Genomic DNA, 72,089 nt, shown 5'->3' with positions numbered 1-72,089 from the left:
ACATTACTGTAGGGCTACATTAGAATGGCATACACTAGGAAAACTGTCGCTTTGGACATTGTTTTGTGGCTGTCTCTAACGGCGGGACTTTCGCGTAGTTGCACGATCATTTTCTTCGCACAGCGACCTCGTACCGCCAGGTTGAAGGTGCGTAATCGGAGTTTACCTGTCCAAGCCTACCTTTTGCCATGACCAAGTAGAGACAGAACGCTAGAGCCCTCTGTACTTACGTAGAGCTGCCCGTTAAAGAATTCTTCCGATTCAGACGTTAACGCACTGACAGATTGAACAATGAACTAAATAATATTAACTGTTGATGTAAAATAAATAGGTTATTCATGAACCCACAGAGAACAAAATTTATGGTTTTTTGTTCCAACAGTAAACCTCGATCTCATATTCTTCCAGTGCACATACGATCACATACCACAGCAGCATCTAACGAATGTTCATTTTTAAGTATTGAACTTGATTCATTTCTGAAATCTAACATCCACACCAGCGTATTAAATGTCCGCTTGCGGCTTCAGAGTGCTTCTAAAGGCCAGACATCGCATTTCCCTGAAGACGCACAGCCACCGCGCTGACTCACGACGACTTTATCGCTTCATAGGCACGCTCTTTCGACAATATACTATGCCGTCATCTTCAGTCAGATAAATTATTGTATAACATCATGGAGTCCCACATATCGCTGTCATATAGCCCATTTGCAACACGTCCAAAATAACGCTGTTCGTGTCATTACCTTGGCTCCTTATAACGCTCGTGTTACCCCCATTTTCACCGAGTTAAATCTTCTTACAATATATAAGCTCATCTCCTATCATCACGGCATCGTCGTTTATGCTTACGAACCCACAATTACATTATGGCATTGGCCGAAACAGTCTTGCTAATCAAATTAATACTAGGTTCTCTCCGCAAAATAATATTTACTTCCTAAATCCCGAAGCGACTACTGAAAACGAACTGTTGGTTTTGCTAGCGTGAAACTATGGAATAATCTACCAGTTCTCGTAAAGTCTTCGCCTACACAGTCATCATTCCAACGATCATTGAAAGTTTATATTATTTCTTTGTAAACTTTACCTATTCGTGACTTTTTTTGTAAACCTTATCAATTTCTTTGTTCATTATTCCTTCGTAAACTCTACCTTATGAGTGTATTTTTTTCTCGTTCTTGTGATCTTAAGGAGTGCGTAACTTTTGTATATTTTTCTGTTTTTTCAACCAACTCATGATTATCTAGTTTTGTTGTGCAACTAATAACTACAAGTCAAGCCCCGCAACGGTGGTCTAGTGGTTATGGCGCTCGACTGCTGACCTGAAGATCGCGGGATCGAATCCCGGCCGCGGCGGCTTTTTCGATGGAGGCGAAAACGTTTAAGGCCTGTGTACTTAGACTTAGGTGCACGTTAACGAACCCCCAGGTGGTCGAAATTTCCGGAGCCCTCCACTACGGCGTCTCTCATAATCATATCGTGGTTTTGGGACGTTAAACCACAAATATTATTACAGTCTTTTTTTAACTGCGGGACCTCTTTCTACGTAATTTCATGTGTTATGTACTACTTTAAGAAAACAATAAACTTTAACTCGAATTAACCGCAGATGGTCGAAGTTTCCGGAGCCCTCCACGACGGCGTCTGCCGTAATCGTATCGTTTTTTTGGGACGTAAAACCCGAACAGTTATAATTATTACTACCACGATATGATTGGTATCATATCGTGGTTTCCGGACGTAAAACCCCAAGATGGTGAAGCGCTAAAAGAAACGTACCTATGAAGAACAGAGGACACGGCGTAAGTCATAAGTCTACGCTTCTTTCAGCACTTCACCATCATGAATCTATACCAACACGACCAACTGGAAGTTTTTCTAAACCCCAAGAATTATTAGTATACTATTACCATGACCAAGTATTGCCGTCTGAGCATCTCTTCATAATAATATTTGAGGCTTTACGTTCGAAAACTACGATATGATTATGAGGGACGCCGTAGTGGAGTGTTCCGGAAATTTTGACCATCTGGTGTTCTTTAACGTGCACTGACATCGCACAGTACACGGGCCTTTAGCATTCCTCCTGCATCTAAATGCGACCACCGAGGCCGGGATCGAACCCGCGACCTTCGGGTCAGCAGCCGAGCAACGTAACCGCTACACCACCGCGACGGACGTCTGAGCATCTGTAAAGGCAAACGCTCATGAACGTTAGATGTCTTTAAGGACGAATAAGCATGTTAGTTATGCTGCTTTTAGGCTTCTAGGCGTGAACGACCCAGGCATGAATATGTTGTGCACTGTCAGTAAAATCATGCCGACGCACTTGAAAGCTCCGATGAAGGCTCGCTCTCCCACATGCTTGGCGAAAGTAACCGTTGTATCGCTCCAGAGAAGCATACAGCCTTTACGCCAACAATCAACTAAGCACTCATCCAGACATATATAGGCCTGATTTGAACCGAATGCCGTTCGTGCTGCAGAGTCAAAGAGGCTCGAGTTCCACAAAGGTTTCATCACAAGGTCTACTCTGGAAAGCGGTTGATATCGCATCACTTCTCGAATTCAAGTTCTTGAAATGTAGCTCTGCCTTGCAAAGAAAATTCACGCAGCGGAGGAGACTCAACATTTTATCCCAACCAATGGCGTGCCAGACAAACTATAATGTCAGATCCACGAGACCACATGAGGCTATAGGGCACTATGTTCGAATTAGGCACTGGTCTAAAACGGATCACTGGTCGAGTTGGCTCGTACATACGAAAGCTAAAGCAGCGCAAAAAGGCGTAACACAAATAAAGGCGCACAGCCACCACGCTGACTCATGACGACTTTATCGCTTCAAACGCAAGGCTTCTCGTGACGCAAATCAGAACAAGAGAAACGAGATTAAGAGAAATATTTGATGACCAAGACCCGTGCCGAGAAGATTGCCGAAAGAGATAAGCAAGGAAAAGTGGTAGCGTGGTCTAAAACATTAAAGAAAAAAAATTAAGCTCGGTCATGGTTTACAACTCGAAAGTTCCAAAAAAATATTTCGTTTAAATACAAATTCTCAAGACATCTGAGAAACAAAGCGAAACCGAACAAGCTGGAAGTTGCGCAAACAAGGAGGTGCTGTACATTGTTGAAGAAAGACAGCGCCCAATAAAACGTAGACACAAGTGAGAGGGAAGACACACAGCGCTGTGTGTCTTCCATTTTTTCCCCTCTCTTTTGTGTCTACAGTCGGATACAACTTAAGAAGTCCGGAGAGGCCCCGCCCAGATGACCAAAGCGCAGCAGCCCATCACCTTCGCGACTAAAGAAATAGTCCCGCTCACGCACGCGGCAATGTTCTCCGAAGGCGGGGTCACCGCCAGTCCGGCTCATGACGTCACTCTGAAGTGCACGCCCATTGGTGCAGGCTTGTTTGCATCCGCCTTTGAGGAGGCAATGCCGCGGACTTCTAAAGTTATATCCGACTATAGGTTGTTTGTGCGCCATTTTTTTTTCTGAAATGAACAAGCACCATATAGCCCAACTTGCCGTTCTGTAACGAGGAAGTACGTGACATTGAGCGCATGCCTTCTCACTGGCTTTTAGATGCGAAGTATCTTAAGGCGGAACTCAATCCGGTGGTGGTGGTGGTGGTGTGCGGCGTGACCACCCTTACTGCGCATGCGCATACCCTCTCCACACACCTCCTCTCCACTCACCCTCTCCCCTTCCCCTCTCCACTTTCCCTCTACCCATCCCCTCTCCCCTCCCCCTCTCCGCTTTCCCTCTCCACTTCCCCTCTCCCATTCCCCTCTCCACTTTCCCTCTCCCCTCCCCTCTCCCATCCCCTTTTCCACTCTTCCACTGAAACGCGGGCTAGACATGCCGAAATTCTCTCCTGCGCAACGCCGCGATGAGCTCGAGCGCATGCGCGTCCCCTCCCCTTCTCCCTCCTCTCCTACGGTGCCCCCCTCTCGCCCGCCTGTCGACCGCGTTCCCCGCTCGCCCTGTGAGAATTAACGGCCGGGCTAGATGGAAGATACGACGCGCGTAGCGTCCCTCTTCGCGTTCCACGACGCGAGGTCGGTAGCATGCCCAACGAACGCCAACGAAACGCGATCGTGCAGGTGCTCCGGCTTCGCATCGCCTCATGGTCCCCTTTAGCGGGAGATGGTGTAATTTTTTGTTTACTACGCGTATTCACCTACTTATCTTCTGCCTCTGCAACTTCCTTGCTTGATTGATCTTGTTCGTCATTTCTTTTTAGAATTCATATTTATACTTTTTTGTGAATTTCGTACAGTATATATCAGAGTTTCCTACAGTTACCTAGAGCGAACTATGGCGCTGCGATCGTTCAGCCACCATGGCAATGATGGGTAGTACACCGATTTGCCTAATCTTCGTGCTTACGGCTCCGAACGCACTTGTGTCTTTGTTTATTGCTGTGTTTTGGCGTTCGTTTCGGATGAAAGAATAAACCGTTGTGAACTTCGTGACCAAGTTTGAATTGGTGAGCCTAAAGAGGTTAAAGTGGTGAAGTAGAAGTGCTGATATTTGCTGAACTTCGTCTTGCGACAACGTGGATGCAGGTGACGCGGAGCCAAACGGAGCCTAAAGAATGAATTTAAACAAATTCGTGTACTACCCACCATTCAAATGGTGGCTGAAGTGCCATGCGTTGCAGCTCCCATAGACACTAGCGCCAGAGTTCCCTCTAGTGTATCTATAGGAAGCTCTATGGTATATACGCTTTACTTTTCGGGTTTTAGACATTGTGATGGAGGAACGCTCACTTGCCGGCCATTTTGCCGGTGAAAAACTTACCGTCGCCTGCACGTGGTGATGTTTTTTTTTTAGATAGATAGATACTGTTTATTTCATATTGTACACACTGATAAACACTTACCGGACCTGTAGCCAAAGGCTAGTTGTAGGTCCGAAAAAAAAGAATATATAGGAAATCCTAACACAGCATGGAATAGAATGAAAAAAAAAAAAACCGCAGTTGTAACATTTGAAATGAACAAAAAATGCCATTGTTGATTTCACAAATCAATTTAGTAAGTAAAATAACCTATAATTAACATTTATTGCAGTCCCAAACAATAAGGTTGGGGCTACGTACAGATACATTGAAAAGGTACTGTGACATATACAAAAAAAAAATAAGAAGTGCATATCTATCAAACCTTTATCAGGCAAGATATGTCTGTTAAAAAGCGAAATGCGTACATATTGTGCAAATGAACAAAACGGGAGAAATACGACTTTTTTGTTACATAGAAATACAACACTATCATGTGACAGTAATTGCACGGTATCAGTAGTAAAATTTATAATTCGTTTAGAACTAGCAAGGTATTTATAATTTACTCTATCCTTAACAAAGAAAGAAAATATTGTTTCAGGGCGCTAGGGAAGTTCACAGAATTAATGATTACCGCTGGGAGCCTGTTCCAGGTCTTAATTTCTGTGAACTGAAGCATGCGTTTACCATACACATTGTTACATGGCGCGAGGCGGTGGCTCTACGTTATGAGGGATGGGTTCAAAGCATGTTACGGCTTAAGACACGGGGGTCTTGAGCCGCAGTCGCTTGTTTATTGTTTCCTCGATACTATCTATAATTCGGCATTCGGTTCAATCGGACACTTTTTAGGCCACGTGAAATGTGAATTAGCGAGCTTTTACTGTATTGCGACGGAATAAATATACCTAACTACCCTCACAGTTGCAGGTATCAATCCCCGAGTACACCATCCCTTTAAGCAGTTTTCCAGAAGCAAAATCGGTTGCTCGCCCTCGTTGACCATCTCCGTTGGAGGTTCCCGAACATTTCTGTAAACCGCATTCCAAGGGAAGACACGGGAATATAAGAGGCAGCACTCACCGTTGACCTCGCACGCGGAGGCAGCACTCCGCGGACTATTCATTGAAGCTACTTCCAGCCATTGGTTGTCATCCGTATTGTAGCACTCGACGGACGACAATCGGCGTTGGCCTGCGTCATAAAATGAGAAACGTAATGAGATCAGCCACGTGTAAGATCTTAAGGCAAAGCTTTTTTTTCGTTAACCTCTCTGCGTTCTTGTGACCGTGGGTGGTGGTGGTGTTTCTGTCTTGAGGAATCGGTCACACTGTACCGCGGGCTTCGAATTACTGGCTATAGTTATAGCGGGTGTCACCTTACCTCTGTTTTGCAACATACAGGATATCTGAACAGGAACAAGTCCCTACACGAATAAGGCACATACTCATTACACCCCTCTTCAATAAACTACCTATACGCGCTCACAGTACCCGTATACACTAATCTAGTGAAGCGATGCGCTGGGAAAATCGAGCAGGCACTTGAGGCTCGATAGCTTCGAACACCTGTGGGGAAAAAAAACTAGACGCCTAAACACCACCAGCAGACAGAATAGGCACGAGAAAAGAGCGTCTTTTCTTGTGCGTCAAGTTCTTCTAAGCTATGGAAAAGTCTCGTGTTTAAAAGTGCCCTGAATACCTTAGCCAGGCCCTCGTGGCCTTCGCAGTAAAACCGCTGGACACACGTACGAAATGTGTTTATAGGGCCCGTGCATAGCGCAGGTGGCGATGATAACGGGGATTTTGCCGTCGTTCCGTAGTATTCGTGCGTTTCTCCCGTAGACGAAAAAATATAAGTAAAAAGAGCAGCATCAATGCCGCCTTTCATCAAGTGAGAGCTTAGCGAGCTTGTGCAGCAAGATTGGGCCAAAAGGGGCCAGCCCTACCACATGCGAGTTAAAGCATAAAAATATGTTCGTTAATTGTACCGCACGTGTGGAACACTGCGCTCCTCTAAAATGAGGGGGCCTGCGGCTTGGTCAAGCTCTCTAAATGACAGCTTTTTCCGCCCGCCCCTTCGTATCATTACACTGTACTGATGCGAAAGAAATGTGATTGTCTTTGTCATTTTGTAAAAAGCTGCATCGGCGAAACCGGTAGATGCGTGAAGGATAGGTTGCGTGAGCACCAGGACAAGAGTTAAAAACTGGGAGCTTTGCCAAACCGAAAGTGAGACTGGGTGGTAATAAATAAACTGTAACGAATTTTCTGTCACACGTGTCAGCAAGTGACGTGCCGTGCTGTGTCCAAGAGGCCCGCAGCAACGTACTGCAGGAAAATAAAAAAAGGAAAGAATTGGAAGAGGAAACCAGCGAAAAAACACGAAGACAGCGAAGGAGAGCAACCAGACGGGACAAGCACTGCTTGTTCTCCTTAGCTGTCTTCCTTCCGATTACACTTAAACTTCATTATAACAAAGTCGCATATGACACGAAAATGACTTCGCTATATCTGAAAATGCATTAGAGGCGTATATTCGAACCCGTGTATCTATTACCAAGGCTGTTCTTCATTTAATTCGTTATAACCGACATTTCGTTATATCCGTGCTGGTTATATCGAGGTTTCAGTGTACTTTGAACCAACTCACCCAGCAAGCTTCGGTATTGAAGAAGGAAAGAAAACGCTACATACAAATTTGTGTCAGTGCCCCTTTTAGATAGAACACGTAAGTCATTCCACTATTAAATTTGCCTGCTTCTGACGAGGCTTTGCGTCATTACATGTAGCAACCGGCACTGCTGCCCGCGTAAACCCTGCCTGTAAGCCAGGGGGACTGCCTTCTTGCTAGCGAAATACTGACCAAGAGCTGGGGGTTTGACACAGTGTGATGAAAAATTAGCTACAATAACTTATCGTTGTAACTTTTGGCGATAGGTGTTCACATGCAATATCTTGTCATCTCGGAAACGAGGAGAACAGAGCGATACAAGTGAAAGTACTGGGGCGTATATATATACGCACCAGAATTCTCACATGAATCGCTCCATTCTCCCCGTTTCCGAGATCACAAAATATTGCATGTGAGAAGTTATCACCAAAAGTTACAAATATAAATTATAAATTATCGCATACGTGGTGTTACGTATTAACTAACGACGTAATACACTATGGTTTGCTCAAGTTGTTTTTATGTTGTTTCAGGTATATGTCGATGCGTGGTCGCTTACCACTGTTTTGCCTGATGAAATCATGTATCTTAGGTGTACACGTTCGAGATGATTCGACATCGTGTGACATCCGGACGCGATTTAACCTTTCAGCCCCCTTTTTTTAATGGTCCTAGGGGGCTGAAAGTGTTAAAAGCGCGTCGCCATTACCATACGGGCTTTTTCAGCATTCTAAGACATTATTTTCACCATAATTGTGATACATATGTGAAGAAAGTAAAGTGAACGAAAAGAGAACTTGCCGCTGGCAGGGACCGAACCTGCGACCTTCGGATAGAGTTGTGGGTAGCTTCGGCTAGCAACCACGCCTATGCGGCCAAGCCGCACTTCATTTTTGCAGGCGACATGCTTAAGCGTGTTGCCAATCGACGTGCCTGGCGAGTCACCGACCGGCGATGAACTACAGCAAGGAAGAAACACCTGTGGCACGGGAGTACAAAGGCTGACGTCACAGCCTCGGCTGTGCACTTTTGAGGGGTTCACGCCTATTTAGCAAAGCCAAAAGGGGATCCAGGGAGCTTTCTGTGAAAAGGTAATCCTATTCGCTGCAGCGGCGGCGGGGAGTACAATAGTTGGCCTGAGCATCAGCTTCTCCGCAATGCGTGGTTGCTAGCGGCGTTTGGAAAACACGCGCAACTCTGCTACCTAAACATGGCATATACAGTAACTCTAGCGATAGAAGCCTCCGCCGTGAACCCTGACTTTTCGGAAGCCTGGAGCGTTTGCAGTTAACACATCCTCAAACAAGGTGGCCAGATACATAATAACTCAAGGCACTGCCCAGCGATAATAATAGTACGGAAAATGCGGGTTACTTTTGCAGACTTTCGTGTCTCTTCGTACCGCGAGTCGCAAGAAAGGGGTGGTCACCGTTTGCCGCTCGCAGTCCACAAACGGTGACAGGAGACCCTTTTCATGATTGTAAAGCTAGCTATCCTGCTATGCAGTTTGCCTAAATAATGGCAGCTAGGCACTTACCTGCAAACGGCGTGTTCAAGAGCTGTTTGCTTGCGCTACGGCGTGGAAAATGTAGACTCGGCTCTCTTGGCATAAACACGCATAGTAGACAAGCCGCAGCACTTGCAACTAGAGCCTCGTCTGCAGTTGAAGAACGTCAGGCGCCACCATTAGTTGGGCGAATGCGCAGCGCAGGGAAGGGCACTTGAGGATTTTGAACAGTGTCTGGTGCGTGGACAAGGATTAAGGAATACCACATGACCACCGAAGCTACGCGAGCGCAGGAAGTGGCGTACCGGTGTGTCCGCCTATGGCGTAGATGTGCTTCCCCGTAGCAGCAGAGGCAACGAAGGCTCTCGGAATGTTCAGAGGGCACCTAGGCATCCACTGGCAGGTGACCAGGTCGAGAGCCTCCACAGACCGCAAGGTCTGCGTACCCCTGCGTCCACCGATGATGTACGCCTTATTTTCGACGACGACAACGTCGTGACCGGCTCTGCACGTATTTCATTCAAATGAGGCGATAACGTAAGCGTATTTCCTCCGAGTGGCGCTCGAATGTTTACGCCGTTCGTGCGGTATACAAAGACGTGAATTGCGTAACTTTGCCGGAAGCGAGCGGCTTTTAACCTTTTCATGCCCAAATTCTTTTCACTGTAAGCCTCTGGTATTTACAAGTTTGAGATGCGCATGATCATGGTAGTCCAATACAATGAAAAAAAAAATCTGCTCTCGCACTTTCTGATAAACAGTAACTGGTGACCTATTTAATATATGATTTAATTATTATTTAATATATTGATAACATTTTATGTAATTCTTACTTCTAAAATTATTTCGATGGGATAGCGTAATACCCAAAAGCCAAAATTCAAATTACGACACAGAAGTAAAAAAACAAGATCGCCCTACTTCAGCATGGTTAAAGAAAAAGCTGCATCAGCGAATTGCAGTAACAGCGCGATCGTTTATGCAATTTCCTCGTTCAAACGTGACCTCACTTTTTCGTGTGCACCAGGTTGGCAGCATAATTAGAGCAGATGCTAAATATGAGTTCTAGCGGAGAACAACCAATTTTTTGGGACAGGTGGTTGCGCACTGCCCTGCAAAGTCGATTATGCCAATTGCAATCACTGGGCCTGAAAGGGTTCAAAACAAGCCTTAGAGGTGCGCGAATAGTGATAAGACCGACTCGTACAACAACGGAGTAGTGCCAGAAGCGAATCGATTACATTTTGAGCAGCGTTTGAACAATGAACGGTGATTCTTACAAATATTACAAAACTATGTTTGTATTTATAAATTCACCTATCAACGTAACCAATACAGATAATAAGCGGTACTCTGCATGCACACAACTCTTCAGAGAATAATAATGAACGTTATCTACGACGAGTCGGGCTTCCCGATTGGTGTAACCTGTTACACTACATCAATTTTCAAGTTTTATGCCTTTTACGCCCGCGGGGATCCAAAAATTTGATAGCTTTTTATCAATTTTGCGTTCCTTTCGGTGCAGTGGCGTTTCCAAATGCTCACCTGTCGTTAAAATATTCGTACATACAGCTACTGCCTATTTGATTCGTAGACCAAATCAAATAGGGAGCTTAGTATTCGATCATTCGAATGCTGCACACAGACCTGTCAAGTCGCACGCTTTGAAGTCTAACAAGGAGTTTCTGCTTTACGCTGGCGAAATGTACATCATTCTGAATGGGACGCTTAGTATCAAAAAGATTTCTGAGGTGTGAAAGTTCGTCGATGTCTGCCGCTAGGCATCGCTTTCCAGAATTTCGGTTCAAAGTATAATTTTACAACTATTCAGAGAAGCTGTTGAGTTGACTGGAGCGTAGTTTATTCAATCACGTGGCATGCACATGAGAGTACACATAGACGTGTTTAGGTGTGAAGCGATGGCTGTTGTCTCACTTCGCGTAAGGTAAAACAGAATTGAAATGACAAGGTCGAGTTGTGCATTATTCAACATCATAGATCACTGAATGCCTTAGTAGTTGTTGACGTAAGTGGGGAACAAAATTGTAGTGACTGAACAAACAGAAGTATTCCGCTAAACGAAATCTCACGGGCTAGGCGTTTAATAATAATAATAATAATAATAATAATAATAATAATAATAATAATAATAATAATAATAATAATAATAATAATAATAATAATAATAATAATAATATAATAATTTTATTTCCCATCAACACAATTAAGCTTGATGGGAGGTGTAAGACTAAAAGCGAGGAACGCTTGGCTAAGGTCTCACACCTTTTACAGCACGAAAAACCAACGTTTTCTTGCGCTTCTGAATACAAATTGAAGTTGAAAACTGTCGCAAAAAACTAGCATTGCAAGCTGTGCAGTACGCTCACCGATTACATGTTGTTTGGGCGTCATAACTGCAAAAATTATACCGACTTCTGTTCTCGCAACTTAGATTTAACTGTACATTACTAAGGTTTGCTTCGAACCTTAAATGTAGGTTTGCAGCTAGAGAGAAAGAAAAGAGATGAGAATGGAGAAAAATGAAGGCAAAATTGATTCTCGAATTTCTCCGACAATATTGAGACATCCGTGACGTATGGGCCACGTGACTATTTCTTCGTTTGTTATTAGCTTTGCTCTATTCCTGTGCTCGAAACGCTCCCCAGAGTAGAGTTGGCAGGCTTTTTCATAGTGATTTTTGGAAGAGTCATTCGACTTTTTGTTTGAAAGTTCTCAAAGATACGGGCAGCATTTTGGTATAATTTAGAAGTGGCGGCGCCCATTTCGTTCTTTTGTTCCCCCTGGCTGGTCAAGCGACAACTAAAGGCACCACTAATTGATTCGGTCGTTCATGACTCCCAATCAACCAGTGTAATGTGTCTGGTGTGCGTGTCCTTTCAATGCATTTATTCTTGAATGAATCAGGACGCACCTTTCCGCGAAGTCTTCTGCAGGGGCCTGTATCCAGAGCTTGATAGCCTCATCGTACGCTTGCATCAAACGATGGGTTTCTTGGGCGCGAATCCCGCCGAGTACGACAACAACCTGGTGAGGATACCTCGGTAGCCATCTCTCAGGGTTCTCCCTCATGCACTTCGGGCAGCGGCGCTCTGCGATGTCCACAGAGAATGAAAAATTTAGAGTTTGCCATGTGCGCCATAGAACACGCAGACAACTTCGACACATAAGCTTTCTTAGTGATCCCAATCATTCTGTATCAGCGCGCTTCTTGATTCTGTAAAATCACGAAAAGAGCACAGGCGCAAAACTATAGCTTATTACAAGGATCTATTCAGCGAGGTTTTCCATTGTCACCGAATATAGACTCTATATTAAAACACCATGGGAACGTCATCGACTATTTCATCTTTAAAAGAAATAAGGAAAGAAAGAAAGAAAGAAAGAAAGAAAGAAAGAAAGAAAGAAAGAAAGAAAGAAAGAAAGAAGGAAAGGAAGAAAGAAAGGAAGAAAGAAAGAAAGGAATGAAGAAAGAAAGAAAGAGAGAGAGAGAGAAGAGAGAAAGAGAGAAAGAAAGAAAGAAAGAAAGAAAGAAAGAAAGAAAGAAAGAAAGAAAGAAAGAAAGAAAGAAAGAAAAGTGGGTGCGGATAATTGCTGCACGACCACGTATATGCGACACCGAGAGTAGACACACGAATTGTTTAGACTTGTTTTACGCTACACGTGCCGCAAGTTGCTCAACACATGTAGTGAGAGGTGTGCCTAGGTTCTATGCGACAAGCTTCAATTACTGTTTTAGTCCGTGTTTCTGCTTATCGTGCACAGCTGCACTACTTCTTGACGCGCACGAATTTGTGCAGGCTGCCCCGCTTCTAAGTGAATAGACAGGCAGTGGTCAGCAAGACTGGACCAAGGGAGCTTGCAACGCCGCTCTAAGTAGAGTGGCCTAGAATACGGGGAGAGTGTCCAAAGCGCCGGCTCCCGCGTGGGCCTTTTGCGGTGAACTACCTTGCCGCACCGCTGCTGCGCCGGACGCCGATTCGTTTAAAAAGATCGTCCAGGGGATTTACCCGGCAAGTAAAAGTATGACGGAGAAAGCAACCGACGAAGAGTTAGTACTTGAGAATTTCAACTGGAAAAAGGCCGAAGGAAACATTCCAAAGCGCACTGCGCCGGGTTTCAATGGGGTTCCTATTAGCCTCATTAACGAACTAGGACATAACACTAAAGAGGCACTGTTGAAAGCTGTAGAAAAATGCTTACAGGAGACGCAGATACCAGACAGCTGGCGAAAAAATAGAATGAACTTAATCCATAAGCGCAAGGGAGAAAATGTTAACATTCGCTCGCATATACCGCTAACCATTACATCGGTACTATACAGGTTGGCGACGCAGGCAGTCAAATTAAAAATAGAAACATGGGCAAAACATAACGACATTTTGGGAGAACTTCAGAATGGATTTCGAGTCGACAGGCGGTTAGACGATAACCTGTTTGTTCTTACTCAGTGTATAGAAATATCTAAAATAGAAAACAAGCCCTTGTACGTGGCTTTTCTAGATATCACTGGGGCGTATGAAAACGTTAATCAGGAAATATTGTGGGATATATTGAAAGGAATGGGCATAGGCAACGACTGTTATACAGCTTTTGAGGGAAATACCAAGCAAATGCAGTTCGTATAGAATGGGAAGGAATGAGTAGCAAAGAGAACATTGACATTAGCAAGGGGCTGAGACAGGGGTGTCCTTTGTCCTCGCTGTTATTCATGCTGTACATGGTGAGGATGTAAAAAGTGCTAGAAGGTAGCAACATTGGTTTTAATCTGCGCGAGCATTATAACCCCGTGAGACCGTTTACTTTAGTGAATGGATGATGTAACGACCGTTCCATACTGAAGCGCGCACACACACAAACACAGACGCACACACACAAACGCACGCGCACACTCACGCACACGTACACATAAACACACACACACACGCACAGACACACACATGCGCGCGCATGTGTGTATGCGTGCGTGACATGTATGACCTGCACGCACACACACACGCACGCACGCAAAGCTGTAATCATTTTGCCGGTAACCCTAGCCAGAGAATATTCAGGCACTGAAAAAATCAGCAAAATACGCTGCACCACGTGCCCATGTCAGAGACAGGGAGCGCAAACACGGCCACAAGAGAGAAGTCAAGACACCACAAACGCCGGCCTTTGTGGTGTCTAGACTTCTCTCTTGTGGCCGTGTTTGCGCTCCCTGTCTCTTTAATACGAACACCTGCCAACAAGCTCAGCACTCTGTTATTCTAAACCAGGTGTCTAGAAATTGCAGGTCTTCAATGCAGCATGAGCAAATCTGCGCAATCAGTAAGCTTCAGTGACCCAGATTACGCGAAGGTTCCGGGCAGCCACGGAGCAATGCACAATAGGAAAGATCCACAGTGATGCCTGCCCCGATATATGAAAACTCAGTGAATGGGGAAGTGTGCTTGCCGGTCACGGCCCCGTCGTCGTCTGGTTCAGCGGCATTTTCCGCGGGAGCCGGTAGCAGCGGTGGTAGCTGCCCGCGTTGGCCCAGGAGCCGCATGAAGTCGCTGTCGTTGCAGCGACAGGGTCCCCGGGCCAACGCTTCAGTCACCTCAGCGACGTACGCGGCCGTATCAGCTATGGCATTCCCGTTTAACGGGAACTCTTCCAGAAAGCTGCACAAAAATAGCAAGGTGAAGCGATTACCACTGATATTTACATGCTTAACCATACACCGAATTAAAAAAAAATACCGCAGAAACGACCTAATGACTGCCAAAGTGTGTGCGTATAGTTTTTGAGCATACACGCACAATACGAAGCAAAAGCTCCAGAAACGGAGTCGCAGAAATATTTTCGTTATCAAGGAGAAGTCCTTAGATGACTAAAAAAGAACGCCAAAATCGCCCGTCGGCGGCATTGGCTTCGCGCGTGGGCCGCGTCTACACGAGTGATGCAAAAAATCATCACGTGATGACGTCGTCATGACGTCACAGATCGACAAAATGTGACGTGACCATGACGTCGCTATGGCGTCATCTGGACGTCGCATGACGCCATCTCGTGGCATCCTCGCTTGGTTTAAGATGGGCCGACGACGGAGGCAGAGCAAAACAAGGTCATGAGCAGAAAGCCTGCAATGCCTCCGATCCTGGAGGCAGTGAGAAACCACGTTAGGTGCAGAAAGCTTGCGCGAGGCACAACGCATCGACTCTGAAGAAAAATAAGGAGATGGCTTTCACCTTCGAGTCGTCTTCGGCTAATGAATAAACTCTGCGAGTTTTTAACCGAATTGTTTTCTCGATGGCATCTATGGCTTGCAGTCACAAAATATAGCGCTTTCTTTTGGTCTTACTGTGCAGTTTTTGCAGAAAACGGAGTTAGCAGCAAGCGCATCTTCCTCAACCGGACTCACTCGGACTCAGGCTCACTAAAATGTTTCTCAACCGGACCCACTCAGACTCAAACTCGCCAAAATATTACTCACCCGGTCTTACTCAGATTCAGGCTCACGGCTCGCTCTGAGTCTGAGTGAGTCGACTCATGAGTCCGTTGGCCTATAATCAGTTTTTTCGACCATGATGTTAATGCTCTTTAACACAAATATCTCCCATAATCGGTGCTCTACGTGGCGCGTTTTAATCTCGTACTTTCAAGTACGATTTATCAGTGGCTGCTATCCAGTAAGAAGATGTTCATTGAAAGACTTGACTCACAAGAGATATTTTTATCAAAACTACCTGTGTAAGAGTTTGCGGAAGAGGGGGGCGGGTGTCAAGGCAACCCCCCCCCCCCCCCACCACCACCACCACCCTCCGTAACTCAAGCATCTGACCGATCATTACTGAGCTGGAGTATGAACGCTGGTAGATTGAAGTATGTGTGAGGAGGCGCAAGTCTAAACGTGAGCCGACACACGGCTGATAGCAATGCTGAAGTTGAGTAGGTAGGACCATAAGTCTGCAAAAAAATGGAGCTTACTCAAACTCACTCATGAAATATATTTGTCGCTTAGGGCTCACTCAGACTCAGAATAACCAAAATTTTCCTCAACCAGACTGACTCGGACTCAGACTCATTAAAAATTTTCTCAGTCGGACTCGCACGGACTCACTCTGACTCAATCTCACCAAATTGTTACTGACCCGGACTCACTGAGACTCAGATTCACGGCTTCTCTGAGTCTCTGAGTCTGAATGAGTCGACTCATGAGTGAGTTTGCCGACCTATGACACCAGCAGACAGCTTCATCTTTGCGTGCGATGGGTGGTGCCGATCCGTTTCTTTCTTAAACTATAAAGAGGCACGAGAAACTATTTTGCCTGTCTGCAAGAAGCGCCGCAGTGGCCGCCCCCGAGTATTATGCTTCCGAGGCAAAGAAGAGGTTGACATTGCGGTTTTCTTGTGCACGTTCGAAACAAACAGATAAGCACCAAACACTACGCGCAAAAGTAAGGCGATGCGCGGGCACAAGTGAGATGACTTGCCGCTTTTCACGAGAACGTACAGCCGCGGCGCGCCATCATTCAAGTTTCGTCACTCCCGTGTGACGGGTTAGTTCTGGTATGAGGTATCAGAACGGTCAGCGCTTCGTGCGAGCCTTGCGCGATCAGTTTCGATTTCGCACATGAAATTCGACGATGAATATCTCGAACTACGTGCAACTTTTGTGATTTCTAAAAAATAGGTATGCCATAAATTGGCACGCAGCAGTGTCATTTTAACTGCGGCAAAGTATTTCCGCCTCGACGTGGAGTTCGCGTGCTAAAACGGCAGGAGCCTTACTGTCACAAGATGTTTATTGAAAATCTGCATTGTCTAAAAAAAACACCCTCTATAAATATTTCATTGGGCGTCATTTACACTATCGTGAAAGCATAATAGAGCATGGAAACTTCTGCGTCAGCTTATTTCCGGTTATTATTTTTTTCAGCGCATTAAACGAGATTTCAATCAAAAACCTCTCTAAATGAGCCTTCGCATTGCGTGTTCCGGAACTGTTGGCCCGTATAGGCTATAGCTGCTCAAATCCCAGTCCGGCTGCTCTCTGTTCCCATCAGCTGCATCAGCTCCGTCGCTCTACGCGATGCATGGTTTTCGGCGACTGCAACGTTTTTACCTCAGACTGAACAACTGTGAGCTGGCTTGAGGGTTATGCACATCATGCAACAAACAGCCTTTTCGAAGTATTCATACTGGAGATCGATAATCTCATGTTTCAATCAAGGGAAACCAGCAGGAGGCTTAAACGTTTTCGAGAAAACCACCAAGTCCGCCTTTTTTTTTTTCTTCCAGCCCTCCGGGGTCCCTCCTAAGCGTGGAGGGCCCGGTTCCTTCGAACCCTTTGAACCCTGGATAAACCGCCCCTGACCATGACCATAAGGTGTACACGTCACTAGCTGCGGTCCCAACACTTTCCATCGTTCCTTTGACCCACGCACGCCCAAAGACTGAAGCCGCCTTCCCTCCGACATCATTTCAATTTCAGATCACGACTTCTTTTGTTCAACATTAAGCAATTATTTACCTGATGAAGCATAAAATGTGCGTTATATATATATATATATATATATATATATATATATATATATATATATATATATATATATATTATTTTATTTTATTTGCTGTATTTCTCATCGCACCTGCATTTTAAACCCCTTCTATCAGCCTAACATCGCATTTTTATATGAATTGTAGTCGTCATTAATTTGATGTTACTTTGTTCGCTTTCTTTCTCTTGTTCTTTGCGTGTACCCCACTCCCAACTGTAAAGCTTCGTGCGATTGAGGGTAAATTAAATTAAATGAAATATTATAATTATTACAATACATTTAAACCAGTACAATTAACGTCCCATATATCTTCATTTGCTTCATGATCTGCTGGTGTTCATTAGGGCAAGCAGTGTTGTTAAATAAATAAACAAATGAATAAATGGATATATCGATAAATCGATGGCATTAAGGTATACTAAATATCGTTGAGATCGTTAAATAATAATAATAATAATAATAATAATAATAATAATAATAATAATAATAATAATAATAATAATAATAATAATAATAATAATTTTTATTTGTTCAAGTAAAACACTCCGTGTGACTAGGCCATCGGTGGCTTGAGCGGAAGAGCCTGGCAGGCAGCAAACAACCGAACACGCTACGTTACCTGCCAAATAAGGCATAAAATGATCGCAGTGCAAAAAAAAAAAAGAAACTATAACTAAAACGAAACATTCGCGTTATATTAGCAGTGACAAGGCATACAACAGAAAGTTGCGAAAATTATGCAACATTTATGAAAAATGCCGTCCACAAATACAGAAACACAGCGATGTTTGTTCGACAGAATCGCCATACGAGATGAACGCAGTAGAGCAGGCTAGTAAACGACTACTTATGTACGAAAACACGGCGTATGTTTTACAGGAAAGTGCGCCGTATTTGTTTTCAAGCGGGAGATGCTGGGGGGTGGAGGGAGGGGGGGGGGGGTAGTGAAATAAGTTGGAACGCAATGGACGCGTATTCTAGTTGTTTACAGTCGCGCTCAATATGACTTGCAACACGGGAGCGCGTGGTCTCACAAGTTCAAGACCTGCGCATGGCTTCCGTTGCCTCTTATTTTCATAACTAAACGCTGTTCTCTTACTTGGGGATGATCCCAAAGAAGAAAATATCATTTAGTTGTTGAAATCAAAACAAGTTGAAGCCATGCGTAATCTTTGAACTGATGGGCCATGCGCTTCCGTGAATGCAAGTCGCATCGTTGAACAACGTGGCTTCCAAAAGCGGTCTTTGGGCCTCACGATTAGGTGCCACGAAGTGAGAAGGCCAACTCACACTTCTGTGCATCGCCCGATACGGATGCATCGAAGAAGCGCCCGTGTCTCGTCCTCTTCCACTGCATCCTGCCTGTCCCACCACCGAGAGAGTACCTGCAGCGCGCGGTCCTCTTTCTCAGCGACTAGCTCGGGCGACGACAGGATCTCGTACAGGAGCCAGCTCGGTGCGTTCTCCAAAGCGTCGTTGCTGTGGAACACCTGCGATCACCGTGCGGGTTTTCAACTTCAAACCGTGATGTTTTCAACTTCAAACCAGCCACACGAGCATGCGTCTATGTGGGAACAGCATCTGAAACACGCGAAAAGTGCTTCAAGTCACAGAAATGAGCAAATGTGATTGGGATTGAACGTCTATGCAAATTATACCTGGAGTGGGACAGTGATCGCTGTGGGCGGAGCTCGTATTTAAATTAGGTTGCGACCGGCTGCTAACCGACTGCTAACCGAATGCTAGAGGCCCAGTACATGGGCCTCTTCCATTTTGCCTCCATCGCAACGCATGCGCCGTGGTGGTCCTGCGGCTTAATATTAGGTTGCAACCGACTGTAAGTTTGCCGCGGTGAGTGAGCCTACGGGGTTCCGCGTAGAAACGGTTGCTGTGTGCGCGACAACAGAAGTCGAGAGCTGTAAAATTTTGAAGGCGTCTCCCCTGGCTGCTTCCTCATGCGTTTTGTGACCGACTACGGCCTCCGATTTCTGATGGGAGCTACGGGCCGGTAACGCAAAACAACATAACGTATCATTAACTCATGCGGCTCCAGATTCCGCATTCACTTGCGTACGACCAGCACTCGTTAGCAATGTTGGCTAGTGCTGGCTATCCCATGACGCAGCTTCAACACTGTCATCATTAAATCTCAATTCAATAAGTTTAGTTGGGTAGCAGTATTTGCTTTTACGGCACAGTAGCGGCTTTCTATATACGCGATGCATTACCGTGACACGCGGTTCATATAACGTTCACCAGCTGCACCACATTTCTCAATGCCCAGCCGGCAGGACGCAGAAATCGCTCGAAACGCGCCCCCTACGCGACACTGTATTCGCGGATCACTTCTTTTAGAATGCGCTTGTTCTCATACTGCGCCATCGCCAGAATCGTCCTCATTCATGTTAGCGCTGGCATCACGTTGTCCTTGCGAGTCATTGCCTTCAAGGGTCTTGTGCAACGAACTCGCGAAGTCACGAACTAAGCGGGGTGGTGTCAGTATGCTCGGTATTAGCCCCAAAATTTTGCTGAAATACATTACCTAAGCTTATTACGGAATTATCGTGAAGGAATACTAGCGGCTTTTATAGAAATGCTTAACGGGAAACCGAACCTCAGGAGGGTTTCCACTTGGGCTGTTAGTCTGCGCTTCGTCTGTCCATCTGTGTTCCTTCTTATGTCCCTGCTTTAATTAAGTCAACATGCAGCGTGAAAGAGGCGCCTTTTATCTCTCTCAGGAAAGGTATGGTCAAACTAAAATACCACGTCAGTTCAATCTCAACAGCTGGTCAACAAGTCGTGCTGTCTGCAGCCACATTCAACCTGTCTCTAGCTACATTCGCTTTTCAAATGCGCAAGCCTAGAAAATGTATGTTGGCGTGCACATGTTGAGGAAAACTGCAACAATACTTTTTAGCCATCTCATGGAGAAGGGGAAACATCCTTCCTCTGCCGCAATGCAATAGCGTTATGCGATGAAGCATACCAAAAATCAGAAGGGGCCGCTTCAGGGGACAGTGTGCCTCCGAAAAAACGCGTTTTTCTTTTGTTTCTTGATTTTCGAGGACGCGTTTCGCGGAGCCCCAGAAATGTCTTCGTGGACTCCAGAGAGAACCACTGCATTAGAATATTGGCTACCCATGTATGTTTTAAACAAGGCATGTTTAATGTCCATAGACTAAAAGTTATTAGCAAACACATCCCTTTCCTTCGCGTACGATGTGTTCGGTAAACTTTCAATAGGGTGTTTTGCACCAAGTCAAGGAGAATGTGGCGAAACAAGTCACCATATTTTAGTGAACGTAAAGACAAAACCGAAACAATATTTAGGAGAGTGCAAGGAGCCTAGCCTGGAGTGGGGGAGGCATGCTTCTTTGGCTGCAAGACTGTGGGGAAGATACTAATTAGTTAAGAAATACCGAACTTCCAAACAGGAGTTAGGTTAAGTTATGCAGGAAATCGAACAACTCCAACGCAGCTGGAGTAGGCGGAGTTTCAGACTTAATAACCTTTTACTAACTTGATATTCAAGGTTGTAACGAAGTTAGTTACCTTTTGATAACTTCATTCATGTTACACAAGCACAATTTCAAACAGTACCATCCATTTCCGAAATAACTTCGAGCACAAAAATTGCTTGAAGCGGGTGATTTGGGGAGAAGCAATTTTACATGAACTTGAACTTTGGTGTCTAAACGAACACTCCACATAAGCGAAAATGATGCCGTGACATTGGAAACAAGGAGACTGCGCGGTTATCTTCTCCTGACCTTTAAAGGGGGCCCTGCCACACACAAATGAAACGCGCAGTTTTCATCGCTTCTTCTGTAACTGTAAAACGAAAGGGGCTAGAGCGACACACGACGACTGTTTTTGTGATCGGAAGCGACGTTTTATCAACGTGGGAGTGACTACATTGGCCGGGCGTTTCGATTCGCTCGACGCGACAAGTCGCATGTAATATTCATATGGTCCACGCTGGGCCATACTATTGGGCGCTAAAAATTATAAAATCACTTTTTATTCTTCCTAAGATACGAAATGATATCTACGTTAAATATGACATTTTGAAAACAATTGCACAAACACGCTAGGTGCGCTGTACAACAGCCGCCTTGAGGCGAGAGTTTTGGTACGTCTTTGTAAGATGCGCGTGGTGATGAGAACCTGCCGTTGACGACAGTGGTAGAGCGAAATGCGAAAGGCAACTTTTTTTTTTTCATCGTTTGCTGGGATGTTGAAGTCTGAAAACTAATAACTTCCATTTCCGTGCACCAATTTTGATCATTCTTTTTGCGTTCATCTCAGTATTCAGCACTACAGACACTCCAGCGCTGCACTGAGCAGAAGAAAAAAACCTTGCAGGGCCCCTTTAAAACACCAGGTTGTGTCTGTCGCACGCTGAGAAAATCTTGAGGGTTATCGCTTGAGATTTGTGTTAATTCCACCAACTGTCAAACACTCATATGGTTTTTCCCTTCATCACTCAAAACTGTTAATAAGAAAGACAATGCCAGCCCCACAGCATTGCTAAACCTTACTGCAGTAGTATGTTTATGGCGCGGTTGTCATTATAATATAACTACTGCGAACAGCAATTATTTCTGTGAAGTCAACGAATTTGGTACTTCTTTTGCGTAGAGAGTGGGGGGAGGAATCGGTGAGTGCTTAGAAACTCGAATTTTGAGGTTTGGAGAATACGGCACAATTCGTCTTCACTGATATTACAGAAAAAAAAAGCCGAGTTAGAAGCTTTTTCACACAGTGTGTCAGCATTATTTGGAATTACACCCTTTAACCAACGCATGACGAGAGTAGCTCACATTAGCGAATAAATAGCTGACTGGAATAAACTAGCCCACGCAATTCTCCAGCACCCGTGAGAAAATCTTATGGCCTTTACGCAATTTGTACTTAAGCAATCTTGAAGCAAGACGGTAAGCTGGGCGAGTTGGCTGAAGTTCATTTTTTATGAAACGGCGCGCTAAGAAGGACGACAAAGGGAGTGCACAGGACGTGCACGTGTCCTGCGCACTGCTTTCGTTGTCCTTCGTTTAGTAACGCGTAGGTGTGTGCGAATTTTGGAATCGAATACGAATCGAATAGTGATGACGCCGAATCAGATACTAATCGAATGCCCTTCGAATAATTTTCGAATAGTAAGACAACCATTTTTAAAACAATCTAAGAATTGCACATCGTATTTGAACCAAATATTCACAAACTTCTACCAAATAACATTACGGTTACTTTTAACCGACTCAAAATACCATAACTACGAAAACGGAGGTTAGCTCGTATACAGGCGCAACGACCAGGCCCTTTGAAATACTTTGTACCTGCAGGTACAGCGGTGATACAGTAATCAAGGTGATACTTGGAAATAACGACTAAACAATTTTCAAGCGAACACCACGAATACAACTAAAGGTCTAATGAAATGGATAAACCTGCCGTCACAACATGGGCTTCGGCACCGAAAGCATGTAAGCAGTGTTGAAAGCTGAAAAGCAGTGTACATAAACACAACACTTGCGTCTGTTATTCACGATGCCGAATGCAGCCGCAGTCTCAACCTTCAGTTATTACTAGATGAAGACAGGAACTGGTTAATGCAATGCAGCTGCAGCATAGCAAAAACTGAGTAAGAGTGGTGTTTTAAGAAGAATCGCCTTCATCTGGTAATATACATGGTGTCGGTAGTCGCGTAAAAGCTGGGGCTGCATGCACATGGGTCATTTAATGATTAAAAGCACAAAAATTACCTTTAGCTGTTAAAAAGTTTCGTTGTTTTTGGGTTCTCCCGTCGGTGCTGATTATTTGAAATCTATTTGAAAAATACTCGGCATTTCGAATATGTACTATTCGATTCGTGTACTGAATCGAATATTACGTATTCGATTCGTTATTGAAAATTTTCGAATATTTGCACACCTCTAGTAGCGCGCTGTTTCATCAAAATCAGCAATCTTGTAATTCTGCGAATCGGACAAGCTTGCATTATGAACCTGGTGCTTATTTTGTTCTTAATCATCTATATTGTGGCCTATGAAAGCGTGTAAAGACCAGTGACTAACTTGTTTCTTCTGGTGCATTGGCATTCAAAAATCCTCTGTGCATAATATCATGTTCACCTTGCTTCGCTTCGTGTCAGCGCGGTATTTTATAAATAAATTATTTAGCCATTATTACCCAGCGCACGCATTGTTCATCTATCCCGTTGTGTGTAACATTCAGCGAACATAATTCATCATTAACCACACCAACCAACACTGAACGGCGTTAGCTTTAATTTTGGCAGCCGTATCTGAAATTAGCCTCGCATGCTGGTAGCGGGCGAGTAAACACGGCAAGCCAGGATAAGTTTCCATGTTCTGCCTCATCTTCGGGTTCGGTCCATTTATTTTAACATGTTACGTCACAGACAGGTGGACGTAGACAATGATAGTAGCCAAAAAGTGCTTGCAAATCAATAGATACTGAGTCAATACTGTCAAGAGCTTTCCCATCACGTTGAAATAGGGTGGTTCCTGGACTTCGAGTGCCTGATAAAACGTTCACTGACCGCGATGCCGGATATATTTAGCACATTAGAAGGACGATTTACCAGTACAGTACAGCTTAGTTTTGTAAAAAAAAAAAGATATGTGACGCCTACTCGTTCCCAAAATAACTATATCCTTCTCCCGAACAAAATGCACATACATTATAAGTGAAATAACGCTTTGCCATTATAATGTAGTCGAGAATTGCTTTGACTGTCCATTAGGCAAGCGTTCCTAAGTGCTTACGTCATAGAAATGCCTCCTGATGTAGCTGATGCTCTCATCCTTGACCCACTGGGGGCACAGGTAGAACATTGTTGCAGCTGCTACCAGGATACAGCTGTCCAGGCTGAGGTGGTCGACAAGCCACTTCCAGCATGAGTCCCGCGCGGTGTCCATAAGTAGCATATCCGCCGCTTTCCTAAAACGTCGATGACGTTTTCGTGGGTCGTGTGGAGCTGCATACGTCGGAATGCACGCTATAGTCACCACCACTAATGTGACCGCTCTCTGGCCGCAAGGTCACCGCGGCCTCTACGTTACACTGTGACCGCTTTGTGACGTCACAGCCCGCGATGTGACAGCGGCACACTCTGCTGTGGGCTCGCTCAGGGCTTCGCTTGATAAGCCGCCTTTTCCACCTCCAAGCATCACGACTCACACCATGTGCACTACGTGACCCGGATATTTGTATTCGTGCTCCATTTCGTCACCCCCGTCCTAGACTTTCTGCGCGAATAGTATTTGTTCGCGAATTTATGACCCACTTTTCTGTGATGCTAGAATCAACCTTTGAAAATGATAAGAAAGCAACGGCTCAAGCACTCTCGATGTTACTTGCTGCAAGCAGCATGCACGTATATGCTATGCACTTTTACTGACATGCCCAGGATTTGGAGACAGCCGAGTTACGGCATATGACTGCCATGGTTGCACGTACAGAAATTCACGTAAGATCCCCGCTTAAACTTTCCGCATGTCGTTGAAATAACGCCATGTTTTCAGTTCCATATTTATGGAAATACGCAGAACTAAACATAGATTCGATAATATGAGCTCTGTAAAATTGTTAGTGTGGGTTCCTGAGGTGAGAACGCACTGATCAATATTACTAAGAGGCAACGGCAGAAGTGACGTGCGTTAGGTTATTTCGCTAATGTTAGCTGTAACGCGTCACCTTTTTGTGCTTAGCGGAGGGCGGTAACGCGTTCATTTTTTTTTCAGCATATTGAGTAATGTATTTCGTTAGTCTTCTTTAATAGCACCTACAGCACTGCGTCCCTCTAACACCCTTACAGTTAAATAAAGGCATTTTTATAAACCAAAACACTCGCATAATTACAGTCGTCCAAACACCCTTATCACTCAAGAACAGAAAAATAAATGCTGTACTAATGAGGGAATTTCCAATTACGGCATCATCAAATGCTACCATATCGGACATACACGAACAATCAGAGCAGTGTAAAACGCCACGATAGACTGACCGCTCACGCTGCACCTGCGGCGACATACTGACCAAATGGTACATAGCCCTGATAACTTGGCCTGACGTTCGGTGCCCGTGATAACATTCCTGTTCTGCACAATGAAACAATACATATCCATATAATACGTGTAAATTTATAGTGGGCTAGTAGGCAGCCCTAAAACAGAGATTCGTCAATCTGAACCAGCCTAATACTCAACACTTATAGCAATAATAATAAGTGTTGAGGTTAAGGGCCCCTCACCACCCCGCGTTCAAAGACGGTGGAGTGGTTTCCTCCTCGCCTTCACCACCCTTCCTACAGGCCATATCTCCCCATCGCCACTTATTTCTTAAAAGCACGTGTACCATGTCAGCACTAAGCGTTGAGCCTATAAAGATTTCACGCTTTTCGGCTACAGGCTGTTATCTCCGTTTGCGCAGTCGCAAACACAGACAATGAAGTGAAATCAGTTGATCGCGCACGGCAAGGTGGCGTCCTTGTTGCTCAGTTAATTTTTCTTGCTCAGTTAATTTTTTTTGGTATAGAAAGTACTGTGGATATCTTGCTTCTGCTGTTATGTCTTGTGCGCCATCGTTAGAGGTCCAGCCACGGCGTTTCACTGCATTATCCTTCTCAGCAATAAATTTATATAAACCAACGTAGGTCCATGGCAAAAACTGAACCAAGGCTAAAACTTCAAACGCGAGCGCGAGTCAGCCCAAACCTGCCGCTTATATGGCCCGCTCACGCTAGCGGCACGGCGGCTCGCCGTTCGCATGCCGTGTTCACACTGGGGAATCCGCCGTCTATACTCGCGGACAACTCTTCTTGGCAATGAAGGGCAAGCTACGGGGTCGGAGCGTCTGCACATGTACTGCTACGCAAGTAGTGCCGTTCGGCGCGCGTGTCGTAACGCCGTGGAAAGTGATGCCTAGCGTTGCATTTCGACGCAAACGCTGCTTAGCGTCTAACGTACGGGTAAAAGGCGCGACTTTTTCACGCGCGCAAAAATGCAAAGGGACAACGTATAAAATAAAAGAAATGCAAATACCTTGCTAGTGTGCGCTGCGTTCCGTCTCAAAAAGCTACATGTAGAAAATGAAGGAGTATTTTATATATCTCACGCAGAAAATACGGACGCAATTGTGGGACTACATTCATTGGAGGTAGGATATGTGCATTGTGGCTCTGTAGCCTTCGTTCAATGCCAAGAAAAGTTGTCCGCGAGTATAGAGCGGCCGGAATTCTCGTGCCACCGAAATCCCGCATTGTTTACACTATTTACAAACGACACCGCCGAAATTTGGGCGCCTATACTCGGCGACAACTTTTCTTGACAGCACTGTGGAAGCTACAGAACCAAAGCGCATGCCTGCTACCGCGCCAGAAAATAGTACTTTAGTTTACTGATAATTACGTGATTTGCCTTGCTGAAATAAATGCTGCTTTATTTATTATGAGACTCAAACAGTTGCGGGAAGTCGTAGGTGAAATACAGTTATTGTTCACTTTGCAAGAATCCTTTCCTTTTCTTTCCATTTCTTAGACAGCACCACCTTTTCAGCACGCCCGTTTTCCAAAGTAAACATGGCGTCCGTGACGTGGTTGGCCAGTGTGCGGCTGCAAACGTGCTCTTTAGCTCTCCAAGAAAAATATACTAGTATTACGACACGAAAATGTACACTGAACAATCTAAATGTCACCCCGTTCGCATTTTTCGTGTATATGTTTTTCTAAATTGGGAGCGAGCAAAACCGAAATCAGCCGCAAGCTGCCGCACTACTTGCGGAGCAACACGAATATGCGGAAGCCCCGCCTCCGTAGCCTTCGCTCCACTGTCAAGATAAGTTGTCGCCGAGTATAGTTGTCATCGTTCCTTCGTGCGCAGGAACGCTGGCATCGACGCTATGCCTCTAGCCACCATATCGACGCACTCTGCGTTGTGTTCGCGTTTCGTTATGGCGAAGCGCATAAACAGGAGCAGGGTCGTCGAACTGCTGGGCCTGAGTAAAGCAACTTCCTGGAGATGCCTGACGAGGAGAAACATGCATTCGCCTAACAAGAAACGACGCAAGCAGTTGTGGTTTGGTTGCCGTGCGCAAGCGATTTCGTTGGCGCACGTCAGCCGCTCTGCCGTTCGAAGAATAGGTCCGCGACCCATTTTCGTGCCGTTCTCCGGCTGCCGGAGAGCAACGTGGCCAATCAGCGACGGAGGAGCTACATCGACTTTCCGCGTCGTCTGCGTCTGCAGCGGGACGCTTCGAGCTGCCTGCCTTACGCTCCGCGTTTTTCGCGCTAGAAGTGCGGATGTCGTCCGTGTCGTTGCCAGGCCTGATTCGAGCAGTCAATGGAGCGTTTTGGCTTGTCTTGTATTAAGAAGAGCGTCGCGTAAAACGAAATAACGTGTCCCCAAGCTGGCGCCCTGTCAAGTCGCGTCAGCTATGGAGGATTAGGCACAACAAACGCGTAATCTATGTCCTCCGAGCTTACAGAAGCGCCCATTTCGACTCGCTAAGCCGCTAAGCTTACTTTAATTATACCAGTATGGCTTTTAAAAACGAGGCCCAATCGACACGAATACCTCGCTGTCGAAGCTTAAGGACATGAATCTAAAGCAAATGGAAGCCTCAGTTCGGAGCTTACAAGCCGGCCACTTGATAGACTCGAGGTAGACGACAGCTGCTTTTGGCAGTGCGGCCACGTTTTTCGGAGGTGCGAATGCCTCACCGGCGAACCTTGCCGCGCACGTTGGACAGCTCTCGCGCGGGCGCTGGCGGCCGACGTTCTACGGTACCGCGCCGTTGCGGCAGGCTTACCGCTAGCGTGAGCGGGCCGCTAACTATGCTTATTCAGAAGTTGCTCACCTGGCCTGTGGGTACAGAAATGTGAGCAGAATGTCGAGCGTCGCAGCGCTGACGCCGGGCACGCTCATAGCCTCCTTCGAACCAAAGCGTTCAACGAACGCCGCTGCAAAGTAGGGCTCGACGCACACAGCAAGCTCTTGTGAGTCCTGAAGCGTACTCCTTCTTCAGTCTTCACTTCGAAGTCCTGTGCGTCGTCGCCGCCGGGAACCATATCGTCAGTATCATGGCGTTGCAGTCGTGCTCTCCCACGCTATGGTGGCTGCCCACGCAGTGAAACCTCGCAGAAGGAGCACCTGCAGCGCCTGCAACACGCGCGGCGTCTGATGATGATCGAATGTGCACGCTCAAGTTAGTGCCGCTGCAGCGCTCTCTGCTGCCCTAGCGGAGTGACATCGAACTGCTGGTCGATTGACACGGCCGAGCTAATGAAGAGACGCGCGCGTTCCTTATTTGTGTGCGAGTCAAGCGAGTCGCGTCTCCACTCTGGCCCAGACCACGGTTATCTTTGATGTCCCGTTGCAACCGACGTAGTCGGCGGCAACGCCGGCGTTCGTCGCATTTGTCGCTCGTAGGGAAACGCCACACGCGTTTCCAGCTTCACTCGCTAGCGTTCCTTGACCGTGTTCGCTGGTTATATCCGTGGTTACGTACTCCGTTTCAAACGTGCCTGGTTTCACACATCAGGTGCAACGCTGTGGAAGCTATGAAGGAAGTTTGGTCAGCCCTATTTCTTACTCCGCGATTCTCGTGGTCGGTTTTTCTTCGTCGTGAACGCTCGCACGAGCCGAGCACGAGCCTCCGAGGGACGCGACTCGACGGCCTGCAAGTGGGAAAAAAAAAACACGAAAACACCAAAACGCTAAGCGATCCAGCCGTATAATCAACGGGTTTTTTTTGTTTGTGAGGCACTAAACATAATCTATTGCTCAGCCTAAAACGTGATAAAAAAAAATTCAGCGACGATTACGATACTGCCTAATGTGAATTCTGAGCGCAGCTCCACGTTGGGGCAATGCCAACTGTGTTAGAAGTTTTGCTATCCGCAGTTGTAGCAATGTAACATTCGTTATATATCGCCGCAGAACTGCTAGCGCTGGAGTGCTACGCACATCCCTCTGTACATTGCAGGCGTCGCGAACCAAGCGAAACGCCGACGGCCGCGTTACGACAAGCGAAGCAAGCCGCTGTTTCTGGTTCACTATTCCCCCACAGTGGGCTCACACCCACTGTATGGGAATAGCGAAGAATTGAGTGATTTTATAAAATGTTATGGAACTTTAGAATAAGGGAGGTTTTAGAATAGCAATATTACAAATGATATAGGATATTTTAATCCAGCACTTCTTTGTCCTCGCTTGTTTCCGCGCTATGCTACAAGCTATCCGCAGCTCACGGGATTTTAGCTTTTCGCCTCCATCGAAATGCTACCGCCGCAGCCGAGATCGAAGCCCCGACTTTCGGATCAGTAGCCGAGCACCGTAACCATTGTACCATCGAGGTGGTCAAGTATGAGAACTGAATCAAATGAAAAGAATGTTGGCCTTAATGCACATATGACGGCGTGATAGCCGCGGCCTTTCGCTTAAGCGTATATTTTCTGAAAGCACGCTGCGGCATTAACGCTTTATGGCAAGCAAAGAAATAATAGCACAAATTGTCTTTATCGAGGCGCACTCGCGCTTCGAAAGACTGGCCGTGTGGAGCCTGTGCCTTCATAAAATCTTTTTACACGCGCATCGGGCATCACACGTATGTCCGCGTAATGATTTATTTTCTGCTTTTCATTGTACTTTCTACGCGACACACTGTGCAGCCCTACACACCTGAGCGATGATAGGACCTGAAACAGAGAAAACAGAAGCACCACTTACCGTTCACATTCCCGAGTGTGCCGAACGAGGTGTTGGCCGAACACGCAGACACAAAGCTGCAAGCTCGCTTGAATCTAATGTTGCACTGCCGTCGCTACGTGCCGTTCACGTCCAGGGTCGAGAACACATTCCCCCACACACGGGGACACATTGCCGACACAGCTGAGCAAGTAGGAAACTTCGATGATCGCGCAACTGGACTAAATAGCGAAGACCGCGACGGGCGAGGGCTGGACTTGAGCACGCACGCTTCACCGCTCCCAGTGCTTTTCGCTTTTTTTTCTTTCCTCGCTCGCGCATGCGTCATAAGGTTTCGTTATGATGTTTCTCTCTCGGCGACGCATGTACAGCCCTCCCGTTTAGCGGATACTTGAAGAAAGTCACGTCTATTAAAGACGATAGCCTTTCTTGGGATACTTGAACACAGAAGTTTTCGTCTGTCTGTCTGTCTGTCTGTCTGTCTGTCTGTCTGTCTGTCTGTCACACGATTCAGCCACCCGGCCAAAGTTTAAGCACTTGCTGAACGCCGAGCCATCTTTAACTGGTAGCTGCGTTCATACTTGTGAACATTGTCGATCAAAAAGCAAGTATTACGCATATCTGCGGCGCAACATCAATACGTAAGTATTAGGTGATGTGTTCCTTTACTAGAAAATACATAGATACGTAATTCTAAAGACCTTAGTGTTTCTTAGGCTGCGCTGAAAATGCGACGCTATGCACGAAAAATCCCTCTGTCAACGTTATGGTGCTGTCACCTGGCAGTGGTCCTGGGAACAGCATCACGGGTGGCCGCGGATGAGACCAGGACTCGTGTAGTACGGCCAGCAGAAGACTATCTTTCGACGACATTTGCAGCGAAGCACGCAGATACGCGGCTAATTTTTTTCTTTTTTTTGTCGGGCTTTCTGTACACAGGATTTTATTCAGTACGCTGCGGCGCGCCGCCTGTAGTCAGTTTATATATAATACCTGACTGAGAGTGTGCGTACGTGTGAACATAATCGCATGCATTTATGATCGCGGATTCTTTGCGCATGTCAGCGGTTTTCGTCACGACAAGTTGACGAGGAATGTTTCGCCGTCACTTCATCGATTGAGCGACAGCCAGAGATTATTATTATTATTATTATTATTTATTATTATTATTTAATTAGTACCCACAGCGCCCATACAGGCATTATAGTGGGGGGGGGTACAGAAAAAGAAAATGAAAATTGCAGGTTCACATAAGTTTGTGTAAAAAAAAAAGAAAAAGAGAAAAGAAGTACATTTCCAAAACACAAAACATACACAGCTGCACCGAGCACAGCTGCGTCGGAAAAGTCATATGTATTAGAGAAAAAAAAATGCAGAAACCACAAAAGTTGATGAAAATCCCATGATAATCAAAACAAAGTGCAGCATTCGTCTAGCACAAGGGCAAATTAACACCAAAACAAAACAACATAGCTTACAACCAAGATACCGTACAGATCATGGCGACTGCCAAGCGCACACACGTAGTCTAGAGGGCTTAGCGGTCGAAAGATTCAATCATTTTTATTGCAGAAAAGAACGCATCCGTTGAAGAAATTTCTACAATTGTGGGAGGAAGTCGATTCCACTGACTGATAGTTCTCGGAAAAAAGAGTTGCTGAAGGACGATGTATTACATCTATATTCTCTTATCTTGTGTTCATGATCTTTGCGGGCTGAAATATAGTGAGGCCGGCTTATGTATTCGTCACGGGGAATTCGAGTATGAGAATAAAATATGCTGTGCAATAGCTTCAGTCGAAACGATGCCCTTCGGTGCTGCAGAGACTTCCATTTTAACTTCAGCTTAGCTTCCGTCGCACTGAATTGTCTGTCGTACATAGGTGCATTAAGCACATATCTCGCCGCCATAGACTGAACTTTTTCTAATCTTTCTTTATTTGATGATGTTGCAGGGTCCCACACACAACATGCGTACTCCAGTACTGATCTCACGTACGCTTTGTATAGTACCTCCCGGGTTTGCTGTGGAAAAGCACGTGTGTTTCTTTTTAAGAATCCTAAGCTCCGACAAGCTTTATTTACAGTGTAATCCACATGCCGATTCCATGATAGAGAGGGGCAAAAGAAAACACCTAGGTATTTGTATTCGCGCACCATTTTTACCGGAGAGCTGTTTATTGTGTATTCAAATTCACCTGGGTTTTTTTTTCTGGAAAACCTCATGCATACAGTTTTCTTAAGGTTCAGTTTCATTTCCCATCGCTGGCACCACGCGTATATTGCACATAGGTCGTTTTGGATTACGGAGCAGTCAGTTTCAGAGGTAATCTGACGGTATAAAATGCAGTCGTCTGCAAATAGCCTAATATGGGATTGTACGTTTTCGTTAATGTCATTTATATATAATAAAAAAAGTAATGGTCCCAGAACTGATCCCTGAGGTACCCCTGACGTAACACTAGTTATTTCAGACTGTTCGCCGTTTACAACTACATATTGTCGCCTCTCATGTAGATATTCAGCAATCCATGCAATAACTTGGTGATTAATATTAAAGCTGGTTAGTTTTTGCAGCAATAAGTAGTGTGATACAGTGTCGAACGCTTTTTGAAAGTCGAGGAAAATGCAGTCGACGGAAAATTTGTCGTCCAGTGCTGCTGCTAAAACATGGGTGAACTCTACCAGTTGTGTGACGCATGATAGCCCCTGCCTAAATCCATGCTGGTCAGAGTTGAATAAGGAATTACTATCTATGTGCTTTACAATCGCAGTATATAAAATATGTTCAAGAATTTTACTGCACACAGAAGTGAGTGAGATAGGGCGGTAATTATTCACAGCATTGCGCGGGCCAGATTTATGTATAGGAGCAACAGACGCCATTTTCCAATCAGTTGGAAGAGAGCTCTGTTTTAACGATTTTTCAAAAATAACTTTCAAGTACATAGACACTGCATGGGAAGAAGACTTCAACATAAAATTAGGCAAGCAATCAGGACCCACTGCTTTTGCACAATCTAGATCTCTAAGTAGTAATTCAATGCCACGAGCTTCAAGTACTACATCAGGCATGGATGTGGATTCGTGTACCAACAATTTCAAGTCTTTTTGGGGGTCAGTAGCGGCTGAGAACACTGACGTAAAATATAAATTGAACAACTTAGCCTTTTCTGTCGCATCGCTCACGGTAATATCACCGCTGGTCAAAGCGGGAATTGAAATGTTGTCTTTCTTGTTTCGTTTGATATACCTCCAAAGTTCTTTCGGGTTTTGCGTTATTTTACGTTCAATTGTTTTAAAGTAGGCTACCTTCATTTCGACTGTAGCATTATTTACTTCACGCGTTGCCAGCTTCAGTTTGCAAGAGTTCTCTTCCGAGGGATTTCTTTTAAATGAACGGTAAATTCTCTGCCTACGCTTGAGATAAAAGACTGGACGAACTTTTCTTTACAGCTCCTCCAATTCGGAGAGGTGGAATACTAAAACAAGCTCTGAAACAAACTCTAGTGTGGTAAAAGAATAAAACAACCTCTTAACTCTCTCATGGTATGTAGGAAGGGAACATGAACGCATCTCTTTTCGCGCATCTCTTTTTTGTCAGGAGGGGTGAACATCCCTTTTCAATCTTTCGCGTCTGTAGAGAGAGTATACAATGAGATCTGCAGGAGTAACGAAGCTCTTTAACTCTTAAATCAGGAGATCCAGTTTTCAGAGTGTTACTCTTCCTTGGGGGAGTCGGCACTGGGTCAGTGCTATATATGACAGGAGCACATATGACGCCATATTTAATTTTATACACGAATCAAACAAACTGCCATGCTTATAGTTTAGGTATCTTTTATTATTATTAGTTTATTCTTTTACACGCTTATTCGTCTTTCTTTTATTTATTAGAATTTATTTCTCTATTTATCACTGCTATTTTTCAATTAGGAACATATTAGTCAAGGTGGATTTAACTCACTTCTTGATAACATTCAGTAAAGAAGCAAAATCTTACCACTGTAATATTTTCGCGCATCTACAAATGATCTTTTAGGGGCGAAGCTCCTTAAGGCGGCACCCGTTCGTCCCTCGTAGTCGTAGTCGTAGTCCGTAACCAGTCTTACGCTTTGACCTCCAAAGTGGTGCCGGTGGGAGATTTTTCCTGTGCGTTGTTGAACAATAAAAAATTCGCAGCGGTAGCTAAAAGCCGACTTCTTCTGTCTCTCATTCCCATTAGCAGCCATTCTTTACCTCCAAGGTAGTGCCTGCTGAGATTTCTCCTGTGCGTGATTAAACAATAAAAATTTTGTTCAAAACGCCGTTGATTGATGAAATAAACCAACGAAAGACGCCAGATGTTTTGTAAAAGCAAAACGGAAAAACGCCAGATGTTTCTAAGAGAGAGAGAGAGAAGGAATGTAGGAAAGGCAGGGAGGTTAACTAGACAATGCGTCCAGTTTGCTACCCTACACATGGGGAGGGGGAATAGGGGAGTAAAAGAGAGAGAGAGAAGGATAGACACATGTCACATCACACACACAGTGCCGAGTTTCACAGGCGGTCGCTCAATAGGGTTCTTTTCAAGTACCGCAGTAGGGCTCGTGTGGCTTTCTGGGCTGATATGCTGCGCGACCAGGCTCCTAAGATCTTTGCTTCATTAAAGGGACGGTCATCCAGTCTATCCAAGGCACACTGGAGAGTCCGGCGATCTTCATCAAATTGGGCGCAGTGGCACAAGAGATGTTCAGTAGTCTCTATACAATTGCAGCTTTCGCACATGGATGAATCGGCCATGCCAATGCGATGGCTGAATGAGTTAGTAAACGCTACACCGATCCACAACCGGCACAGCATTGTAGCGTCACGTCGAGAAATCTTGGATGGCAGTTGTAGCTGGAGTAATGATTCAAGGTTCTTAGGGCGAGGATTGGAGTTAAGCGGAGAATTCCAGTGCGCAAGCGTGGTATTATGCGCGATGCGACGAAGTTCTCTAGCTGCATCTACTCTCGACAAGGGTATGAACAGTGTGGGCGCTCCATCGTGGGCACATCGGGCAGCGTCGTCAGCGAGGTGGTTACCACTGATGCCACAGTGACCCGGCAGCCATTGTAAAACAATGTCGTGTCCTTGATTAGCGGCGCGATGACAAATTGCATTGATATCAGACACCAACTGGTGGTAGTTTCCACGTCGTAGACTTCGCACGCATTGAAGGGCTGCCTTGGAGTCGCAGAATATGGCCCATCTACTAGGGGATTCTTGCATAACAAACTCCATAGCGGCTCGAAGAGCGGCGAGCTCGGAGCCCGTAGATGTCGTGACGTGTGATGTCTTGAACTTAACGGTGATTGATCGAGATGGTATCACAAATGCACCTGTCGGACTTCCCGAGACCGAACCGTCTGTGTAAATATGTATTCGGTTAGCATACGACAAATGCAAAAGGTCCAGTGAGATCTGCTTGAGGGCTGCAGATGACAGGCTTGCCTTTTTAGATATCCCCGGCACTTCAAGGTGCACAGTGGGCCGTTTCATGCACCACTCCGGAGATAGTGGTATTGTTGCGGGCGAGAATCTCCACGAGATGGAATGCTGGTTAGCCGCAACAACCTTGGAAAACGCTGCCTTTGGTCTTTCTAGTGGCAAGCTAGCGAGGTGGTGGTCATGCACTCTGGATACGTAGCGGATATGTGCCCGGAGTGTGTCGACAGTTATATATGTTGTGATCGGGTGGTCTTTAGCAATAGCAATCGTTGCTACTGTGTTAGCACACCGAGGTAGCCCCAAGCATGTGCGCAGTACTTGGCCTTGAATGCTTTGCAGGACCCGGGTGTTAGTTTTTCCGGCGTTGGAAAGCACGGGCGTGCTATACCGCAAATATCCCAAGAAGAGCGCTCTGTACAGCTGAAGCATAGATGACACTGATGTGCCCCACGTTTTCCCAGCGAGAAATCTCATTACGTGTGTGATAGAGGTGAGCCTCTTCTTCAAGTGCGAGATGTGAGCACTCCACGAAAGATCTCTGTCGATAATGACGCCCAAGAATCGGTGACGTATCGTATACGAAAGCCTCACGTTGTCGATGGAAACGGGATACCAGATCATGGGCTTGCGGGTAAAAGGGACTAAGGCGCACTTCTCGGTGGAAATTCTGAGGCCTCGAGCATGGAGGTACATCGACGTTATTCTCGCTGCTTTTTGGAGCCGTGCGCGTACCTGGGGTCGTGTCACTGCTGAAGCCCAGATACATATATCATCAGCATACACAGAGAGGTTGACTGATCGAGGTAGAATTTGGACAAGGCCAATGATCGTGAGGTTAAACAACGTAGGACTGAGAACCCCGCCTTGTGGAACGCCACGAGTGGTGTAATGGTCAACGGTGCGGCCTTCCGCAGTATGCACGAAGAAGGATCTCCTCAGTAGGTAGCTCCGAATCCATCGAAACATTTCTCCACCGATTCCAACGTTCGCCAAGGCATCGAGGATGGCATCGTGCGTTACGTTGTCGTATGCACCTTTCACATCGAGGAACATTGCAACCGAGATGCGCTTGAGGTATTTCTGTTGTTGCACAGAGGTTACAAGGTCGATGACATTATCAATAGAAGAGCGGCCTCTTCGAAAACCAGCCATAGCCTCTGGATATATATTGTAGCGCTCTAGGTACCACTCGAGACGTGTCAGAACCATTCTTTCCATTACTTTCCCCACGCAGCTGGACAGCGCAATGGGTCGATATGATGCCAGATCAAGCGGCGACTTTCCAGGTTTGAGGAGCGGTACCAAACGGCTGGACTTCCACCTTTCGGGAACGACGCCATCGTTCCATGACTGGTTGTAGCATTTCAGCAGTTGGTCTCGGCCGCGCCTTCCAAGATGGCATAAAGCAGCGTATGTAATGCCGTCCGGCCCAGGTGACGATGAACGCCTGCAGGTGGCTAGAGCCGCATCTAGTTCCTCGAGTGAGAAAAGCACATTCAGTTCAGAGACGCGCGCTACAGGAACATCACCGAGAACTTCGTCACTCATGGCGACCACATTGCCCGCAATCTTCACGCAGAAATCTTCGGCAACGTCAACCTGCAGACGGCCTTGATGGAGAGCCAATGTGCTGAATGGATGTTGTTGTTGTGGAGTCGAGCCAAGGCCACGCACCGTCCTCCATATAAGCGACATAGGCTTGCGAGGATCGAGTGATTCACAAAATTTCTTCCACCGTTGGTCCTCCAGCTTGTCCATTCGACGTTGGATTTTCTTTTGTAGACGTCGAGCATCTCTGAGGTCATGAATCGAATTAGTGCGCCTGTATCTCCTCTCAGCCCGCCTACGAATCGTTCGTAATCGTTCAAGTTCCACATCGAAATCTGTACGTTTTGATACGTACGTAAAGGCGCACTTAACCGTTTCCATCACATTTATAATTACCTCCTGGAGGCCGCACGTGATATCATCGCATGCCTCTTCCACCTTTGTCTTGTACATTGTCCAATTAACTCTTCTGTAAGTTGATGAGGAGGATGTTGTAAAACCTGTGACCTTCAAATACGTTGGAATATGGTCACTGCCGTGAGTCTCAATATCAGTGAACCATCGCACTTATTGAGTGAATCGCCGTGACACCAATGCAAGATCCAAGCAACTGCTATATTTCGAACCACGTAAATACGTTGGACTGCCGTCATTCATAACGTTAAGTTCGTGGCGTGAGGCGAATTCAGCAAGTTTCCGGCCTCTGGAATCAATTTTGGTGCTACCCCAAAGGAAGTGATGAGCATTGAAATCACCAGTAACAATCCAGGGTCCAGGTGTCGCCATCAAGATGTCATGCAGTCTCTCACCGTCGAACCGACCCGATGGTGAGATGTAGGCGCCGATAAGCGTGAAGGCTACCTTCTTCTGCGCAACGCGGAGGCACACGTACTGATTTCCGTTATGGGGTTGCACCAAATGTGGAATGTAGGTTAAGTCTGTACGGATATACACAATTACTTTGCTGGGCTCACCACAAGTCGATGAAGTGAAGGCTTCGTAGCCAGAGAGCTTTATCGCTTTTGACAAATTTGGTTCACATATTACTATACAGGAAACCTGTTGCGGAAAACGTACTGGCGAAAACATGAGATCCGTGATTTAAGTCCTCTGGCATTCCACTGGAAAACTGTCGCACTGCGTACTTCATCTCGGAATGAAGGCAGTGAAGGAGCCATTGTGTCTATGCAAAGTTGGCAAGCACTGGACTCAGGGCATCCAATACTTGCACTGCGCATCGTGCTGTAGGCGTGTTCGTATTGCCTACAAGCGTGCGAATAGCATTGATGAGAGACTTGATCATCATCAAAATTTCACGGTCACGCTCTGTCACCTCATCTAGGCGAGATGCGGAGCGTGGTGCTACCGGTGCGCGTTCCAGTTTTTCTGCAGGAGTTATCCTTGGGAGTGATGGCCATGTTTCTTCCACAGCGTCCTTTCCAGAAACAGCATTCTCAGTGCGCGTGTTCCTTCTGTTCGGCGGTGGTGATGAGGCCGATTCAACGAAAGGAGGCTTTACAGCAGGCTTGATACCTGCAGACTTTCGAGATGAGCGTCTGCGACGAGAACGATGTCGCCTGACGACAGCAACCGCTTCTCGGTGAGTCGAACGGTCCCTCACCATTTTCTTCAAAACCGAAATTTCCTGCTTTATTTTCGGACATTCTTTTGATGTGGCGTCGTGGGGCCCTTGGCAATTCGGACAACTATAGGAATTAGCCTTACAGTTGTCGGCAGAGTGTGGTGCACCACAACGAGAACATGTTGTAGAATTTCCACAGACGGCACTCACATGACCAAATTTCTGACATTTTCGGCACTGAAGCGGCTTAGGAACAAAGGGCCGCACAGCATGTCGGAAATGACCCACCTTAACATGTGACGGCAGGCGATCACTCTTAAAGTCAATCTTCACGCATCTCGACTTTCCTAGACGGCACACCTGGAGTATTTGGGGCCCATCATTAGCAGGCTTAATGAGAATCGGCAGATCTTCGTTCGAGATGGTCACGTCAATGTCATATATGACGCCTGTAGCTGCCTGTTTTCCTAGCGGAATGATAGTGCGAACATTCATGCCACCGAGGACGGCGACTTTGCTCAGTGAATCTAACGCTGACGCTTGAGCGACGTCCACTGCTACAATATTTTTCCGGGGATTCACTCTGATATCCTCAATACTGTTCGGCAACAGTAACTCGAGCTCTGAAGACACAGCTTGCCTGTTCAGTAGCCTCATGTTGATGGATGGTTGCGTAGGCAAGAAGAGGACGGTGTACTTCGGCGGGCTTTGCGGGGCCTTCACAGCAGATGCGTCCACCGATGCCCGGAGCATCCTCCGCTTTGCTTTCTCGCTCATGACGGTCACGTATTCGTCGTCGGAGCTGTCGGCGCTCTCGGCAGTGTCAATAAGGGTAGCCTCACTGTCACTGGAAACGCAGTTCCGCTTCCTTGAGGCTGCCGACGCGGACGCCGGCAAATCGGGTGGGCGTGCAGGTGAGTCCACTTCCATCTCCGCCGAAAAGGGAACTATGCTCCCCGTATAAATGCGAAATTAAGAGAAAACTATGAAGATGAACGGCAAACACTCAGCTACAGCAACACTTCGTCTTCGTCGTCTTCAGATGTTTCTAAAGCAAAAGGAAAAGACGCCAGCTGCTTAACGAAAGACGCCAGATGTTTTCTAAAGCAATGGTTTTCTAAACAATGAAAATTCACAGCGCACATGTAAAATTAAAGTGAGCTGCAAGTCGTCATAACTCATCGAACCTTTAGTATAAACGCGCCCGATATCACGTCGGTGATGATGTACTGGGCAGAATTCACGGAAGATTCACGGTTTACCGATGAACCTCCGCAGCTTCGCCCACTCATCATCATTCACTCCGTGGATATGCTGTGATTTTCTAATAAAATTTCCCCCCCACAAATCGTACGGCCGAAAGATTCATGACCGATCCCCTTGGTGGGCAGAGCCATACCTCTAGGACCCAACTAATCAACCAATCAGAACTCAGAACGTGGCTCTCTGAGGACACGCCCAGTACCCTGACATATATTTGCTGAAACTATCTGAGGGCACGCCTGGGAGAACTCGAAACACGACACTCTGAGGGCGCTGTTTCTTTCGTGGAAACAATTGAGCGACATGAATCCAATAAGAAAAATGGAGGAAAATATCGTCCTCAACATCATCTCGTTGGTTGGTTGGTTACATAGAGTTTCTTACAATAATACCTAGAGGGGAATCTGGCGCTAGTGTCTACGCGCGCGCTCCTTGAGACGCGCTTCAACCACCATGGGAATGATGAGAAGTACAGGCTTCGGATTTGCTTCGGATGGATTAGGTTCTTGAGATTCGCAACGCTTGTTTGGCGAGTGTAAAACAAAGTGATATGAAGTTAATTCCAATTAAAACTTGCTTCATTCTTTTGTACGTAAAACTTCTTGCAAAATGTTTGCGTGACCGTGAGATGGAACTGAAACCTGGACAAATTCAACCACCAGGGTATGCATTGCTCTGCAATTGTGTTCCAGATTTGGCATCACCAAATAATGAATTATTTTTGTACAACACTTGAAAAGAAACACGCTTGTTTTTCCCTCGAAAGTACGCATTATCTATTCATGGAAATAACAGTACTGTATTGAGTGAGAAACACTTAACGTATCGTCTGCTGCGATGCCAGGTGCGTCTGTTCAAGTGGTCTGCCTCCAACGCATCTCTCGTTTTGTTGTGAAGTCGAGTCAAAGGAGCGTGACGGTGCGTCTACTTAGCTTCGCCGTCGTTTTGCAGCTGATTTGAACGAGTTTTGGTAAGACGCGCTTATCAAACAAACGTGAACTCGATGCAGTTTGCTGCACTGACATGGGACGCTACATCTGTGCGCAGCGGTGAGTGCACGACGCTTTGCTAAAACTGTCAAATACAACCTGTAAAGCTGCAGCGTCGCAGCAAACCAAGATATCTAGTGGTCTTCAGCCTCTTTGAACAACAAAGGCGCTGCTTGAATGCTTTGAAACGCACCCCACTACCCACTCCTCGCGAAGAACGAAACTGAAACTGTAGAAAAAGATCCGTAGAAAGTTCGCTAGCTAACGCTATCCAATCCGAAGCCTGTACTTCCCATCATTCCCATGGTGGTTGAACGATCGCAGCGCCAGTTTCCTCTCTAGGGTATTGTATGAAACTCTATAGTTGGTTAGTTCCTAGTGGAATGGCTCAACCCACTACGGGGGATCGGCCATGAATCGTGCGGCAGTAGGAATTGTGAAAAAAAAAATATTCCTAACAAGATCATTTGTAGGCAAGCGAAAATATTAGTTGTGTTTACGGTTTCATTATTGAACACTAAATAAAAAAGAGATATAGAGAGGAGGAGTTAAATAAATGAATTAAATAAATAAGTAAACATAAATAAAATAAATAAATGAAGAAATAAAATAATAAGTATGTACTTGAAATATTAGCATGGTAGTCTCTTTGATTCTTTTATATAATTAAATGTCGCAACATATATGTCCCTGTTGCAGTGACTCAGTGCCGACGCCCCCAGTAGCGCTGTTAAAGAAAGCTGAAGCCCAAGTTTTCGGAAAGGTGATTCGAGAAATCTTTGGTTTAGATTTTGTGACCTGCGACATTCCGTGAAAAAAATGTTCTATAGCTGTTGCTTGTGTACAATAGCAACATTGATGGGAAGGAACAATACCAGGCCCGTGCATATCGTGTCGAAAACGGGGTGAAGATGAAGAAGAAGATGAAGTGATGCTCCGGGCTTCCAGCCTTTTGCTTCTCCTGGCATCAGTGGCTTTTCGCAGCAGCAGAAGCACCAAGTTGGTGGCCAAGAGACTTCAAGTGCATCGCGTCCGATTGCACGACTCGCTTGTCATGCCTTGCGCTTCCAAGAAAGGTGTACGGGTCACTCGGGCTCACTGGCGGGGGCAGGCTGGTGGCACTGCGTGGCGCAGACAGGCGCAGATCTCAGTCAGGTAAGTGCCGTACTTAGGTCGACATTCAACGATATGCTCTGGAAGCTAGACTCCTCCGCTTGGATGAAAGACCACTTTCGATGGAGCAGATCTTAGGACTGTTGCTTACGCACTCTTGCACGCATGAGGCCACGAAAGGTATACTGGTTTTATTAAAGGCGACTAGACTTTGCGAGCACTGTTGAACAACTTTTATTATGTACTGTTCGCTAACAATTACTGCTTGTAATATTTTACCTTTGCTTTCCTTGTCCATTTAATGTATTATTCCCTCTTCCCCCCTCTCTAAATGTAGAGTAGCCAACCGGCCAAGTCCTTGTTACCTTCCAAGTCTTTCCTTCTTTTGGAAAATGTAAAGTCGAATTCTAGTAAATAGTTAGATGAAATTACACACACTAACTGTAAGGTATGAAGTGACGTCAGAACACTTTGTATGCTTGCGTTACCAGCGAAGACGTGTATGTACAATCCAGAAACGCTTACTAGGATGACGGTGTGTCTTGTCCAGGCTCATGCTTCCCTGCAGAACAAACATGCTTCAGCTCATTACACTGCCTGTGCTTCACCGCGTAATAGATTTGTAACGCGGCCAATAAAATCAGTAGTTAGGCAACGCATATAACAACCTTTCCGGAACTCAGAGTGCTTCAAGGGGTTGGCACGTACGCTGTAAAGTAGTACTGCTTATGTTCTTTCATACTGTCATCTGCAGTACGGGTAACCTCCGGTTTCCCAGGGTCACGGCTGTGGTCAGCGGTTACTACGAGTGCACGGGCTACGTCCGGCTGCCACGGCGCGAGGTGCTCATCAAAGTTCGTCACGAGATACAAGGTGCGGACGGGAAAGGGCTCGTCGCGTTCGTCAAGTACACGTTTTGCAAACTAATCCTACTTATGCTAACTATGAAATGACAGCGTAGTGTCGCACGCGGAAACACAGGCGTGGAAATGCAGCACGCAAGTTTAACAGAAACATGCTGCTCTTACGTACACAAATACCAGCACAGACACACACGTGAACACGTACGCACACAAACAGATCTACACCGATATGCCGACGCTCACGTTATTGTTATCCATAATTTCGGACTGTTCGGTTCTACACTGAAATGGAAAAGAAGAGATAGAACAGAAGAAGAACTTTATTGAAACATAAGTCATTCTTATGGTGGGTGCCTTAGTCGAGGGCTCCACTGGCCTTACACTCTCGTTTCACTTGGTCGATCAGCGCTTGCTGGTCCGCTAGGTCAGAGCTGGACAGTCGCCTCTCCCACTGCTCCAACCTGTGCGTTGGTGCCGTGTCTGTGCCTGTCAAGTGTGGGGGATGCTTTGAGCAGCCCCAGGCAATGTGATATAGTGTAGGACTTGTGAAAGGGATAATTGACAATCCACGCGATTATAGCCGAAGCCACAAGGACACCCATACGGATTTCCTTGTGGCTTCGACTACAATCAGATGGTTTTAAATTATCCCTTCCATAACCCTCCCGCCACCTTGCGGAAATCCGCAGAACTCACGTGTAGTGTTGGGCATCCTCTGCACTAGGGGCAGGAACCTCGACAGCACGCCGGGAACATGCCATGTAATCTATTTTGGGTGCAGGTACATTCTAATAATTAAAAAGAGTCATCTGGCTTGGCCCGTATACGACTCTCTTTAAAGAGGCACCTCAACTCTCTTTGGGGGTGGGGGTGATTATACTCTCTTCGGAGAGTCGTGTGACCCACAAGAGAGTTAACGTGACTCTTTAAAGAGAGTCATATACGTGGCAAGTCGGGACTACCTGAAATGAGTCTCACATACCCTTTTTTTAGAGTGTAGACGAGTTCGCATTCACGAATGGATTGAAGCAATGGGCTAGATGAGACATTCAGCCCGCCCTCTGGTGTCGCCAACAAGTACAAAAATGTGTATCAGGGTAATGTTGAGAGCATACGTAACGGTTTCGAGGTTTACGTTCGTCTACATGCAGCTGCATCCGGTGATCTCTACCTTGCGCAATAGGAAGCATTGCGCACTTAATATGAATGCAAGGAATCATACTTGACCTCTCTTGCAGTGTTCGACCGCGACAGGAACGAAACTGGATGTCGCGTGGGCTACATCGTCAGCGACGAGCGCTGCTGTGAGTAAACGTGCATATTTTCACGCACTTTAAGCATTAAGACACGAAAGGAGCCCAGTTAGTGAAGGGGCTCCACGAGGATGGAAACACTGACGAAACTTGGTCTGGCTTAAGGCATTTGGGTGGTGTTGTCGTAAACAGTTGTACAGGGGGACACATGTGCTCCTCGATACTTCCGGGAGAGCAACATGTTTGTCTTTATCTGCTATTGAGCCTATGATGAGAGACACATAGCGCACGCTACATATCAAATAGTTAGTCGCACATATCTGGGAAGTTTGTTGAAGCGGAACAGTCCCACGTGCTGGCGGGTCAGCATTCTGCCAGCCGAGGAATAAAACACGAAGAAAGCGTGATGGTCTGGGAAGACGATCGTGCACCCGTTAACTATAACGTCACTGGCAACGAGAGGCAAGGAACAGGCCACAAATATATACTGCGTGTTTCGTCTCCTCCCTACTGCTGTTCCGCTGTATACTGCAATGTTCTAGCCAAAAAGTGTTGCACACTGACGTTTAAAAGGTGTTCCTCTGTCGTTGTTCAGCGAAAGTCGGTAAAAAGAGGGAATGCGCTGTAATTTAACAGTTTTCATTGGTTGGAAGAGAAGAATCGACGTTGATGCTCGCTGTTTTCATCCTCTGAATTTCTGACCACGTGATGAGTTCGCTGTAAGCAAGAGAAAATGTGAACTATGCCATGGGCAATTTCTCGCAGACGTCTGTCGACCAGGCTCCTTCAGCCCTGGCGGCGCGTTCCGCAACTGCATGCCCTGCGGCTTCGGCACCTACACCGAGAAGCACGGCTCCCCATTCTGCCTGTGGTGTCCGCCGGGCAAATCCACCTATTGGCAGGGAAGCACCTCGGCTGATGATTGCGAAGGTGCGGCAATCCGTTTCCGCAGAGCAACAATTTGGACGAGTTGGTTTTGATTCATGATGTGAAAAGGCGCCACTAGGACGACGCAGAGAACAGAAGGGCTCCGGGCGACTCACTACAAGCAAGTCAGGCGGGAGGGGCCTGGTTGCACAAGTCATCCTTCGCTTAATCTGCAGGAAGCTGAGGCGGCCTTTCTCGGACGACACGTGAAATGACTGTGCTAAGCGTTAGTGTGGTTTTGTCTTTTTTATATAAACTCGTTTGGCTTATCAAAATTAACTGCGTTATAAATATCCGCTTTCCTGAATAAACAATATGAGTTGCTGGTAGCGCGTTGTCCTGTGTCCTCCTATTCACTGTGGCGTTTTAGTCGCCGCTTTTCACATCATGAGACAATCCTTTTGTTTTATTCAATAATACGGGCGCACATCCGTACTTTTGCCGCGGCCGTCGCCGTGAGGTTTCGTATAAAGTCCAAGAGCGATAACGCCGCCCCGCGCGTCGCATTTCTATGCCTCCCGATTGGAGAGGGCTCAGCGCTGCATGTATACATTTGCGGGACGAGCATATACCGATAGCTGCGGCATGTGATTCGCGATGTAAGAGGCAGTGGGCGTAATATTAGCGTGTGCACGTAGCGTGTCTAGGTAACGCGCGAAAGAAACATAAGGAAACGTGCTTAAGTAACGTGCATAAAAATTTGTTAAATACGGGAGTGCAACAAAGTTGCGCAAATGGCCCACGTGAGAAGAGTGCGTAAGAGAACAGAAACATTCGTAGCAAACATGCTACATAGGTACCTAAGGAACGTAATACGTGTCTTAAAACGTGCTAGGCACAGCTGAAATGCTAAGCCTGGCTGAAATATAAGCACGACTGAATTACCGAACACAGCTGAAAGGCTAAGCATGGATGAAAGGCTGAGCATGAGGTCGTCGCAGCGACCGCGTTTCTACAGGGGAGAGGCGTGAAAATCCTTGTGCACCTAAATTTAGGAGCCTGGTAAAAAAATTCGCCGGAGATTTATTGGTAAAAGCTAAAAAAATCCCTTGGGGCCAGCAACTCGCAAACTTTTTGCTATTCGGTCACTCCTAATGCTAAAGCGTTAACAACTCCGATCGCTGCAAACTAATCCGTAGGATACCCGACTGTATGGCGTGGCCTTCGCGCTGAGATCCTGGCTTTGTACGTGAAATGCGCGAACGTCATTGGTAACTTTCGAATTCCTGTAAACATTAAATCGCACCAAGTGCTTTTCCTTGCTGCATGCGAAGATCGAGAGGAATATAGAACAGCGTTAAGATCGAAGCGCTGCGATTAGTTACGTTAGGATTATTGGCGCAAATTCAATAAGAGCTATGATGCGCCAGCCATAAGTAAGTGCTCAGTGAAAAGAATGAAAAAGTGGACTATAAAATTTTTGTTATTCCTAAAAGCTTTGTCATAAACGTGCTAGTTGAGGCCACATGCTCAGGGCCTCGCTGGATTGACAGCCGATCAATCAACCAGTGGAGGAAACAATTCTTCATAAACAGGAAAAACTGCGTCATAAACAATAAATATTGACTGATAGATTGATTCAAACGTGTAATGCTTCCTTCTCGAACGCTGGACAGGGATATTATCGCTGAAATATATGTGAATCACCTTAGGATGCTCTTGGCTTGGTTATGTTAGGTTCGGTTATGTCATGTTCTTGCTATCCTCTCGAAGTGCCCTGGCCTTAAATTACAGTGTCCTGGGTGATCTACGCTGTGCTCTTTGGAATAGCGACCCTGACATCACTTGCCCTGTTTTTACGGTAAGCACCGTGTTGTGAATGCCGTAACCTATAACCTGTAACACGCTTTGTTTGTCCGCGTTAGTGCTAGCAGACGCATAGCCAAGCGCATTTAGAACAAAAAGGAGACAAAAAAACAGAGTTGTGGCATGCGCGACACGGTGTATCCCGCCATATATGAGCATGCTGAGGAGCCGCTGTGTCTCGTGGCATCTTTTAATAATAATATCTGGGGTTTAACGTCCCAAAACCACGATATGACTGTGAGAAGCGCCGTAGTGGAGGGCTCCGGAAATTTCGACCACCTGGGGTTGTTAAACGTGCACCTAAATCTAAGTAGACGGGCCTCAAACATTTTCGCCTCCATCGAAAATGCAGCCGCCGTGGCCGGGATTCCATCCCGCAACCTTCGGGTCAGCAGTTGAGCGCCACCACCACTAGACCACCGTGGAGGGGTGGTATCGTTTAACGACAAGAAAGAATGTCAAAGTCGGCATGACACTGAATTTGGCATGACACTGAATGGTATTACTAGTCCAACTGATAAAATAAGAGATCTTTGTTTCCGAAGAAAATGATGCATAAATACAGAGGAGTGTTGACGACCTGATTTCCCACAACATTGTGCAAGACAGGCTCTTCACGAAAACCCGCAAAACAAGAACACTTGTGTTTTCTTTAAACAACAATTGTGCGACCCGTCTTGTGGCGTCACAGCGGCAAGAACCTCAACTAGGCGGCTCCCGCCGCTTGCGGGCACGCAAAAAGCCGCACTTCTTTCTTTTTATTGAGCGGCCGTGGTGTTATGTCGGTCTTTGACAGACTTCCTGAACGCTCTCAGCGTAAGGGGGAACCTATAACCGCTTACAACCTAAGGGTAAATGTAAGCTCAGTCCACAGCCGTCGCTAATCCACCCATAGAGAATTTGCTAGATGCCACGTCCAATTGCATTTGATCATTTCGATGACGTCAAGCCCCTTTCACGTGTGTCAGGCGGGTGACTTTTCCATTTACACATACGTTCGTATTGCGGATTTTCGATAATATTTAGAACTTCCTGGCAAACTTCAGCAGATTCCTACATTACTGCTTAGACAAGCGTAACAGACGAGAGTGAGTGAAGGAACTTTATTTCCCTTTTTAAGAAAGGGGAGGAGCCGGAGGGGAGAGAGGGAACAGACCGGAAGAATGCCAGGCATCTTTTCTGATCGAATTCGCTTCAAAAAGTCTTTTCAATTATCAGTTCTTGCAGTCTTTTGAAACTGAATTGAAATATCTTGGGTTAAAACGAAGACGAAGCAGAGAAACGAACAGCATCGTACGAAGCGCTTCCTCTGCATCATATTCGTTTTTACCGCGCTGTTTACCGATTCAAGATGTTCAACTAGCTAACCAATTCACCCTTTAAGCCTTTTGAAAGCCAGTCTATAACCGAAACGGTAGACAGGAAGGACGCCGGGTACAATTTCTGGTCGAACTCGTTTTAGGGCCCTTTCCTCAACTGGCCTACAACCGGAAATGCCAGTCAGGACCCGAAGGAAGCTGCAAAATACCGGAAATGCAAACCGAAAGTGAACGTACGATCATAATTGCGTACCCGGAAGTCATTTGGTCGACTGGAAATTAGTTTTTGGAAGTTATGTATGATCGCACTGAGGTTGCTGCAGTTGTTTTGAGGTGTGACCTATTCGGTTGAGGAGCAGCACCCAGGAGCGGAAGCCATAGTGCGAAAAAATGTGAAAGGTGCGCAACGAAAACTTTGAATTAATATACGTCGTAGACGAATGCTGTATAGTAGATGACCATACATTTCATTTTACCAATATCACACTCAGCCGCCAAGGAATATACACGTATCTATACAGTTTACAAGTTTAGTTCGGAATAATTTTGAATGACCACCTGGGCGTTACTACTTGCTCCTTTTCTAATGCAAAAATACAGTTTGATTTGCCACACCGAAATACAAGTCTTTTGAAGCTGGACAAAAAAAAAGACTGCGCATAAGGGAATTTTTTCTAGAAATAACCGCAAACACTTTTTTAAAGAGTTACAGCCTTTACAGTCAGGTCAAAATTTAAGGCTTATGCTGTGCTTGTTCTGGCAACGCTGATATTTATTATATCGGTAGCGATATAAACCTAATTAAAGCATGAATTAGCGATAACAATAATCTCAGTAAACTGACGAGGCCCCTTTCTGCGTTCACTGCACGAAAAAAATTAAAAATAAAAACGACTAACGAAGATAGACATGTTACAACTAAAGCAATCGACGTAGATGTATTAGATCGTCAACAGAGCGGTGTCGCTGTGACAGATCGCTGTGAATTGATCTCTTTTTCTGAATGAACTCTCCATTGTTCTGGGAACAAGGGTGTCACGGACTTGGTCTACCGAGCGCCGATCTAAGACTATCATCATGGAAGATAAGCTTTCCCGTTACCTTCAGGTAAGCAACGAAGTAGCGCCATTCTAGCTAGAAGTTCCAAGACTATAGTTGAGCATTCGCCGAAGGAGCGAATTGCAGCTAAAGACGAACGTTAAGGCCTTGGGAGCCATCTCGTAGGTAGCCTTTAATCACGAATTGCGATTCAGTGTTCCTAAATGCCTTCAGAGTGACATCTTCCTTTGCAGCATGGGACAAAATTGGGTGACAGATAACGTGACTTAATGACACAATTATCTTGGCTACTAACCACAATTCGCAATTACAAAAGTAAGTTCATTACGGATAATATGCCTTTGATAGAAGATGAGCTGTATAGTTCAAATAAATAAATATTTGTCCCAATAGATGCGCCAATTATTAAGAAAACGGAGTGATGGAAAGAGACAAAATGACTGGAACCACGCGAACACTGTCCACCGTTTTCTTAACAGTGCATTCGTACCACCTCACCTAGCTGTCAGTCCTACTCAAATTATGATTAGGCGTGCAGATTTGCTATGCAGCAAGGAACGCAAATTAACCTCTGTAACACAGGGCCACTCAGCATACATCTCGTTAAGCGTGGTAGCGCATATCATAAATAAATTCATTTTGCATTATCCTCTGAATGATATTGGCTTATGCGACCGTTTTTGGTTAGCAGCCTTCACACTCACGATCATGTTCAAGATTAGTTTAAAGTAATCGCTAGTTAGGACATCAAAAACACATTTCCTGTCTCCACAGTGACACACCGCGAGTAAAACAGATTATTATTTTCATGCCTTCGTATTCGTTCGTTCAGCCATACGTAAAAGAATCATATGGCATCATAGTGGGCTGCTTGTTCATTTTATCAATGTTTTCACTGTCTATGCCACTTCACCACAAAGACATCACAAGCGACAAATTATAGATAAACGCTCTTTTTTTTGCTTCGTTGCAGCCTGACGTGGGAAAGAGTGTTCCTCCGTCCCGCTGCGGAGCCTCAGACAAACGTAAGTTCACTAATATCGCTGGTGCCCGTCTTGATCGCCAAGCTTTGATCTTCACGCTTGAACTCATTTTATTAGCTTTACACACCTACGCGATAAGCGTAATGGCCACATTCCAACCGAGTACAAGACTACCCGAAACAAATCTGTAGCTGTTTCACGTAAATGTAAAAAAGGAATATTACTGCAGGCTTTTTGAAGAAGCAGCTGGAAATTCTCTCGAAATATGCAAAATAGTCAATGAAGCAACTGGACGCACTCGCAATACAATGTTACCATAAACTTCACCCTGGCTACGCACTAATTTGTGATACTTTCCTCTTTCTTGTGCTTTTTTTTCTGTTGCACGTCGTCTCCTGCTCAAACAGTTGTCTGCCGTATTGTTCTAAATGCAATGAATAATATAAGATGCCGCAAAGCGTTGAGACGCGAAGCGAGTATTGTGTTTACTTGAAATGGTGTCACAATAGAAGGTGTGACATTAGAAGGACGATCGAAAGAATGAAACAATGAAACAAAGAAAGCGGGATCACTCTATGGCGAGAACGAGGGAAAAAAAATAAGGTATCTAGCACAAACGGCCGCTCCGCGTAATGTATGCGAGGCACACCTTGCCTCGCCGTTATATATCTTAACTGGGTCACAAGGCGTGCGTGAGCCGCATTCAAGACAAACGGGTAGGCGCAACGCATTCAGTTCCGTCGATAGCTCAGTTGGTAGAGCGGTGGACTGTAGAGGTTTACACCCGAAGCGGACATCCATAGGTCGCTGGTTCGAATCCGGCTCGACGGATTGTTTTTTTTTTTTTAAAGAAAGTCATTGCGGTTATTAAATTTTTTTTTCTGTTTGCAGCTTTCGGCTTTGCGTTTCTCTGGTTAGCATAAATAAGTTTTTACTACCTCTTAATTTTTGTCACTGTTGACTTATCACGTTTAAAGCAAATGTAGAATATGAGAATGTGGCTCTGAAGTGTTATTTAAAATTTATTGCTAGAATTTTCGGTCAGTAGCGGCGCGGCGCCACGGGCTATGAAGGAGGATGTATTGGGGAGATAATAATTTTTGTCCTTGAGGCCTTTTGATAATCATACACCAAAATTGTTTCGAATTGTCTTGCTGCGGTGAGATTCGACTGACCTGGTTGGGAGTCGAACCTATAACTTCGTTCTGAACAGCGTGGTGCAATAGCTGACGCGAATGCTTTCTGGAATTGGCGTAGCGTGTGTACTGAGGCATGTCTGGTGATATTGCATTGTAGTGCCTTAGGAACAATACTGAAATGCGCAGCTGTTGCAAATGCATGAGCCAGTTCTCGCAACTTGGTCGCATATTGCGTCAGTGCATTGCCCAGGAAAGTTGTTAGTGGCCGCGTTCTCGTTCCGTCGATAGCTCAGTTGGTAGAGCGGTGGACTGTAGAGGAACGCCCGATGCTGATATCCATAGGTCGCTGGTTCGAATCCGGCTCGACGGACAGGTTTTTTTTTTCGTGGACATCCGCTCGAAAATTGCTTTTGTTCAGTTTGTGTTGACTTTTTTTTTATTTCATTGGCGCCAGTATACGCTACTGCATTAGTTAACTAAAAAAGGAATTGAACGGTTTCCTGGATAAAATCCAGGAGCGGTCGATTCTGGGAACCGTGCGTCCAGCGCGTATCATATATATATATATATATATATATATATATATATATATATATATATATATATATATATATATATATATATATATATATATATATATATGTGTGTGTGTGTGTGTGTGTGTGTGTGGTGTGTGTGTGTGTGTGTGTGTGTGTGGTGTGTGTGTGTGTGTGTGTGTGTGTGTGTGTGTGTGTGTGTGTGTGTGTGTGTGTGTGTGTGTGTGTGTGTGTGTGTGTGTGTGTGTGTGTGTGTGTGTGTGTGTGTGTGTGTGTGTGTGTGTGTGTGTGTGTGTGTGTGTGTGTGTGTGTGTGTGTGTGTGTGTGTGTGTGTGTGTGTGTGTGTGTCAGGTGGTCGACCGAGGTATAGATATTGCCAAGGCCGCGTAGCTGGCGGGTCACCGGGTTCAGGCCTCGTGAATTCACATGGGCTTGCTTGAGATCGAATGTAGCGTGGGAGGACTTCAAATAATCGCGGAGACTTTCCTTCTATTAGGGCTGCGGAAATTTTCGTATTTTGCAAGTATTTGGCCAAATAAAAAAATATCCCAGTGCATACAACAAAATGAGTGCAGCACGTTGTGCGCGTACCGGTATGCAATGGCTTCGCGGTACATGCTCTGCTCATCATATACAGTTTATAATACAGGGTGATTCTTTTAGAACTGACCTATTTCATTGGGCTGCAGTTTTTTTTTTTTTACAAAGCGTCCGTTTTTAATGCGGTTTGCGGCAAAACATTCAGGTAGGATGAAACTTAATGGCCTGTGCCGTTTTTCTTTATGTGCAACGCAAAGAAACAACAATAAATAGGAAATAACGAAAATTGCAAATTGCTATACATGGAGGGATACCTTGCGCCTATAAAACGTTAAAAAGCATGATTACCATGCGGCATGCCAAACGTGACTAGTAAAGGTTTTTAAAGTTTATAAATGTTTTATTTACCCTATACAGTAGATGTTGAAATGACCACCCGAAACGTGAAGGTGTTCTGAATTCAACAATATGCAGTCCCTCACTGTATGGAATTTCGCGGAATGTGACCGTTCCTTTTTTTCTTATTTATTCTTTTTTTCTGCATTGTACATCAGAAAACGGGGTGGGCCATTAAATGTTTGTCCTTCCCGAATATTTTGCCGCAAACCGAATTAAAATCGGATAGTTTAAACAAATGTCAAGGCAAATGAAACAAGTCAGTTCTACATGAATCGCCCAGTATTTAAGCGCTCTCGCATCGAATTATGGCGCTCCCGATGGTCATTACTTTCTCGAGAAGCACCATGACACGTGCTTTATTAAGGCAAGAGCCTTAGACGCCTTATCAAATGCGAAAATTGACCATCGGCGGCGTGAACTCGAGTGATGCAAAAGATCATGATGTGGTCACGTCACCATATGACGTCATAATGACGCCACAGATTGCCAGAATTTGTGACTTTACTATATGAAGTCACTATGAGGTCACATAACGTGACGTCGCATGATGACGTTATCGCGTGGCATCACGATTGGTCGGATGTGAACCGATCACGGAGGCAGTGCAAAACCAGGTGAGATGCACAAAACTAGCAAGGCTTATGATCCTGAAGGCAGTGCAAAATCAGGTTCTAGAAAACGTTCCAAGAGAAGCGGGGGAGGATGAATACACCAACTGAGAACAAAAAGAACTTTCGCATTCGAGTCGTCTTTAGGCGATTGCATAAGTGACGCTGCGAGTTTTTGTTTTGCTCTTGTAAGATTATATTCAACCACTTTACGCAAATCCCCGAAGGATGGAAAACACGTTCTCACTTCGTAGCCTAGCTACACTTTGTATAGCCTCACTGTCCTATCAAGTTGACGTCGACTCAGATCCCGTTCCGTCGATAGCTCAGTTGGTAGAGCGGTGGACTGTAGAAGTTACGCTCGATGCGGACATCCATAGGTCGCTGGTTCGAATCCGGCTCGACGGACTGTTCGAGTATTTTTGTCGGTAATGCAAACGTTATTTTTTTTATATGTGTGTGGGGTTCGTGAACGAAATGTTCAGAACGGCCATCTTGAGTCTAACGTCAAGTGTTCCAATCTTGTTTTGCAGCGGCAACGAAGGAAGTTCATGAAAAGCCGGCGTCGGTTCCGGAAGAGAAGCAACCCCTCCTGGCGGCAACGACAGTTGCTTCGCAGCAAGCCGTTGGAATACAGACCGACGTGAGTGTAGCGCCTTCAGGCGCGAATTATGATGCACTGCCTGCAAATGCGTCACAATCGCATAGCATAATTCCAACGCACTCAATATTGCATTCCAAGAAAGAAAATGATGAATGTGTTGCGTTGTGTGAGTTTAGGCAATTAATGTAAATTAGCGTGTAATAATTATCTAATTATTCCGCATTCAGGCAGCTTCACTTCTTGCATAAAAATAATAAAATATTAGGCCCGAAATGCATGCCCAGTTTGTTTTTTGGTTGCATTAACTTTGAGCAAAGAAAAATAATACTCTTGAAGTTGGTCTTCGAACGCGGCACGTCAAACGATCGTCGAACATGGTAGTGTCTCCAGCAAGGTGATCCTCTGCAGCAATACGCAGCCCAATGAAGTTAAATGAACGCTATTTGCCCACTCAGGAAGAGAGTGCGTTTCAAGCCATTTGAAGAAACACGCGGTGCATGACGCGCCTCCAAAGTTGATGTGTATACAGTTGTATACAGTGCCGCTGAAGGGGATAGACATTGCATCCCGTGACCTTCTGAGTGTTTAGCGCAAGTCAGAGTAAAGTGAAAACAAAGGGTCTTTTTTGTTTTCCTTTTCTTCTGAGTTGCGCTGAACACTCAGAATTTCATGGGTTACCAACTCGCCCAAAGTGCTACTTTTGCGAACATTGTAATTCTTTGCTACACGGCGTCCTCTCTTCGAGACGCGACTTACTTTTCCAATTTCTCTGCACTATTGGCAAGGAAGATACCACACACACTGAGCTAATGGTAAACTAAGTACTCTGGCTGCCTAAAGTTCCCCTATATAACTTCTGGTTGAAGTATTTGGTCACACACGATCGATATGGTGAAGGCAGTACCCTGTTTAACAAGACATTGGACGTGGCGCGTATCGGCGGGAATTTCGAAGTATTTTTCTTGCCTCTTTAGAAATGCTCGCTGCTCGCAGCAATTTGAGCGGGGCATTGAAATCGGTTTATGAAAAAATACACCACGACTGACTGCAAATTATTAGATAATTATTTACATTATAACTACAAGTAATGGCTGCAAAATACACTGTAATTTATTCTAACTCGTGCGCTTGATTTAAATTTGGCCTCCAGAACCTTGGCATCAAATTATGTAAGTTTTTGCAATTACAGACAGTGGATCATTATGCGTGACACGAATGGTTATACGCTTGATACGTTCTAAATACAGTTCTATCGTTCGGGACTCTTTTTTTTTCTGACTACCTTATTCGTTAACAGGCTTACCTGCGTTGCTTTCCTTAAAAACTCGGCGCCTGCCGATTTATTATCGAGAATGCCATGTCACGCTGGAAGCACGCATGCCATTTATGACCTGAAAGCTCCTTAGAAGGGTAATAGTCTGAAAGTACCTGGCAGACAGTGTCAGAACAAAGACACACGTGGGATAAATTATTGTTGTTGTTTGACAAAAAGACGCCTCATAATAATATTTGTTGGAGTTTCACGTCCCCAAACCAGGATATGATTATGAGGGGCGCTGTAGTGGAGGGCCCCGGAAATTTCGACCATCTGGTGTTTTTTAACCTGCACTGAAAACGCACAGTAAACGGGCCTCTGCCATTTCGCCTCCACCGAAATGCGACCGCCGCGGCTTGAGATCGAACCCGTGACCTTCGTATGAGTAGTTTAGCACCATAACCACTAGACCACCGTGGAGGGCCAGGACGCCCCATATTGCAACCTTTTTTTCTTTAAGGCATTGTTTGGCACTGACCATCACGATATTTCACCAGGCAATAAATTGAGCGAGTTAAAACGGTTGAGAAATGAAGGGAGACTACGATATGAAATTAAAGTCAGTATAGTCGAAACAAACAGGGTATATGCGTAATGCTGTCAGGTATGTTGCATGAAATCTCAACGAAATTACCTCTTAACCAGAGCTCAGCATTCACTAAGCAGCTGCCTCCGTGAATGCTTTCCGTATTCCGAATGCTTTACGTTTTCTGCTCCTTTTCGATATAAGAGCAAGGTCAATTGATAAGAGCACCATAAACAAACGTTTTAAACCTGTTTTGCTGTATAGGAACGAGGTGCGTATAACAATTCGAGTGATGAAAATGTTCAATGCCTTGGCACTGCCCTAGTGTTCAGCGCCTTGTTTGCAAACTTTGGTTATCTCGCAGGAACAATGCCACGTGGACACGTCACACCGCGCAGTGCAAACAGAGACTCCCGAGCCAAAGGATACAGGTAATTTCATGCGATCGCCTACAATATTTCGTGAACGCACGTTCGGCATTTATTACCGAACGTAAAGTTGAACGTATACCTTTGCCCAACTTTTGCTGCTGTATATATGCCGCGACCATTAAAACGAATTTTCTAAATTATACTGTCTCGATTCGCAGCTATTGCACTTGCACGGCGCAGGCGCGGCGTAAGGACATTTGTTCATTCTGTTACAGGCGCCTGGTTTTCAAGCGAACGAATTGATTGTAGCCCTTATAGTAGAACCTTACTTCGCGGAGCTAGCCGTCGGATTAACGTAGGATACACTGACTAATACACTGACTAATACTGACTGACACTGACTGTCGTAAGAGAGACTGACCAGTAAACCCAGGGGTAATGGTTCTGTCTGTGGCTATTGCGGGAAGCTGCAGACTGGCACATTGCAAAACGGGAGAAGCATTTTTTTGAAGTGTAAGCAGCTTAGATTCTGAATTAAGGCAGCATCTCCAACTGGAGGGTTATCGCCTACTTTAAAAAATCGCAGGGTTCCTTATGAATTCACCTAAGACGACTCGAAGGCCGAAATCCACCTTCTGCTTTTCCTTCTCTGTCGATGTACTGATCCTCCCCCGCCCCCCTCCATCATTAACTTCAACAAGGTTGCCACCAACTACGCATGCACTCATCAGTACTCTTCGTGATGCTGCTGATACTAACTAACTAACTAACTAACTTACTTTACTTACTTACTTACTTACTTTACTTACTTACTTACTTACTTACTCACTCACTCACTCACTCACTCACTCACTCACTCACTCACTCACTTACTACTTACTTACTTACTTACTTACTTACTTACTTACTTACTTACTTACTTACTTACTTACTTACTTACTTACTTACTTACTTACTTACTTACTTACTTACTTACTTACTTACTTACTTACTTACTTACTTACTTACTTACTTACTTACTTACTTACTTACTTACTTACTTACTTACTTACTTACTTACTTACTTACTTACTTACTTACTTACTTACTTACTTACTTACTTACTTACTTACTTACTTACTTACTTACTTACTTACTTACTTACTTACTTACTTACTTACTTACTTACTTACTTACTTACTTACTTACTTACTTACTTACTTACTTACTTACTTACTTACTTACTTACTTACTTACTTACTTACTTACTTACTTACTTACTTACTTACTTACTTACTTACTTACTTACTTACTTACTTACTTACTTACTTACTTACTTACTTACTTACTTACTTACTTACTTACTTACTTACTTACTTACTTACTTACTTACTTACTTACTTACTTACTTACTTACTTACTTACTTACTTACTTACTTACTTACTTACTTACTTACTTACTTACTTACTTACTTACTTACTTACTTACTTACTTACTTACTTACTTACTTACTTACTTACTTACTTACTTACTTACTTACTTACTTACTTACTTACTTACTTACTTACTTACTTACTTACTTACTTACTTACTTACTTACTTACTTACTTACTTACTTACTTACTTACTTACTTACTTACTTACTTACTTACTTACTTACTTACTTACTTACTTACTTACTTACTTACTTACTTACTTACTTACTTACTTACTTACTTACTTACTTACTTACTTACTTACTTACTTACTTACTTACTTACTTACTTACTTACTTACTTACTTACTAACTTACTAAGTAAGTACTTACTTACTTACTTACTTACTTACTTACTTACTTACTTACTTACTTACTTACTTACTTACTTACTTACTTACTTACTTACTTACTTACTTACTTACTTACTTACTTACTTACTTACCTACTTACCTACTTACTTACTTACTTACTTACTTACTTACTTACTTACTTACTTAACTAACTAACTAACTAACTAACTAACTAACTAACGAAAACAAATATTTTTGTTCACTATTGCATACGAATTCTATCGCAGCTGGACAGCGGTGCACTTGCTATATACTGCGAAATTTTTAGCGCATAAGCCACATAAGAACGAAAAATGGAGGGACACCACACGTGCACTATATTGCGTTTACGTGTTATGTCCCACCTTTTTCGTCCTTTTCTCGCTAATGCGCTAAAAAATTCGTATCGTGTGCTACCAACAAGACCGAATTCCTACCCTTGTGAAGCTATACACGGCCTCCTGTATAGGTTTTCACTTAATATATTAATAAATTGTAGTGTTGAAGTCCATAACAAAGGCGGTCAAGAGCCAGTTTTGATAGTATTGCCAGTTGAGTGGCCCCAGTTGAAAGAACAAACGAATTGACCGCGTTAATTTTAATCTAAACGCCTTCCGTTTTAGCTCAGTTGGTAGAGCAAAGGACGCGTAATTCGAAGGTTGCTGGTTCAGATCATACCTATGGGAACGGTGGTTTTTCGTCCAGTTCAGTTCATTACATCCCAATTGGAACGCCACAGTTGAAAACAACAATTGACATCCTCTGTGCTTTCCCGGGCCTAATGTTTTGTTTGATTCACTTGCTTGCGTATAACGTTTAAACAGGACCACGGAAAAAATCCCCCTTGTCCACTCTTTTCTATACCACAACTAAATAATTCACTTGATATTAATTAATCCTTTCATAATAATTTGTCGTCATTATGTCCACATGTGTTCACATTCGCACCTATATAAATATATATTACATAATGAACTCCTTTTGTTTTAATTGCATGAAATTACCGCATCATTTTCGTTTTTGTAAAATAAGAGCAACCACTTACTATCATACTAAATTAAGTGTTATTATTTATGTTTACTAGTGTTTTTGTTAATTCTTAATTATCCTCTTTCCATGTTGTTGCCATTCAGTGTCCTTGATGTAGTGGTGTGGTTAGGGACCTTTTAAGAATTTTGTTAGGCCCCTAAAAGTGACAGATACATATGCCTCCCAAAAGAGTGCAATAAACTTCAAACTTCGTTCAGTCTAAACGAGAGTCCGCCACGGTGGATCAGTGGTTACGGTGCTCGGATGCTGACCCGAAGGTCGCGGGTTCGATTCCGGCCCCCGTGGTCGCTTTTCGGGAGAGGCGAAATGGTAGAGGCACGTGTGCTGTGCGATGTCAGTGCGCGTTAAAGAACACCAGATGGTCGAAATTTCCGCAACCCTCGGCGCCCCTCATAATCGTATCGTGGTTTTCGGACGTAGAATACCAGATATTATTATTGTCAGTCTAAACGAGAGCCACGCTCTCCTAGTACCATGGTGTATATTGCCACGCAAAGACCCATTAGAATGCAATGCGAGGCTTGCTGCAGAAGCCGGTTGCGCCGCCGGCGTTGTCTTCAGTTGGCACAGCATGTGACCCAGATTCGTGTGGCCTGCTTGCGGATAAAACGGTGTTTCGTTTCAGCGGCTCCTCGTCGGGGGTGTAGCTCAGATGGTAGAGCGCTCGCTTAGCATGCGAGAGGTACTGGGATCGATACCCAGCACCTCCACTAACCTTTTGGTTTTTTGTTTCAGCACTGAGATTTTCTTTATTCAATCGGAGTGATTGCACATAATTAGTGGTATGCAGTGTACCGGGCACTAATGTGACAGACACGATGAAAGGAGGACAACAAAGAGACTGGACGGGATTATTAAAGAATTTATTTTTCTTTCAGTCGGATGTAGTCCCTTGATCGCCGCACGCACAAAACTCAGCACGCTAGCGCAATGTAGACCAGTCGCTATAATACCATGCGTATAATTGATGCGAAACATAGATCCTATCTATCTATCTATCTATCTATCTATCTATCTATCTATCTATCTATCTATCTATCTATCTATCTAAATAAGTGTCCATAACTAACCTATGCAGCCACGTCGTCCGCTTACCCCGAAAAGCGTGTCGCGGCGGCGTCCAAGGCCAAGGTAGTAGCACCGCCTAAGCAAGAGACTATGTTCAAGGAGCTCCTGGCTAAAACTGCAAAGAATGCCGAGCGGCTGGACAGGCGCAAGAACACTCCGCAGCCGAAGCATTACGGTGAGCTCTTGCCTGAATAATATAATTGTTGGGGTTTTACGTGCCAAAACCACGATATCATTATGATAGGTGTCATACTGGAGGTCTCCCGAAATTTCATCCAGCTGGGGTTCTTTAACGCGCGCCTAAATCTAAGCGCACTGGCCTCCGGCATTTTGCCTCAATCGAAATGCACCCACACCGCGGCCGGGATTCGATCCCGCGACCGTCGAGTCAGCAGTCGAGTGCCATTACCGCTAGACCACCGCGGCGGGTTAGCTCTTTGCCTCGAGTTGGTTTTTAAGATAGCAGACAACGCACCACATGAATGTTCCTCGACATTGTTACTGTGGCAGGAAATTACTTATACATGCCGTTTTTATGTCGTTTCACACTGTCGTTATTCTGCGCATCTTCTAATGTTAACGTGAGATAAAAATTAGCTTTGCATGGTGGCTTTAAGTTATGGTGTCACGCGCGATGACAAAACTCAGGCATGCCACAGCAATCAAGGTGGTCAAAAAACAACAGACTGGTGCATGTACAGTACAGTCGTCAGCAAGCTTAACTCGAACGCTCCGCAGCGTGGCCTGGAGTGGTTTGACTGATGCCAGCCGTTAAGAGCTGGGCGCTTTTGCCGAGATAATACCTCGGTATGCTTGCATGAATATGTCGGCATGCATTCGTAACATCTCGGCAACAGAACCCAAAGCTACGCGGCGCTGGCGTCAATCAAACAGTTTCAGGACACGCTGCGGAGCGTTCGAGTTAAGCTTGCTGACAACTGTGCATTGCAATAAAATACGTCTTCAAGGGAACAATTTCTTTACAAAGGTTCATTCGCGTGATTTCGCTTATGCTACCTAGTAGTCATTTAACAGCGCGAAGTCTGTTAAATGAGATCACAACAACAGCCGATTTCGGCGCCGTAGTTGTCCGCCACCGCTGCCCGTAACCGTCCTCGCGCGAAATGAGAAAAATGAATACCAGGATCTGGCGGGACCTGAAACCGGGCCGTCTGCGTGGCGGGCGAGTATTCTACCCCTGAGCCACACCTTTCTGGAATGTCCTTCGCAAAAATACCCTATGCATGCGTCATCTTTTGCAAGCAATCGCGTTAACAGATGTAATACATTATAGCGTGGTAGAAGAGCAAAATAAGAACCAGGTGTCCCACAATGGGAATTGCGTAACGAGTGCGTGGTTTAAAGATTTCGATTCTTTACAAAGGGCTTAGCTGTCATTCTTCATCGCCATAGCGACAGCATCAACATAATGTTTTAAAAATGTGTAGCGGGTACCTCGCTTCTCCGCAGAATGAGGAGTAATGGCATTGTGGGTGCTAAAACTGATTTATGACGTAGCGGGTACTTTGCAAGTGTACTTGTGTAGCAGTTGCCCAAGAGAGTTTACAACGGGCTTTAGAAAGGCTGCTCTTCCAGGTTTCGATGTGACTGTGCTGCGTGTTTTGCCAAGGAAAGGCGTTCTTTTTTTTTATCAGTTCAGCTTGTATCTGTTAGTTAGCTTGTATTGAAGATACGAGGCTTTGGACGATGTAGATGACATCAGTATATTGCGAGTTCGATCACGCTAGTACGATTAAAGCGATGCCTTGTACTCATTGCTTCGCCGCGTTAGGCGCGCATGTTGCGAACGTTTCACAGAAAGTGGGCTAATAATCATCGAGTTTGCACTGTACTAAGTGGGACTGACCACGGAGATGGTGAGATTAAAACTTCACTTATCGCGGAACCTGTATATTTCCTGGTCACGCTAGTCGCATGGCAGGTGTGCTCGCGTTTCGGCGATTTGCCAGAGGGGTCATGTCCTCCCTAAGCTCCAAGAGAATTTGCAACGACAGTTTTGTAGAATTTGTACGAGTGCTTCACGAGTGCTTCATCCTCGCATTGCTTTCAACATGTGTGTTGAATCTGTCTTTCTTTGTTTACGGTTTGACACTGCGTCGCAGGCAGCAAGACGCAAGACGTTATGGATGCAAACCGTCGCACGTTTCAGAAGTCGCCACTTGCTGCTTGTACCCCAGCGAAGCAGCCGCCTTCGCTTTCCCCGAACCCATCGGCGCCACGCAGTCCCCCAAAAGCTGGTGTCCTCGCACCCGTTACGTCACCAGCCACTAAAACACCGGCGCATCCGCGTGGAAGGAAAAGGCGTCGAAGCGAACAGCCAGGATCTCCCAACAGACGGCCAGAATATTATCCGTCACCCGAAGACCGCCGCAGACGCGCCTTATACAGCCAGCAGACTAGAGGCGATGACGTCACACGGGACGTCGTCCGCGGTTCCCACGAAGCCGCCGGAACAGACGCCTCCGACGGGTCGTATTCGTCAATTCCGCTACACGTCAGGTCCGGTCACGTGAGCCCCCGGCGCCCCGCTGTCTGGCAGCCGCCTCCTCCTCGCGGCCATCAGGCGGCGCGTCGGTGCATACAGGCAGAGTCCTCAGAGGGACAATTCGTGAACGAAGAGTGGCACGACAAGGCGATTTCGTCGCCGCCTGGCCTCCGAGATGACAGACACAAGCATCTCGGTGCCTATGTATCGCCGGCGCCTCCTCGCGGCCACCAGGCGGCGCGTTGGTGCAGATACGCAGCGCCCTCAGAGGGACAGTTCGTGAACGAAGTCTCGCACGACAAGGCGATTTTCATACCGCCGCGGGGCGCCATTTCATCGCCGGGAATTCGAAAGAGGCCCGGAGATGCCCACATGATCAGGCGTTTCGGCTCGAGCGGCGAGGCCTGGGTGACGGATGAATACTCCAAACACAAGCAGCAAGGTCCCGCTTATTATGGATCACCGAAGCCTTGACGCAAAATGCGAATGAAATATCGATTGCCAACGTTCTTATGTTTTTCATTTAATGGAACACTGAACAACAATTTGTGTCTTCCTGCTTTCTTTCATTATGACTTATAGTGTGCTTATAAAATTGAAGGCGACATTCAAAAGTTTAGACTTCTTTATGTAAACTTGTTCTTAACGTTGTTGGATTTCTTATGTTGTGTTACATGGTATTAGGTTAGGTTGAAAATACTTATGTCGTATTAGAGTTAGTTACGATTTAAATGTACGACAGATTGCTCTATAGACTTAACGGCATACGCACATGCACCGTATGTCACTTCTATATATGGTATACAATGGTATAAACATGTATATATGGTATACAATGGTTTAAACGTGTGCGAACATTTGAAATTTTCGAATATCGAATAGAATAGCGCCCTATTCGATTCGGTACTCAAATCGAATTGAACGAATTGAACATAATGGAAATACGCATAATTTTCGATTATTTGTCGAATAATAAGCACCGATGAAAAACCTCATAAGAACGATACGTTGGAACAGAGTGGGTAACGCTTCTTGTTTTAATGCGACTGCTTTCAAGAGCTCGTTTCAATAATTGATTTACCAAGATGCATGCAGCCCAAGGTTTAACAGGACTATCAACGCTATATTTGCCACAGGCTGAAGGCGTCTTTACTTAAACCTTCAGTGTCGCCGAAGCGCCAGTCATCAATCCACTGTATTCATCATGACATTCATGGCGATGTTGGCTCATGAATATTCTTTGACATTTAATAATAATATCTGGTGTTTAACGTCCCCAAAACACGATATGATCATGAGAGACGCCATTGTGGAGGGCTCCAGAAATTTCGACCACCTGGGGTTCTTTAACGTGCACCTAAATCTAAGTATACGGGCCTCATATATTTTCGCCTCCATCAAAAATGCAGCCGCCGCGTCCAGGATTCGATCCTGCGACCTTCGAGCGCCATAACCACGAGACCGCCGTGATTCTTTGATATTTATACACCAGTTTAATTTAAATGTTGTTGACCATGTGCCCCCTTGAACACTGTATTAATTGCGGTATTTCTACCTGTTGTTAAAAAATTATTGCTAAGGCTCTAGCTGCTGCATAATACGAGCGTGCTTCAGCTTACACAACTGTGGTTCTATTTTTTGTTGGTTAAAAGTAATCGTAATGTTACTTGGTGAAGCTTGTGAAAATTTGTTTAAAATAAAATGTCGTGGAACTCTTCGGATGTTTAAAAAATGGTTGCATTACCATTCTAGAGATACCTTGAAAATGATTACCTTACTATTCGAAAACTCTACGAATAGTATTCGATTCGGTGCCATCGCTATTCACATCGTATTCGATACGGTTCTAAAATTAACTATTCGCATACACCTACAATTGTACTCTGAAATGTGCTGTATACTGTAGCACGCTCACGTTTTGTATAGTATCGATGTAGAGACTGCCAGTATTGGATATAATAATTACAATGCTGTAGCGCCACCTAGAAATCCAAGCGGTGTTATATCGCGAGCACGCGGCTGCTCACGTGTCTTCTTTTGAATTGTCACGTCATGCTGAACGTCGTGTCGACAAGTGAGCTTTATGTCATCCTATCGATTGTGGAGCTGTGTACTTGATATAACGATGGAGATACCTCCAGCTGGTCTCAATGCAATTCGGGTGAATGCAAACATTTCTGTTTCCACGACAGGAAGTGCTTCTGGATGTGGGATCTGTCGGTAAGAGGTGGTGACCATGCCTTCAGCAAATCTGAAGAATGTAGAAGCAAACACGATGGCTCTTTAATATATTCACGCCTGCCAAAGAGTGTACACCCAGAAGCAAAAGCCTGCGAGGCGTTGGTTTCACAGCAACTTCAAATTTATTCTCTGTTAGGGCGTAAAGCTTCTAATCGAGCTAGTGACTGCATAGATTGCAATACCATCTGTAGGGTTAAAAAATTTATTTCGAAGTTATGCTTCCAGACAAAGCGATAATATAGCGTTCTCATGCATTTGTCGTCCCGCAAGCTTTGGCTGTGAGGTGCACATATACAGCAACAACTAATGAACATTTCTCTGAAAACACATGTTTGCGGAAATGTTACCGTCTGAGTCCTTGAGAAACCAAGTGAAAAGATTTGACTTTCCAATTCCGCCGAGCGATGCTAGCGACCGCAGTGAACAACTATAGTACAACTGGAAGATGGTCGTGCAATGATGGTGTACGGCTAACTTCCGTACTAACGAGCAAACACTGTATGCGCAACGACTTTGTCGCTGGCCGTCTTGGGTCGAGTTGCCTTCAAGGTGGAGTTATGCCGTACCAACCTATATCTGAAAACTCGGGCTCACATATAAGTCGAGTCTCCATTCACGGAGTTCGATAACGGAATCGTAACTCTGCTCCTATTTTACGGTCACTCGCCTGCAAGCACTGCGATGCAACTCAGAATCCTGGCGGAAAACAGTTGCTACATCACTATCCCTCCTGTGCACTAGTTTCACGCCAGGAAAGACTCGCGTTTGCAGGCGTCTTGATACTTGCTTGCGTTGTCGGGGGTGTAGCTCAGATGGTAGAGCGCTCGCTTAGCATGCGAGAGGTACTGGGATCGATCAACACTTCTGTGAGCGTCACATAACATGATGTGACACTCAATACCGGCATTGTACGGATGTCCTTACGTTCATAATGAGCGGCAGTCTATAGGCCCCCGGTCATGCAGGGAAAGCTTATATGAAGTTTCAGCTTAGTTACACACGAAACAAGCACATCAACCAACCACAGACGAGGGTCCCAAAGTAGTAATACTGAAATACTGAATACTGAACAGTAAATACTGTTCTTGGCGCAAAGTAGAACTTCGGCTGCTTTTCTCCCAGAGCAATACGTTTAAGTAAGCCTAAACAACAACATTCCGAAACACAAGTGTTTTTTTGTTTGTTTTGTGGGTACAGGCAAAGTTCAGCATTCACAATATGCGTGGTTCGTAGCAGGATGCCTCGCGTCACCCTGAAATATTCCGCCGCTACTACAGTTGATATCTTTCGTTCAAAATGACAATTAGAGATTTCAGGAAGTCGCCATTGTGTATATGGAGCGCTTATCAAGCAAACATTGAAAATACCCACGACGGCCAGCGCAAACGGAACACGGGCGAGAAAAGGAAACGACGGCACAGACACGACGACACATCACTTCCAACTCGCCCAACTCTCCATACCCTATTGAAAGTACCGGAATTAATTTATTTCCACCGAAAAGGATACATTGAAGTTCTGGCGACTCCTGGTTCTGGTGCTTGTGTGACGCACGAAACTTGTGTCATAAAGTTAACAGCTATTGTTATGTAATCTCTGCTTCCCTGGACGCTGAGGCCTGTTTCGTTTTTTTCCCCTTTATTGCACTAATGGCTGCATGTTTCATATAATGACTCCCGTCATTAGCTTCTGTGATAAGCCTAGGTTTATGAGTATTTTCTCATTTGAAAAATCTATTGTAAAGCATTTCATCATCATGCTCAGCCTGTTTTAGTCCACCGCAGGACGAAGGCCTCTCTAAATCGTCTTCATTTCACCCTATCTTCTTCGAGCTGATTCTGTTTTATACCTGCGAACTCCTTTGTCACTCCATCTAACTCTCTGACTCCCTAGACTGCGTTTCGCATCCCTTGGTAACAATTCTGTTGTTCCTTCCGAGATCAGACGTCTTGCGCCGGTGGCAAAACTCTCCGTCGAGATTAGAGAACTGCGTTCGAGCTAACAACGTGCAACGAGGATTACGACGGAGGCGTGCGTCATACTGTACTGTACATGTTTTGGAAGGTAATGACAGTGTGAACGTGGCCTCGTTGAAGTTCTCAAAATGCAGGCTAGCAGTTTAAGCCGGTTGTTCAACGTGTCATAGCCACTACGTTTCATCTTGTTCTTGGTTTATAATCTTTTCTGTGAATGAAATACCAGCACGAAAGCAAATGTTACCCCGGACGATATGACGTGCCAAACGGAGTATGCATAAAAGTAATTCATCACTTGCATTTTGTGGCTCACGGAAATATATACTGATATTACGCATTTCAGACGGCTTCTGGTAAGCCGAAATTGCAAGCGAGGATTTCAATAAAATGCGCTTTCTCAAAAGCAGCTCGGTTGTGCCTAGTGCTTGAGTGGTCACATTGAGTTGTGCTTACCGCGGACTTATCTGCTAACTGGATATCGCACGAGCTTGATCAGGGTCAGCCGAGATTATTTCAACGTTGCGTTTAGATGTGCGAGTGCGAGTTCAGTTGGCCACAACATGCGACTACTGTTACCAAACAGTTGAAATGTGTTTTGTTTACTGGGGTTGTATGACACCATTTTGCCCCCTTACAACTCGTGCTACTATGTAGACATTGTTGCTGTATTTTTCTTTCTTTCTCGGTAGTGTAACTAGTGTTTTGGCATAGCCGGCCATAAAGAGGCCTACCTTCAACGTTGATTCACTCAATAAGATACGCGCTGCTTGCCCCCCCCCCCCCCCATTTGTGCAACAAATTTTATGCGAAACGTTTTGCATGCGTACATATTGCCTAGCATAACTTTGTTTTAGAGCGCAGCTCCTAGGGGTCAGTTTTTGAGTTGAGCATCGTTCCTTGTTTAATAATAATAGTAATTGTTGGTGTTTTACGACCGACAACCACAGTATGATTACGAGGGACGCCGTAGCGGAGGGCTCAGAAAGCACCTTCTTGGGTTATTTAACGTGCACCTAAATCTAAGTAAGTGCACGGACCTCAAGCATTTCGCCTCCATCGAAATGCGGCCGCCACGCCGGGATTCCATCCCACGACCTTCGGGTCAGAAGTCGATCCCTGTAACCACTAGACCACCGTGGCGGGTCGTCGTCCCTTGTTGGCCCTCGCTGTAGACGCCTGTCTCGCGCGCCTCGAGCCACGCTGACGCTCCTCTACTTTTGCCGAGGCCGGCTGAATTACCATGGAACCTTGCGCTCCGAAATAGCAAACAGTAATGAATAAACGTAAACAAAGTAAAAAAGAAGAAATCAATATGAGAAATATACAAATAAAATATAAAATAAAGAGCTCTATGTAACTGCTGTTCGCGTCAGCGAAGCCGGAAAAGTAAATCACAAAGTAATGCGAAAAATGACAATAAAATGAATAAATAAATCACAAAACTTACATTTGCCTTACAAATATGGCCTGCGTAAAGACACGTGCAGCTGCGCTCACATTTCGCATTACGGAATATCATACTAGTCGGCAATTTAAAGAAAAAGTGCTATCAGATTGCAAAATGCGTCCTTGTAGGGTGAGGAGTCATCTCGTCATGCGAGTATGTGTTAGAGCACTGAACGGGCCGGATTTTACGGCCCGGGCCCGGCCCGGGCCCGCTTTATGAAGCCCGAGCCCAGCCCGGGCCCGTGGTTCCAAGCGCGGCCCCGGCCCAGGCCCAGGCGTACATGACCGAACCCATCCCGAGCCCGGCCCGGGCCCGTGGTCCCAAGCCCGGGCCCGGCCCGGGCCCGGGCGTCCTTGACCGTACCCAGCCCGAACCCGGCCCGGGCCCGTCGTTCCACGCCGGGGCCCGGCCTGGGCCCGGGCGTTCATTACTAAACTAATCCAGGGCGCGCTTGTTCATGACCAGGTCCGACACGGGCCCGCTAGAGGATATTAGTTGTTGATGATGATTATTAATGATGTCGTGCGCTTTGTAGCGGGCGACCGGACGGAAAATTCGGTGTGTACATGCATCGAAATGTTGCTTTGCCCGCGGTTAAGCTCAGCGGTTAAGCTGTTTCGCTGTTAGTCCTAGGACACGGGTGCGATTCACGGCGGCCGCAATTTGATGGGGCGAAATGCAAGAACACCCGTGTATATACTTACCTTTAGGTGCACGTTAGAGAACTCGAGGTGGTCGGAATTGATCCGGTGCCACTACGGCGTGCCTCGTAATCATATCGTGGTTTTGGCACGTAATACCAATGAATATAAATGAAATGTACCGTATGTGTCAACCTTGAATAAAGGCTGAAATCTTTATTCCTCCCATGGGAACAACCGTGATCTGGCCCATTAATCCATATGTATATATACGTGATCTGGCGTGTTTATAAGGAAACCCACCACGATGTACTTGTTACTTTGACAAAGTCTGGTCCCGCAGACGAAACGTTAGTGAATATATACAGTGCCAATCTATATCTATACTGGTGAAAAAAATAGCACATCAACTGCTTTTCTATTTTTATTGCTAAGCTTGACTAAGAGCCAGCTCTTTGCACGTGCCACTTCAGCTTGGCACAGTATACCTTAGACCATGCAATGGATAACGTTCGCGCGTGCTCGAAGGCCCGACTTACGCCTTTTAATGAGCGGGTCCGAGTCCGGCCCGGCCCGCAGCCTCAAGCCCTGGCCCGGTCCAGGCCCGCAGCTTCAAGCCCGGGCCCGGCCCGGGCCCGCACTTTCAAGCCCGAGCCCAGCCCGGGCCCGCCGGAAAACGCTTCGGACGGCCCGGCCCGGCCCGCGGGCCGGGCCGGCCCGGGCCCGTGCAGTGCTCTAGTATGTGTGCGACGGCAGCTGTGTGTAAACAGCTCTGCGATGGCGGTGGTGACGATAACGGGTCCTACGAATGACTTAGAAACACTAGCTGACCAGCGAACACCAGGATGACCAGAAAAAGATGATGGAACAGGCTACGGCGATAACTTGGATCCGAGGCTTCCTGGGCTAATGAAAGACCCCCATCATAGTACAATAAGGTTCGCTCTATAATTGTTCACATTCCCATATATTGCCACGTAGCTAGCACAATCAAAGACTTAGACATTCTGTTTGCAGAAGACGACAAAAAGGACCGACCTGTCCGGCGTGCGTGCTGTCCTCCATAATATATCATATATTTCAAATACCCCCAAAGGCCCTCATTACGAGCGTATTAAACGAGGGCAGGGGCACATCACCATTGGTCGCTGATTACACATCACCAAACAAACAAACAAACAAACAAACAAACAAACAACAAACAAACAAACAAACAAACAAACAAACAAACAAACAAAGAAACAAACAAACAAAATACGTACAAATGAGACAATAATGCAAAGTAAACAAAGATAATGTGCCAAAATAAATATACGAACAGAAAATGCAGAAAATAACGTTATGCAGAACTCTGTAAAAAAAGGAAGACTGAAAAGATCACCACGAAATCAATGCAAGGTCTTAAAGTTAAGAGCTGTACGGGGGAATTGAAGAACACACAAAGCTGAAGTTGCTTCAGCCACCACGTAACCTATATATCTGAACTCAAATTGTTAGCCTTGAGTAAATTAGATCTTGAAACTTGGTCAGGTCGGGTTCAGTGACAATTGTGTGATGTCAGGGCATTCCAAATCCGTTATTGCGCGTGATAAGAAAGAGAATGAACAGTGGGAAGAATGGCAGTTTATGCGTTTGACTTTATATTGCTGGTCATGACGAGGAAAGATAACTGCTGGTGACTGAAAAAAATCATGAAGGGAGGGACGGTGCTAAACCTTATGGAAAATTTATTTTTTAACGATGCTTTATTTTGCTTTATTTTTTAACGATGTGACACTGGTGTGACGTGAATAATAAAAAAAATCGAACAGCACGGTTCTGCAAGGCCTCGATGTTACTCATTATAAAGGGCGATTCTTTTAAAACTGATCTATTTCATTGGGCTGTAGTTTTCTTGTAAAGTATCCGATTTTAATGCGGGTTGTGGCAAAACGTTCAGGAAGGATGAGAATTTATTAGCCTGTCTGTTTTTTTATGTGCAACGCAAAGAAATCAGAATAAATAAGAAATAACGAAAACCACTAAATTCTATACACGGAGAGATAGCTCGCGCCTATAAAATGTAAAAAAGCCTGATTGCCATGCGGCATGCTAAACAGGACTAGTAAAAGTTTGTAAAGATTATAAAGGTTTGTAATCACTTACTCTATACAGTAGATGTCGAAATTACCACCCGGAAACGTAAAACTGTTCTGACTTCAACAGTATGCAGTCCCTCACTGTATGCAGCCCCCCTGTATAAGTTTCTTAGGAATCCCAAATAGCCAACGCGTAATTTAGTTTGGGAAGAAATTATGAATGATGTTCTTGTTTATTTTTCACCACATCCGAAGCGTAGTGCGTTGTGGAGGTTGTCCTCGACATTTGTTTCCGTATGCGGAAGCACGATATTTTCTTGCTCTAGCTAATTCCGGGGTGTTTCCTTTTCCAAGCTAATTTTTACAAATTTTTTAAAGGTGTGGGGCATTTCTTGTCACTAAGCACCTTTCTTGGATCAACATTTCCTTAATTTAGAAAGAAGCCGGTGTCAAAATTGTAAGTTGACTAAGCATCTTTCCCTCCATGAAAGTCACACAATAAAGTTAGAAGCAGGAAGGAGACGTAGTGCGACAGCAATGTTTACGTTTGTTTTGACGCACAGATGTTACGGTGGTCTTGTGACTGGCCTTAAAATGTCAGATGTCACCTATATGTAATAACTGCCGTAGCTTCCTGCGGAGGGACCTGTTACGGTGCTTTTAGATTGAGGTTTCCTTGTGTAAAATTTGCAAGCTAGTTTCCTGGAGCGTTAACATTTTTTACCGACAGTCAAAACTGTCGTCATAGCGACTGGAAATTGCTACAGAATGGGAGAATTCTTTAAATAGAAAGTCACACTGTCCCGTACGCATTTGCTCTTTAC

General features: G+C 45.3%; 1 protein-coding gene and 4 non-coding genes across 5 annotated transcripts; all 5 read left to right on the top strand.

Moving 5' to 3' along the window:
• Positions 1 to 42,042: 42,042 nt before the first annotated feature.
• On the top strand, positions 42,043 to 63,457 carry LOC119403092 (serine/arginine repetitive matrix protein 1). The gene is made up of 8 exons (XM_037669764.2): positions 42,043 to 42,266; positions 42,979 to 43,097; positions 44,326 to 44,391; positions 45,106 to 45,270; positions 54,190 to 54,299; positions 56,466 to 56,532; positions 60,387 to 60,551; positions 62,500 to 63,457. The coding sequence occupies exons 1-8, from the start codon at positions 42,043 to 42,045 to the stop codon at positions 63,354 to 63,356; spliced, it is 1,773 nt and encodes a 590-aa protein (XP_037525692.2). The 3' UTR covers positions 63,357 to 63,457.
• Positions 51,172 to 51,265, top strand: Trnay-gua (transfer RNA tyrosine (anticodon GUA)). The gene is made up of 2 exons: positions 51,172 to 51,208; positions 51,230 to 51,265. It is a non-coding gene; the product is annotated as a tRNA-Tyr (tRNA).
• On the top strand, positions 51,852 to 51,943 carry Trnay-gua (transfer RNA tyrosine (anticodon GUA)). The gene is given in 2 exon segments: positions 51,852 to 51,888; positions 51,908 to 51,943. It is a non-coding gene; the product is annotated as a tRNA-Tyr (tRNA).
• Trnay-gua (transfer RNA tyrosine (anticodon GUA)) lies at positions 53,972 to 54,064 on the top strand. The gene is made up of 2 exons: positions 53,972 to 54,008; positions 54,029 to 54,064. It is a non-coding gene; the product is annotated as a tRNA-Tyr (tRNA).
• Positions 59,946 to 60,018, top strand: Trnaa-agc (transfer RNA alanine (anticodon AGC)). Its single transcript has one exon. It is a non-coding gene; the product is annotated as a tRNA-Ala (tRNA).
• Positions 63,458 to 72,089: the final 8,632 nt, after the last annotated feature.

Source organism: Rhipicephalus sanguineus, chromosome 8, assembly GCF_013339695.2.
Source record: "Rhipicephalus sanguineus isolate Rsan-2018 chromosome 8, BIME_Rsan_1.4, whole genome shotgun sequence".
Taxonomy (NCBI): domain Eukaryota; kingdom Metazoa; phylum Arthropoda; class Arachnida; order Ixodida; family Ixodidae; genus Rhipicephalus; species Rhipicephalus sanguineus.
This window is presented reverse-complemented; position numbering and strand designations above follow the sequence as displayed.

What these genes read in the sequence shown, in the direction of transcription:
- LOC119403092 (XM_037669764.2), top strand. Translation starts at nt 42,043, where the DNA reads ATGCTCCGGGCTTCCAGCCTTTTGCTTCTCCTGGCATCAGTGGCTTTT. An exon ending in AGTTCGTCACGAGATACAAG is followed by an intron (nt 43,098 to 44,325) that starts GTGCGGACGGGA and finishes CCTCTCTTGCAG; the next exon opens with TGTTCGACCGCGACAGGAAC. An exon ending in TCCGCAGCCGAAGCATTACG is followed by an intron (nt 60,552 to 62,499) that starts GTGAGCTCTTGC and finishes ACTGCGTCGCAG; the next exon opens with GCAGCAAGACGCAAGACGTT.